Source organism: Chaetodon trifascialis, chromosome 21, assembly GCF_039877785.1.
Source record: "Chaetodon trifascialis isolate fChaTrf1 chromosome 21, fChaTrf1.hap1, whole genome shotgun sequence".
NCBI classification, from domain to species: domain Eukaryota; kingdom Metazoa; phylum Chordata; class Actinopteri; order Chaetodontiformes; family Chaetodontidae; genus Chaetodon; species Chaetodon trifascialis.
Window position 1 is genome coordinate 6,330,154 of NC_092076.1, and position 66,133 is coordinate 6,396,286.

The window sequence follows — 66,133 nt, forward strand, 5'->3', positions numbered from 1 at the left end:
CGAGCTCTCGTCCACGCTTAATTAAAATGCCTGCAAGTTCACTATTCATCATTAATTCTGATTATTATGAATGATGTATTTATTTGTTTGAGAAATAAAAATAGGCATAAAAATGACAATTTTCCATTTTTACAAGGGGTTATGTTCTGCACTGTTTCTCGGCTCTGAGCAGTTGCTAGGCAACCAGCGAGGTCTCCAGGAAGTTACGGCTCCCAGCCAAAAAAATAATCGGGTATAAAACCCCCAGTAAAACAGCAAATCGTCATTTTCAGACTTCTGGTTTTGTACAGATGAAACAAATTAGATATAATGTGTTAATTAGCGAGCCTCAGAGTTGTTGCCTAGAAGGGGGATTTTTTTTTTTAGCAGACAGGACCAGGCTGTTTCCAGTCTTTATGCTAAGCTAAGCTAACTGGCTACAGCATTAAATCCAACAGTCAGACATGAGACCCATCTTTTCATTTAACTCTACACCAGAAAGTGAAGCTCATTTCCCAGAATGTTGAACTACTCCTTTCAGATCTCCCTCCTAACACAACATGGGCTGCTATTAGCTTGTCCTAATTAGACATTGATCTGCTCTCATGGTTGTGGGCGATGTGAGACTGGCATAATAAACAGTATGGGAGTATGGGTATTGGAGCGCAGCAACGGTATTGTTGTCTGCAGGCAGATGGGAGCAAAAACCAACACACAAATGCACTCCAGGCTCACTTGGGTAATATTTTATTTACTCGTTAATCTTCAAAACTATTTTTCATAATAAATTTCCACTTTATGTTCATCAAAGAACCGTAACAATAAAAATAAAAGTAAATACTGTAGAAAAATTGTACATATAGAAAATAAACATGGTTAATGAACACCTAGATGTAGAATCCCATTGGTTGAGACACCTCCTTTGTTTCAGATGGCAACACAACAGAGATAGAGGGAAAAGAAAGCGACAGACACGGAGGAACTTGGAGGGCAGATAGGGAAACATACTAAACGAGGGGTAAAGAATAGAAGGGAGGAAAAGGAGGTCAGAAAGGCCAGTTAAGGATGGAGAGAATAAGGGAATATGATAAGTTAATTTTGACATTACACTTTGAAATCTCACACACAGTCCTTTTCATGTCCTTTCTTGCCCTGGTCATTTTGCATGCATCGGACTGGTTGCTTACGTCGCTTGGAAGAACGAGAGGGGCTTGTTCATGTCATGGCACTGTTGATACATCACAGAGCTACAATTCTTCAGCTGTAGAGGGCTCAGACAATGCAAAAGTCCATGAACAGGTAATTATGCTGTAGCCCATCGGAAACCCATCTGTCTGTGCTGTGTTGGTCGCGCCATGAGTATTGATAAATCAGTCAACCAATAGCATGAAGACAAAAGGACGCAAAGAGAGAAAAGGGAGAGCCGATGAAATCAAAGCAACTCAAGTTGTCATATAGCCAATGGCATCATGAACTGGACTTTTCTATCTATTAGCAACACATGGTAACATTTACTTTGTTCTGTTTTTGATTCTTTTCCTCGGCTGGTTTTTGCTATAAAAGGTGGTTGGTTAGAGCAGGTATAGTGGGTGTGGCCTATAAGACATCAGGCTAGAAAACAGGACGTGGCCTGTGGTGGGCGCACACATCCAGGCGTCGCACTGGAGTTACACTGCAACCCGCAACACCCCCCTCCTCCTCCTCCCCCCACAAACAAACAAACCTACCACCTCTGGACTTCGTGGGACACGCCACCACGTCACAGCACAGCTCGGAGACTCAGGCATGCAGCACACTCGAGATGGTCACACTTTGTCAATGAGGATTTGAACCGAGAGTCGATTCAGAGATTAAATCACTGTTGAATCCCACAGACTGAAAACCATTTTAAGTGCGTGTTTAGGAATACTTCAAGCCAAGGTGGTAAGTTTATGATGGTGGTGCGTCACGGTGTAACCTCTGGAGTTTCAACGCAGTATAAATCACACGGAGTAAGATAATTCACGTGCAATAAGACCCCCCTCCCCTTCCCCAAAGAGTCTATACTGCCCAAATGTTCTTCATATTCATCATTATCATTGCCATAACAATTATCATAATGGTCTTTGTCATTTTCACCATTGTCTTCTTGTACAGTCTTCAGTCTTATGAAGATATGGTAGGTCTTTAGCATTGCAGGTATGTGTATGTCTGCATGTGTAGATTGTTAATATTTTCGTGTGTGTGCATGTGTGTGTGTGACACTGCAGTCATGCACGACTGGTGTCTGTAGGTAGCATCTAAAGTCTCAAGTATCCTGTCCAGGAGAATATCTCTCAGTTTTCCGCTGATTCCACCTTTGTGATTTGCAGGGTGCCGTAAAACATCAGCTCTGCAGCGTAACAACCAAAGCTCATCCGTTATATTAACGACACCAGCCCTGCCTCTGCCTATTCACTCGTAACTCACTGTCTCTATGGCTACACCCTGATTTTCTGTCCTGTTGCTCGGGGTTAGACTTGGACCGTCGGTGTGCTTGTTTCTTCGGTGTCCTCAGTGCTTCGTCGAGTCCCGTCTGCTAACAGGGAGGAAGGCCAAGAAGCTTGGAAGAGACACTTAGTGCTTTTCTTGGTGCTTGTACATCATCTTTGTTCTGGTGCTCTGCCCTCTCGCTCAACACAGTCTGCCATGAACTTCACTTAAAGTCTTCCTCGACCTCTGTGAGTCAAACAGGAGAGGTCCTACTGTGGCGGCAGGGGAGTGACTGGTCTTTTTTTATCTTGCTGGCCCCCAAATGGGTCTTAACTGGGAGTTAAACTGGTGCGTCTTTAAATCATTTGGAATGGTGTTTATGTTCATAAAACAAGCCTCTCTCAGAGGCTCTGCTCATTGGTAAATACTGTACAATTAGGGTCCGTGCCCTTGGGCCAGTCTGTGTGTGTGTGTATGTTTGTGCTTGAATGTAAGTGTGTGTGTGCTTGAATGAGTTTATGTTTGTGCTTGCCAGCATGTGTGCACGTGTGATTATTGGAGAGTAAACATTAACATCAGCATGTCTATGTCAGTGTGTATGTATGTATGTGTGTGTGTGTGTGTTTTTTTTTAGAATATATCTATTTATGTACATATACCATTATATATAAAGGTGTATGCGTATATGTCTGTGTGTCGAACGTCTTCCGCCTCAGACGTAGTACTCCTTGTCTTTGTTCTTCTTGTTCTTGGAGATCTTGGCGATGCCCAGCGGCTTGTCCTTGGTGCTGCCGTTGGGCTGCGTGGCAGAGTTGCTGATGTAGTTGCGGCTCTCGTCCACGTGGTAGGAGCCCTCGTCGCGGTTGCGGTACTTGTACATGGCGTAGAGGAGGATGAGGATGCAGAGGGCTGCGGCCGCCACGATGCCCACAACCATGCCCGTGGTGCTGCTGCTCTCCCGCACCACCTCAGATGGACCTGGGAACACCTTCACCTCTGGCAGGGGAGGACGGGCTGAAAGGGGAGAGGGGAGGCATGTGATGTTATAGTACAGTTTACTGCATACATTATTAATTTGTATTTCATGTCAACGCGATGGGTGGAGAGCTGGAGCAAGAAGATACGATGCATCATCATGATGAATTATTTGACATGCATTTTGCATAATTCTACAAGCTGGCAAGGGAAGGCTGCAGCTTAGAGCCAAAGCTGTTTCCATATTATCACATAATGTGTAAACAGATTACATTACATCGTGTTGAGAGGAGGGCCAGAGCACAGGTGCACATTATATCAATTTTTATTACATACATTTGGCACTTTATGACATACACAGGCAGCAAGCGCTGCAGGATGGTGATATATGACCCCATATTAAAAGATTGCTGGGAAAATAATTTGCATGTGAATTCTCTGGGATGGACGGAGAGGAGGTGAGGGAGAGGAAAGAAGGAAAAAAAAGGAAAGAAACAGCAAGGGACAAGGGAAGGTGAGGGGAGGGGGCGAAAGCAAAGTAAGGGATGGAGACGGAGACTGGAGAGTGGATGGAGTGTTAGGTAATGCCTGGAGGCAGAAAGTGGAATGAAAAATTCAGTGTGGCGAGCGACGAAGCTTGGACAAAGGAGAAAAAAAGAGCGACGCTGAGTGTGGAGGACGCATTAAAAGAAAGGTCAACAAGGCAGTGTGATGTGTGTACCTGAAGGGGCGTCTCACCTGAACTGGGGTCACAGGGGTCAATGTCTTCATCATCGCTGGGACACTCAGCCGACGCCACCAGCAGGTCGTCTGCCGACTACGGAGAGAGGATCCAGAAAAACACGATCACACTTATATAGCCACAAAGTCACTATCCACAACATGTCCAAGAAAACACCCGTTCTGTTTATTTCCTACATGTGTGAGCACACAGCACCGATCCATCGCCCACCCGTTCTCCAGTCTGCCTCTAACAACTTGCCTGTTACGGCCCCCGGCAATGGCATGTGGCCAAGACTGGAGTACCAAGGAGAGGAGAAGAAAGGAGGAGGGAGGAGAGAGACACTGGATCCTGCTTAAAACCACAAGGGGACCGCCAGTTATCATCTCCTACTCTCTTGACCCTCCCCCTCTTGTTTTCTCCTCTGGCCTCTCTATTTTCCACACCTCCTCTGTTCTGTTCTCTCCGGCTGATATTGGCGTGAGCTCATTTGTGTTGGTGAATGTGTGGTGTGAAGCTAAAGCGAGGGACAAAACCACTTTTTTTCCCCCCTCCAGTTTTCATTAAAAATCCCAGCAAAACCCTTGATGGTTCATTTAAATCCGCATTTAACACCTCTCCATAAGCTCATGTCAATAACCCACTTACATTCAACCTCGAACCTACAGCGACCAATTACTGTCTCAAACAACCGCTCTTTCTCCGTGACTCGCTCCCTGTCTATGGAAAAGGAGCCCTTTTTCCACTCCATCCCTGCTCCTCTTGTTGCCATGGCAACTCTAAGTTCAGGCTGTTAAAAATGATGGGGAATATGAAAAAAAAAAGGAGTGTGCACCCTCAGTGGGGACCTGTGCATTGATTTGCCATTCCAGCCGGAGCGTGAGGAGGAGGAGGGGAAAGAGGGAAGGAAAGGAGTGAAAGATGGATGGATAAAGGGAATTTGAGGAGAAGGCAAATGGGGAGAAAGAGAGAGAATAGAAGACAGGATAGGAGGAGGAGGACTTCAAAGTGCTGCGGTCTTTACTTAACACTGTGCTAATGTGCTCCGCATATTCATGAACTACTGTTAAACATCGCCCGCCTTAGCGCTTCGGCATGGGAGATATGAATGTGTGTGTGTGTGTGTGTGTGTGTGTGTGTGTTTTAACCACACTGGGCGCTCAGTGCCAGCACTAAATTAAAATTGGATTGTGATGCATTGCAGTAGATGTTAGGAAGCCACAGAATAAAGGAGAGAGCGGCACAGCTATAAAAGAGAAGAGCTCTAGAGGCAGATTACAACCAGACCAGAACAGATTCTGAACCAAATCAAAGCACTAAGTGGTCGAAACCTACAGCCAGAAATTCAAACAGAAATTCATTAAGCTTTTTCCATGTCCTTGGATTCTCGATTTTCTTGCCTCTTGTCTTTGTAAAAACATACATTACATAAGGTTAGCGAAACAGCCGCTCGGTTTATTCATCTGAAAAAGCCCACACTGGCCTTGTATGGTGTGGTCCTGGTCCTGACAACTCTACTGTGGTTTAGTTTGGCCTGAAACATGCATTAGGTTATTGATGCTTGACTCTGTCTCTTTCCTCCACTGCCTTTCCAATCATTTCTGCCCACTGGGCTGTCAAATGCTGCTAGGGTGAGCTTAGCCTCTGGAATCCAGCCAGTCAATAAACCACGGTGCCTTTGCCAGGATCCAAATAGCACAAGAACCAATCAGGCAGCAGGAGACACATCGCCCTGACTGTCACCGATCAATGTCGAGCCACCATGCTTGATTATTGATCCGGAGACACCTATGTTCCCTCCACGGGAACCTGTTTTAAATGTTGATTGCAGCCAAAACACAAGCAGACAAGTAAATTTACCAAGGCCCCTCCTCTGGTCTGTGACATCTCCCTGTCAGCTGACCACCCCATCCAGCTGGGAGGGTGTCAGTGGGACCATTGATCCATGGGAGACACCAGGAAAACTAGAGGCATGCCAAACACAACTTAAATCACATCAATGATCCACAGAAGTTTAAAGAAGATGCTAAAGAGATGTGCACCCAAGAAACCTCCGCCCCTCCAGCAACCCCTTCTGTCCCTCCCTCTTTGTCCCCATCTTTCCATAGTCTATCAACAGAGCATGCTGACATAATGATGAACACAGAAGCACAAGGATAACGGGGAAAAAAGAGACAAAGGAGGGAAGAGAAAGGAGGTGAGAGAGCATGAAGAGAAGAACGTCTGCATGCTGAAAGAGCAAAATCTCTACCTGAGCAGCCGAACAGTGCCAACGACCGTCCATGCCTCCCTGACTGCCTAGTTCACACATAGTAGCTGCACTCTGTCCTCACACACTCTTGCAGAAGATTCAACAGCTTGCCTGCTACTTTCACAACTGGAAATCAAACACACATGAACATACACAAGCTCTATAATAGCCAAACGTGCTCCATTGGTCTATTTCTACTTAGGCACATCTACACAGACACACAAGCGTACACCAAATCAGGCTGAAGTTGGCAGGCTGATGAATAGATCCTGACGAGAGACGAGAGAAGCTAGCTCCACTACTGCAGATGGTGAGATAGACTCATACACCGCCTGCATTAACAGCCTATCACTGGAGCTCAACCACAGAGAGGGAGGGAGGGAGGGAGGGAGGGAGGAGAGGAGAGGAGGGGGAGAGTGACGGGTAAATATGGAAAGATATGGAGGGAGAGAGAGCAAAGGAGAGCGAGAAGAAAGGAAAAGAGAAAAGTGAGCGAGGGGGGAGGGAGAAAGTATCTCCAGAAGATGGATAGCGAGCGGAGGAAAGGCAAAGAGAGAAAAAGATGTGAAAGATGTGGAGAGAGCGAGGAAGACAGCAAGGGAAAGGCAGACAGGGAGGGAGGATGGGGGGGAATGAGAGAGATGTTCAGAGGGCTTGTGGAAGTGTCTGGGTCAGCTGATTCCTGAGAGCCAATCGGGCGCCGCTCTGAGCCTCAGGTTTCTTCTATCAGTCTTCCCATCAAACACAGGTACACACATACACCTGAACACACACACACACACACACACACACACACACACACACACACACACACACACACACACACGCACACACACACACACACACACACACACACACACAGACAGACACCAAACATCAAAACCAAACTCAAGCTCTGTGACTCAGAGCAGCCTCTAGCATAAACACACACACTCTCACACACTCTCTCCCTCTCTCCTCCTCACTGGTGCTCGGCTGTCATGCATTATTAATCCCTTCCACTTTTCAACATGCAAAAAAAAAAAAAAAAAATTCAATAAACTGTGGACTTCAGGAGGAGACATAACACATTCTTACTACACAAAGTACAGACGGTAGGAGTAAACCTGTGGGGCGACTTAGGCAGATCCACTTCAACACGCACGCAAACTCAGGCGTGTGCGTGAAATCGATAAACTGCTCGGAGCCGACGAACCTTTGGAAGACATCTCTCGCTGCCCCTCCTCTGATGCAATGTGCTGCAATTCAAGCCTATTGTTCTCAATCCACCTGAGTGTTTGTGTGTGTGTGTGCGCGTGTGTGCGTCCTGTGTTCGCCTCGACATTGTATGCGCTGGATGAGGCCAGGCTGGTTGCCAGGCAACACTAGGCAGCCTCAATGGAGAAGCTGTAGATTCTTCCTCAACGAGACAAACGCACAGAGTTCGGGGGCCAGCAGGAGTGATTTGACTTACACAAACTGGCAAACACGCACACGCCGCAGCATGTTGGGCATATAGTGGGTCTGACCTAGTTCTCATACGCTGATATTGACTCCAGTGCTGCAGCCCAGATTTAGCACTGACATCAGCATATCATAAAGCAGGAATAATTGGTTTAAAACACACAAAGAGGGAGGGACCGCGCGTGTGAAAACAAGCCCCTGTGACAACGCCGTCACTCCGCAGCGCGCCCCATCCAACTCTCATATCCATTATTGATGCCTGAGGCTTAGCTCACAGCTCTCTGCGTTCTATTATTTATGTCTGAAACAGCTGGCGGTTTATACACAGAGGAGCTATTCTCGATGGGAGTCTGGATGGGAGAGAGCGAGCGAGCAGCGGGTAGCGGGGCTCACTATCTCCATGGCAACTTGTATCATTGGGAGGAGGAAAAAAAAATAAGAAAAATCTTTCTCGGTGCGGCAGGCGGGCACAGTTTTATAACACAGAAGGACTGCAGCACACACAGACGCCCACAAAGAGCCTGACAGCACCTCGGTAGTGATGTGAACAATAGAGCAAGAGAGTCTGTGGTGTACCTGCTCGTAATGCATCCTGTGACATTAGCATCGACTCTGCCGTCGCATCCACTATAAATACGCCTCGATAACACTCATGTGTTTCTATTGTAGAGTCCCATTTGCATCAGTTTACAAGATGCATATTATGGAAAAGCTATTAGGGCCTCCATTAACACAAAAATGTCTCCTCCTATAATTTAGCGGGTAGGGACCACTTAGTCAAGAATTTGCCGTCTAATCCATTTATGCGAGTGCGCTGTAGCTGAAAACTCAGACATGTATTTCAGCTTTCTATTGATGACATGTTTTCGGCTCTTTTTCCTGAAGGACGTGTGATTTGTATGTTTGTATGTTCTCACAGAGATGCTGGCGCACAGCAAATAGTATTAATTACTCGTCAGAAAGGTTAAATTCATCTTATAGTATGTTTTCATGTGTTAATTGATTGTGCCAGATGAGACACTCGTGCATCTCATTACAGCAATGAGTAGACTTTGCAGATATCTGGTGTTACATTTCAGTGATTGAAGCATTATTTATTCACCCTCCTCCTAAGAGCTGCAGACATCAGACTTTTAAATCAAGGTTTAAAACTTTGATGTGTCAGCATCCTGAAACAACGATCATGTAATCTCAGCGTCCACAGAGTCTGACTGGGGACTTCAAGGCTAAAATGTCTGAAGAAATACATAAAAACAGCTTCTATTTCCTCCTCTGCCTCTGAACAAATGCTTCCTTATTGCCCGCTTTGTGCTCAGATCCTGAGCTACCTTCATCTTATCTTTTGTAAATTCTGCTTAAATGTTTTGCTCCATAATTCTGATTTATGTTTCAATGCCCTCTCTGTTTTAATGTCTCGTGTAAAACAGTTTGGATTGCCTTTGTGTATGAAATGTGCGACATAAATGAGCTCGCCTTGCCTTGAGTGGAGTTTAAAACAATCCCACTCCTCCTGACATAGCTTGCTACCCTCCAGTCCTCGATTAGCGGGCTGTGCGCTCGCTAATCCTCTTACTGATTTCGAAAAGAAATTTATCAAAGCAAATTAACACTTTTTAATTACCCATTGTCACACCAAAGGATGATGGCAGTGGGGTGATAGGACATACATGTACAAGATATCTCAGGAATTACGTACAAGGAAATCTTTGTACGACCACACGCAGCAGGGATTTAGTGAGTTTCCCATAAACAAGCTGCCGCAGCAGAACGTAAGGCTGTGATTGTGCTCTGACCTGCGGCGTGGCGCCCTGTTTCCTGTTGGTGGCCGTGGTGGTTGTGATGTCACTTATGGAGGGGGCGGAGTCAGAGCGGTTGCCTCCGGCCGCAGCGCTGGACTGCGGGGTGATGGAGGAGGACGGCATGTCGCCGACCAGCCGTGCGCTGCCCTCCACTCTGATGTGCGGGTGCCCCTCCGCCGCCATGTTGAGGATGCGGAGGCCGTTGTAGTAGAGGCCAGACAGCTGACCCTGGAACATACCTGCACCTCGCTCACCTCCACCCACACGCACCGTCGTCTGGCTGTTGAAGATGGTCAGCTGGCGACCTACGTGGACACACACGCGCGTGCAAACACGCACCAAACACACCGAGGCGCACCAGGAAGGAAGGTGGACGGACACACGCAAATACAATCACACACATACATACCAGTGGTCACATACGTGCATACATACACACACAAGAGTGTTTGAGCGTTACACAATTCACCACCCCCAAGCCATGGTGAGAGGATGGGATAGATTAAGCATGGCAGAGCAAATCGAAGCCGTGGAAAACCGTGGAGAGGGCTGAGACTGAGAGAGAGATAAGAGTGAAAACAGAGAGGAACAGGAGGGAAGAGGGGGGTGAGGAGACCGAGAAGTCGAGGAGGAGGAGGAGGAGGATGAAGAGGCAAAGAACAGAAGGAGGAGGAATAGGCAGCAGATGAGAGGAGTCAGAGGGCCCTGAGAAGACGGGGCTGACAGATGGTGGCTGTGGTGATGGCTGTGCGGCACGACATTGTATTTGAAGGAGCGACAGACAGGCAGACAGAGAGACAGATCTAGAGAACTGTTGAAACAGCCCTATGAAGCATGCACAGGTTATAAGCTCTAGCACTGCTCACTGTTAAAGGGACTAGAGGCTAATTTAAGGAGCTCTGCTGATGTTTAGGAGGAAAACTTTTACATTTTTTCAACAAAAAGCATTGCTCTATTAGTCATTTCAAATTTACATAAATTCTTACATGTCACAATACTTTGCATGTATTTTAATTTGATTACAAAATATAATCTTTAGTAAATGCTTTATTGTTTACAATTTGATAATAAACAAAATTATTTACCAGTCTTAATAAAGCATCTTTTATCAGTACTTCTTTTCTATTTTCTGATTTATTCACATTTAAATCTCTCCATCGTCCCTTTAACCTGATATTATCAGATACACACTAACAAGATACGTTCACAGGCACTACAGTTTACACAGTATTACACACTACAGCTGCCCAACTTTTAAATACTTAGTTATGGATTTAGATTTTTAGATGTTAGTTGATGGTGCACAATAAAGTATATTCAACTGTCTTCAAATTGTATTTTTTAAGCTCAAAGTTTTAAGGAATTTTAATCAGGGTTTTTACCTTTGTCGAGTAGCCAATCGTCAACTACTCGACCGAGCCGATAGGGGATTCGCTGTCTGGCGATGGCCAGGCGCTCGTTATCAATGTTGCCTTTAATTTAGAGATGAAAACACAGTAGTAATTACGCACATCCAAACGTGGTACAGGAGCTGGATACAAAAAGAACAGCAATGAAAAGAAAGTAATGGTCTGCTCATTGTTAGCATGTCACTGCGTTAAGGTAAGCTTGATGCGCTAAGAGAAGAGGAGCTGAATTCACTATGTTTCCAGTGAGCGGACTCTTACTCTCTGTTCATTGGGTTTAATTTAAAGAGACATTTCAGGGGTTAACATCTGCAAGAGCACAGGGAAATAATGTTACAGCTGCCACATACTGTCTATATGACTGACTGAGTTTAGAGTTACATACAGGAAGAACCCTCACACACACCTCACAACAACTAACATTTAGCATTTTATCTATCTGCTATCTAAAGCCTGGATCTCATTGTGTTAAAGACTGCTACCTATGATTACCACTTTAAATATAAAAACCAACAAAAGTCAAAACAAAGACTATGTTCAACAAAATACACTTTTACACTTTTTCTTTTTCTTATTTTTTCTCTCTAGTTAAACATTTAACTCCAAATAAGACATGTTTTTAAATTATTGTTTGTCCAAAAATGCACCAACTGTTATTATTTTCTTTTATGGTGAGAAAAACAACTGACACCTGAATTGAATATTTTCATAAATTACCTTTAACACTATTTAACAGGCCTAACATGACATAGCTGGCTAGTGTACAAGCTATTGTAATAACTACCTCATTTTATGGTTTAAAAAGTCATGTTTCATATCAGATCACACATATTTCATTTCCAACACAATAACATAAAACAAAGCTGCAATTATATTTCTCAACCTCAGTGTTTGAATAGAAACATTGATAGGAACACCGATGTGATTCATCAATCAGGAGGTGGGTTGATTTGGACTACGGTGTAGTTAGCTCTGTCCCAGGACAGGCAGTGCTGTGGTAGGTCAGTGGGTGGGGCATATGTGGGCGGGGCAGGGCCTACCTGAGGGATAACGCTCTATAACCGGCAGGTCGTCCAGTTGGAGGGTTGCATTGCCTCCGCTGCGGGTGAACCGTATAATGTGGTACTTCCCATCGTTGACAAACTTGGAGCTCTCCTCGATGTTGATGTCATCAGTGCCAACATTAAACACTACTCTAATGTTGCCTTTGTCCTGAGGAGGAGGAGGAGGAGGAGAAATAAATGCTTCATGAGGACAGTAACTGTCAGGCAAGGGTAGTGCTCCTCTTTAAAGTCCTGCTTTATTGTGCTAGATGCCTAATAATTTGTGCTCCCATGTGATTGCTTGTGTAAAAGGGGAACGCCACAGATTTTCCACATCAAAGTCTGTTTACAGGTCTTGGGCTTTTGTGGCTCCAGAGGGAGCTGCACAAATTCTGCTAATTGCCTTAAGTGTTGTCACAGCGGCTGTGGCTCAAGGTTGAAAGTTTGAACATGAAAAAAACACTGAGGGTGTGGAGAAGTGAGGTTTTCAGATCTCTGTAGCCTGCTCCTCACCCTCAAGGCTACATTAGCCGCTGTGAGTGTAACACACCTGAATCTGGACTGAACTCTCTGAAAGCCTTGTTGACGTGCACTCTGGGCAATGTAGACAATGAAGAGGAATGTTTTAAAATAGAAAAAGACGAGAATGGATCTGTCCACATGCCCACACCTGTGGTGAAATGCCTACTTGTGTGATGAATTTCAGGCCAGCGATTGATTAATGAGGCGCAAACACAAATGCATGGCTAAATGGAGCTCAGACTCTTTGTTGGATTTGTTTAATTTCCACATCATGAACAAATAAGCAGGATCATCATCAACCTGTTTGTTCGGGGAAAATTGACTGAGCATTAAGCTCTTTTACAGCCATTCATACGGGCTTGAAGGATATACCGTGGATGCTAACAACCACAGTAATAACAAGAATGTGATGAAATAGTTCAATAAAACAAACAACTTTAAGACATGATGTGTCCACAATATATGCACGATATTATGAATATAATGTGATGACAAACAAATGCACATTTAGGAGCTCATAAAATGAAGGCTTACAGTACATAAAAGAGATCTAACATGACATTATTTTCACTGTTTTCTGCCTCATCACATTTTTAAGGAAGGAATACACCTATCCGATGTTTTCATATACAGATATGACTTTTACTAACAGATGTTTGAGGGATAACCATCTCTGCAGGTACTTGCCTGCTACCGGATGGCACATGCAGTGTGGCTAATGGGAAAAATCCTATTTTCTTTGGCCTAGTGTTCCAATGCAGGTGCGTGTGCTTACTATCTGCAGCTGAAGGTAGTCTCCCAGGCCAGATGCGCTGTCCACCCGCAGCAGAATGGCGTGTTTCTGTTGGGTGCTGAACCCAAGGGCAAGCCGGTCTGCCCTGGTGCTGGGACGCTCATTAGGAGGCCAAGTGTAAACCACCACACCTCCATCACGGCCAAAGATGTAAGTGGTCCCAGCTGGCCCACACAGATAAAAATGTAATTGCAAGCATGTCTGTATGCCATAAACAGTGCTATCTATTATCAGAGGCTCCCTTCTGCAGATGGCTCCTTTTTTTTTTTTTGCTAAATGTTGAAGACAAAAAGTCCACATTGGAAAATAACAATAAAACTCTAAAATGTCACAGCTGACTGGCATTCCACTTTCTCCTTCTTTTGTTTGTTACACCTACATGCTAAAAAATGAATAAATCAGTATTTCCCAAAGCACTTCTCAACAAAACTGCAGGAGGCTGACTGTAATAACTGAGTCACGCAAATAACAGCACACAACGGTTTGACTCAGTGTCAGGTGACTAAGTGATCATCAAGTATCTTGCTTGTAAGGCTGCTGAGGATATTTCAGCGTCAAACGCTAGGAGATGTAAAGAGGACATTATTACATGTTACAGAGAGAGACCAGATTAGAATAAGCAGGTAGTGTTTCTGCGCCTCTTCAGAATCAACAGATGACAGTGCCCTCACGTGGCGGCTCGGATAAAATGCACATGAAAATGCTTTGATTCAGCGTTTGAATTCATCCCACTGCATCAGTTTTAACCTGTAGTTCTGCACCGGGGTTAATGTTAGATTGGGCGTCTACAGTTTAGAGATATTACGGGTGAGGAAATTGTGCACATAGCACGTATAAATGCATGTTTAAAACTGATGCTCTATGATCTACACACCCACACTGATGTCCACTGAGTACTCAGGGGCCACACATGCTACTACACTAGTCTTGCATGGATTTTTTGGGATTTGAACAGAATAAGCTCATCCTACACTCTTCCTGCAGCTGTTTAATGAAAAACTGATGTGTAATCCCCAGAGAGCAAATGAAAGGCAAGACTCACCATCATTGCACAGTGGCCCGGCATAGGAAGTCATGCTGCAGTCACAGGTGAAGCCCTCCCACTGCTGCAAACAAACTCCCTGATTTGAGCAGGAGTCTTCTTGACATGTAGTGCTGGGACCTGCAGTGAGAGACGTGGCGGGGTTGGAGGGTGCACGCGTTAGGAGAAGATAAGCGGACGCACTCTTTTGATTTTGTCTAGAGCCCAGTGTGTTCACAACAGTATGCCAGTACAGGGGTTATTCTTAGACCATATATCCTTGATGCATTTCGTATTTTGAAAAGTCTGGGTAGACTGTTGTGCTGCAATGGTGTTACGATTAGTAGTATTAGTAGACAAAAGTTGTGAGACTATGATATTGTGCATAGGCTCCCATTCTTTAGCTTCACACTAACAGAGGATGTTAGATTTTCCATATAAACTGACCTGAAACTAAACTGGAATCTGTGTTACTCGGTAGAAAAGAGCCAGATGTGGAGAGCATGCAGGTGGTGAGGCTAGATGAGTGGGGCAAGGACAGGAGGAGGAGTTAAACATAAGAGGGCAGAGTTATGTTTAAAGGCCATCATCTCAATACTCTCTCTTCAGCAGTCTGTCACCGTTCTCTCGCTGCCTCGTGCTCAAACCGCAGCGAAGGAGAATGTCAAAGCTCTAAACTTAGTTCTCCTTCGCTGCACCTCTAACTCGAGGCGTGGAGGAAAGGGTGTGAAGTGATTCACAAATGGAGTATTGAAGTTTAGGTTGGGAGTCAGTAGGAGGGGTTAGAGAGCATGCTGCTGGGCAACCCGGGTGGTGGAGCTGTGGTCAACTCAAGTCAAGCGGTGGTGATGTCACTACTGTGATGATGTCACTATGGTGGCTAGGAGAGGACAGGTCACCTCTGACCTTTGACTCTGGATCACTGGGATCCACACAACACTAGACACCACTGGGTAGTTTCAACACACGCGTACATACACGCACACACGCGCAGGCACGCACGCACTCGCGCTCACACGCACACATTTTCCCACCCGCACACACGTTTCTCACATGCTCACACATAGCGATATACCTTGCAAGTCAGCTTTCATCAATGTAACTTTTGTCAGCCAAACAAAAAAGCAAACAAGCAAATTAAGTTAGATGTTAGTCAATGCACGCAGATGCCTGTGAGCTGCTGAAAGAGTGGAACACAGAGAGAAAACACAATGTGCAGAGAGACCGAGGAGGAGATGAGAAGAAAGAGCAAAGTTTACATCTAGTCGACCAAAAGCTGGGTTAGTGGGTTATCCTGGCAAGAGAGAGCATGAGTTACACGAAAGCTGAAAGAAAAAGCAGTAGGGACATGGACCTGGACACATCTACGGGTGTGCTGTCTGTGTGTTTGCACCTCACCTTCGCAGCCTCTCTCTACTTGTCCCATGGTTGCTAAGGCATCAGCCAAAAGGTCAGGGAGGCGGCCATTTAGATCAACTGTTGCTAGGCAACCCTGGAATCCCTCGCGGGAGTGGACCAGCTTAGGCAGGTCTCGGTACATCTCTTTGGAGACGCCCCCGATGTACAGGTCACCTGACGAGGAGCAGCACAGTGAATGGCAGCTTCATGAAGCAATTACAAAGCCAGACTGTATCACTCATTTCCATTATTGATTGGTCTAGCCATTTTTTTCAATCGATTGATTGTTTTTAAGGTCAAGGAAAAGTGTGTAATCAGCCCCAGGTCTTCAAATTGGTTGTTTCGTCCAACCGACAGCTGATTTGAAACAGAGATAAGCGGCACATTTTCTCATTTTCAAAGCTGGAATCATTGAATATTTAGCTTTTTTTATGCCACAAAAATATTACACACGGTCAATTAATTTTCTGACCAATTACAGGGATAGTTTGAAATTTTGGGATATACACATATTTGCTTTCTCAGATTAGAAAACTGACACCACTCTCATGTCTCTAAGGTAAATTTTTCGCTACTGCGAGGAGAAAGTTAGCTTAGCTTAACACAGAGACTGGAAACAGCTGGTCCGGCTCTGTCTGAATGCAGCAAAATCCGCCTACCAGCTCCTCTAAAGTTCACTGGCCAAGAAATAGTCTGGCACATTGAGGTATCACTGCTTGTATTTTTGTGCATACCCTTTAGGTCGAGGTTCTTGGCGCCCATGGTGGTCTGCGTGGTGACTTTGGTGTCAATCTTGACTGTGTGGAGATTGTTAGTGTCTCGGGATATGTGCACATTGTGCCAGTGGTTGTCATTTAGGGGACTGTTAGAGTTGCCTTTGATCAGGTGTGCTCCATTGCCCAGATCAGAGATGTAGTGTAGGTAGCTAGAAAGGGAACAAGGAAAGGAGAGAGGAGGGCTTTAAAAAATCGAGGAGAGAAAAGGCAAATAAAGTGTATTCAAGGTGGAGAACATCACAGGGTCATACACTTCAGGGCATTACAATCTGTCTTGTAGAAGCATAATTACAAAAATAGAAAAGGAGCTGCTTGACTTGTGCATTTTTCATATTTGGTATTTCAGCCTCATAGTCAAGAACTTTCTCCTTATGTTACCTGTAAATCCTCAGGAAAAATGGTCAAACTGAACATGCACATGCTTTTCTGTTCGACAGATATTACCTCAAACCCATACCCATTGTTTACAATTCATTTTGTTTATTTTAAATTCAAAGTGAGCACTGACTCATATAATGTAAACACCACACACTGCGTTGTGTCCAGCTCACCCTTTCACCAGCTCTATCACAATGAAGTCATTGCCGTCTCCCCTGTTGTAGAGTATAAGGCCATCGGGGGACGTCGTCTTGAACTGCATGAAGAGATGCATGGAGTAGTAGGCCTGCAGCGTGGGTAGCGTGACGAAACTGGAGCGCGAGCGGAAGGTGACGGGGTCAGCCACGATGCTCTTATAGCCGATAACAGCGTTGAGCTCGCAGTAGTCGATGTCGCCGTTCTTGCACAGGTCAATGTAGGGCATGCCGTTCAGCGCCAGGCCCTGAAGGTGGCCGATGAAATTGGAGGGCACGGCGGGCATGAAGCGCTTCTCCGTCACAATTCCCGTCTCCACATTGTGGAACTCCAACTGGGTGTGATCGCCCGCCATCTGACCTGGTGGCGGGGGTAAACTTCAAAGGTGAGGGCTCCGGAAAGTTGGGTTTCAGGTGGAACTGTTCAATCCTAATGCTCATTTCAGCAGTTGAACTAACAGTAACAGGCTGCTAGTAAAAGACAGACTAATACAACAAATGTAAGTACTGGTGTAGGGGTTTACAGCTATGATCACAGTCATGATTCAGGATGGTTATTTTCACTTGCACAAGTATAGATGTTCTCTAAAAGAGAGTCATTTTATGGTGCTAAGGGGTGTAAGTAATGCTGCTGTGGTTACCTTCAACAGGCTGCAGGTCGTCCACGGTGAGTTTGAGGCTCTTGCCACGTCGGACTACCCTCACAGTGTGCCACTCATTATCATTGAGGCCCGACCCCGCAAAGATGGTCTCTGGGCCTTTACCTACACATAGCCCAGAGCACCGTTAACATAACGCACAGAGAGGGGGAGAGAGACAGATAGAGAGAGACAGAGGAGATACAGGTCCAGAGACAGAGACAGAAAAAGAGAAGAAGATTCCAGGCAGGTTGAATTAAAACTTCAGGACAGAAAGTGAGGAAATGGAGGGAAATAGGAGAAGGAGGGAGGAACCATACATATCCTGGGGAGACGAACACCTCTGTGTCAACACTCTCTCTGCACGGATAGACAGACAGGTCTCTCTGCAGATATACCAGCGAGACGGATGATTTGACACAGACAGACAGAAAGATTAACATAAATGGATGCCATGGGTGCCTAAGATGGAGACTGTGAGTCACAACAGGCCCACGCTGAGACAATCCATCTGTGGACAGATCACACCGCCATGATGACCACCAACTACCCACACATGCACAGACAGCACATTCGCACTCCCTTAACTCCTAAACTGCTACACAACCCTCTCGCCCCCACGCATATAACATATATTCGCCTGTGTCCGCATACAGGCTCATTTTTTAAAATTTTCCACAAGGCCGCAGTACCGCAGTGAGCCTCATGGTGGCACTAGACACACAGAGGAACATCACGGAGCTCTCCAAGGTGCTGATGTGCAGCAGAATGAAAGAAGCTGAGCTGTCCTCCCATGATGTCTCTCTCTCGGCCCGTCTACCAGCTCCCATCTTCACATAGTTGACTGCACACATTTGACAGACGGACTGCTCCCAAAACCTCAGCGTCCCCTTCCTCCTACTCACTACAAGCACCCCACCAACCTTGAACACAACACCCACCGTCCCTGAGCACACATACACACTCTCCCCTTCCTCCTCCAAGCCCTGTTGGTTTGAGGAGTCTGCTTACGGTGACCTATAGGAGGTAATGATGGGGGAGGTGAGAAGTAAACTGACCCGAACGGATTCTGCTGCAGAAAATGTCAAGCATGTCTACATCACTCATGGAGGCACGCAGGCAAGCACACACACTCAAACACACACCCACACAGGTAGAGAGGTCGAGGGGGAGACAGACATACAGGCGTGCTGACACGCAAACATAATTAAACGAATATGAGAAGTCAATCAAAACGGCTACGGCGGTGTGAAATGCATGTGTGTGTGTGCGTGCATGTATGTGTGTGTGTGTGTGTGTGTGTGTTTGCAGGGTAAAAGAGTGTACTGTGTGTTCAGAGAGGACACAGGGTTCCCCTGAGGAGACTCAGCTGTGCTCTGGGCATGAGCATCTCATCCTGTTACCATGGATCACTGCCTAACACTGAGTGAAGGAGAGAATATGTGTATGTATGTGTCAGTTTTTGAGTGTGTGTGTGTGTGTGTGTGTGTGTGTGTGTGTGTGTGTGTTTGCATATGTAACCGAATACTCAAAGAATGAGCAGACTGATGTGGGGGTGAGGCAGTGATCTGTGTCAACCTGGGAACAGGGAGAGGCACAAATACACACCGATAAACACACACACACACACACACACACACACACACACACAAGCACCTATTTTGGGTCAGCGCTAACGGTGCGTTCAGCAGCATGTGAGCTCGGCTCAATGCTGAGCTACTGGCGACGGCTGTGGCGGTCAGCAGACAGTCTGCGCTGTTAAAACCAAAAGACGGCGAGGCGAGACAATTCAAACAGAAAGACAAAAGGGACTGTCTCTTCTGCAGTGGAAACAAGACCCAAATGACAAGCTACTGGAGATTATAAGAGCAGGATAATGAAAACAAAACGACAAAAAGCGTTTCATATTTCATTAGCTCTAAATAACAAGTGGCTTTTCTGCTGGATAAGCCTCAATCTCTCCCATGCCGAGGCTTTTATTTGACTGCTGAGTGGACTATTTCAGCGGCGCCTGGCTGTTAAATACATTTTTTCTCTCCCCCCTTGAATATAAGATGTATAATTTATTGTATGCACATGGTGTGCCAGAAAAGTGGCTGCCTACTGAAATGTTCATTGAGACAACTGGTCTAAAATTGGCCGACAGGCATGCGGGATAGCAACAGCGCTGTGTGGCTAGTAGGGTTTCTATGGCAACTGCAGTCGTCCATTTCACCACCTCTTTGCCGTCACAGAGCATTCGTCTCTCTCTCTCTCTCTCACTCCCTCTGTGGTCGTGACAGAGAGAAACTCCACGTGAGGGAATTAAACTTCATCAGGGATTCAGCTCCAGTCACAGCAGCATGAACGGAAACACACGCACGCACACACACACTGAATTAAACACTACCCAAAAATCCCTCATGTACAGTTTTGAAAGAAAAAACAAGCAAACAAAGAAAGCAACCAGACAGACGTAAGGACGAAGGTGGGACAGAGACAAGTGGAGGGATCACACGTCTTTTGTCTCTGGCATGAAGGAGAGGTAATTACCCTGCAGCTCTGAGATGCGTTCATCCACCAGTTACCACCGCTTGCCTCTTTTGCTCGCATTCCCCAGCACACCTATTTTTACCTGAACACCTCACGCTCAGATTATGTCCTCTTTCATCCTCTCTGTCTCTTTCCCCCCCCTCCCTTCAACCCCCACCGTCCTCTCTTCCGTCTCTCCTTTTTTGCTAAAATGGCCGACCTGGAAAACCCTGGCCCTCAGCAAAAATCGCACCGCTCCTGTGGTGTGGCTGAACATGCGGACACAAACACGCATATGTGCACCTCCCGTGTCCAACACACACACACGCATATATGCGCACAGACACACGGTACAAAGATATGTCGATTATGGGATTACGAGCAGATGGGCTGACAAGACAGAGAGAGTTAAAGCTAGTCAGATACATTAAGAAAAACACACACACACACACACACACACACACACACACTCTACTGCACACACACACGCATACTGAGGAGGAGGAGGAGGAGGGAGGGGGAGGGGTTAGGTGAGATGGAGGATCACTTACTGGCTGTACAGTTTATCCTGATACAGTCTGGAGGGAGAGCAGAGCAGAGGGTTAATGCTGCACACATACACATACTCTCCACGCCCTGGGGACGCACACATCGACACACCCTGCACGCATATATACAAACACGCACACACGCGCCGCTGAGAAAACACACACCCTCCTTCATCACAGGACCTCGAGCTGGACCGTGATTTTTGTTACTACAGTGTGAAATTCAAAATGCAGTTTCTGTGATTTCTTAGCCAATAAAGAGTCAAATCTGGATCATGATTGGTGGATCTTTGCCTTCAGCGTATGAAGGAGAGCGGTGTTTCCCAGCATGAGCGGTGTGCTCATTGGCTGCTCTGGCCTGAGCGACAGCTTCAGTCACCAATCAAAAGTATCAGGAGACTGAGATGGGTCATGTGTGTCAGTTTGTCTGAAGACATCGAACACATCCCATAATTTTTGTCGCCCACGCAGAGCACAAATCTCCGCAAATGGTCGGAAGATTCGGCCCCATTATTATATATATACTTCTTCTTTTTACCCATGATGCCTTGGTGTGTCATGTGGCGTCAACCACAGAAAAGACGCGGCTGCAGACAACCAGAGACCAACACATGCACCCCTCTGTTACGTCTATGTGTGTGTTAGCATGTGAATGTACTCATGTGAAAGTGTGTGAGGGTGGAACTGAGCGTAGCCGCTGAACTGAGCAGAAATGTATAAAAAACCAAAAGGGGGATGTGCTTTTCCTGCAGTTATGTGTGCTGTTTGTGTGTGTTTGTACAGTTTGTGAGTCTTGGTGTTGATTGTTCAAGGTGTTAGGGATGCACAGGTCCACTGGGAGTGAGCAGAGAATGCAGCTTGAGGCTTGACCCTCTGTTCAACACAAAAACAATGGTACTAACCTTCAGCTGTGTATGTTTGTGTGTGTATTCACAGATAGGCTGTATATATGCACATAAGGGTTCACACATACTTTTACCAATGAATATTCAGACCTTTTCTGTAATTAATATTTTACTCCGTTTGCATAACCTTATTTAAGTAGTTTAAGATAGGCAGGCCTGCAGAGCTATGAGGTCAGCTGCATGCCTAGAAGTGTACATAATGGGTGTTTACCTGCATCCCATCCCATATCAAGACGTGCAGGTTCATCTCATTGAGCTAGAGAACTTTGTTCAGGCTTTTGTCAAACATCATTACATAACCAGTCTGCCTGAGCGGCCTTCTGACAACAAGTGATTTGAAGCAGGGTGAAAAACCAAATGTGGAGAGGTACGCACGCTTTGTCTCACCACTAATAAATCTGCCCGCTACTCCGCTGTCGGGAAACATAGCTCTGAAAAGCTCACCTGTGTTATCACAGAGGCTGCACGAATAACACGAGTCAGTGCCCACATGATTTGGGAGGATAGCAGACCGTTGGACGCGATGGATTGGTTGAATGCCTGTCTCACAGCGATACTGATGTTTGCTGTGCTAGCAGAAGCAGTAAAGCTATCTGGGCTGGCTACAGGACGTGTGGTGAGATACGTGCCGACGCCGGCCCACTGCTGAATGGCCTTTTGGGTGTCCTGACAGCTGACCACTGCCGTTTCCTCCATGTTGCCAACGTCAAATGTTTTGGTGCAGAGCCCACATCGGGATGTGGCTAGTGTCTCTCTTTAGCCATGCGTTGTATTTGTTGCCACATTTTACTAAGCTCACACCTCCCAGGCAGTTTTGTAGATAAGAAAACTGCTAGCGCTTGCTAACTTTATTCACTCGTCAGACAAACAGCTGCATACTCCAGTGTGTAAACTATCATTTAGTGCTGGACTAAATTTTTAATTAGTAGAGGGAGAGTATTTCACATAGCATTAGACATGTTTTGGGATTTTTATGAGCAGATTTTTTAACCAATGGCCAAAACAATGTACATTTAAAGCATTCTTTATATTCCAAACCATTTCAAGGCAAAACAGTTTTCCTAATTTCATAACTTTTTCAGGAATTTCATGTCCGTGGGAGCCCTGCAAAAGTATCTGCATAAACCTTTGAAACCTGTGTCTCAAACATACTGATTTTAGCAGAATTATCTAGAAGAATTATCAGAGACAGTTGACTTTCAAGGGAAAATATATTATTCATCAACATTTAATGACATTCCTATGCAGGAAATAGCCAAGAGGCCACTGTGAGCTGCATTCCCCTGACATGTAATTAAAGTAATGTTTGAGAAAATGCATGTTTGTGTGCATGTGTGTACCTAGGTTGACAGTGAGTCGGACACGGCCCCCATCCAGCTCCAGACGAAGGGTGTCTGCGGAGTTACGGGATGTGGTTGCCATGAGAACGCCATAGGCCCGCTGGGAGCGAAAGCGCAGGGAGACGTCCTCCGCCTCGGTGTGCATCGCCACAGGCAGCTGCACCTTCATAAACTTACTGCCGTCGTACGACAGGATAGTCGCATCTGCACAAGACGTACAGAGAGAGAGAGAGAGACAAGGAGAGCGAGTGAGGGAGGAAGGGAAGGAGCGAAAGACAGGCGGAGGAAGACAGAGATGGTGGTGGCGGAGAGCGAGGTGGGTGGAAGCAGAAAGAAAAAACATTAAAAAAGAGAAACAAGCAAGATTGACAAGAAGAAAACACATGAGGTGGGACGAGACAAAGCCAGTTTGACGTTGAGTGAATCAGATGTAAACATGAAGCATGTTGCAGCGCGGCTGCACTCCCTCGTTCCCGCCGCCACGTCATGTTGGAGCTCAACTCTGCTTCCTACAAAATTACCCCATCGCTTTCCACCCTTAATTCATCATCGCTCCTGCACAAAAGAGGATGTAAAAATAGCCGCAGCTGGTTGGCTGGCCCTATTATCCAGTTAAATCAGAATGCATGGCGATGAGTGTGTTAGCCAGCGTCGCTGACATCCCAGACCCTGGAGTCATAATGTAACAAGCTCAGGTGATCCCACTTTAATGTCTTTTGCATACTCATTTACATATTCATAATCTTCTCTCCCTGCTACCTGCTGGGGCCAATCCCCGACCGCTAAACTGTTTACCTCCGAGGACCCTGTTTTTTATTGGCCAATTACATACAGAGCTAAACACACTCTCCATGTCTCTGTGTCTTTATCTCTCCCTCTCTTCCTTCGTCTTATATCTCTCCATTCCATTCCTCCTTCGCTTTCTCTCCCCTTCGCTCTCCCTGTTTCTGTGGGAGACGGTTGGAGCCAAGGCAAAAACAAGAGAACAGGAAGAGAGGGAGGCCTCATGAATACTGATGAGCTGAGAAGGAGGGAAAGAGGGAGATAGTGTGTGTGTGTGTGTGTGTGTGTGTGTGTGTGTGTGTGTGTGTGTGTGTGTGCATGTCAGAATAAGTGAGTGAATTTAAGTGTGAACAGAGGAGGGTTTAGTAAAGTGAGAGCAGGGGGAGAGAAAATCGGGACAGAGCAAGACAGAGAGAAAGGAGGAGGGGGGAGAGGGAGAAAAGCTCTTGGCTAAAATGCAAATGAACCCTCATTAACTTGAGGAAAAAGGAGGTGGTTGGCCTGTTATATCACAGATAACATAACTAACAGCCAAACACACACCCGCCCAAGCACACTCGAAAACACACACTCACACACACGTGCACACATTTCTGATAAGGGAGACAGCTGACTAAATTTTACCCACCATGGCACCTGACTCACTACCAGGCAAATAGAGGGAGGGAGGGATGGCTCCAAGCAAGTATGGAAGCCCATGTTTGCCAAGAAAGGAAAAAAAAAGGGATACTGCACACTGACTGCGTCGCATACCTTCGCATCATTGGACGCATTTAGCACACACCAGATGTGCTACAGATGTGTTGTCAGTGATGGATGTGTTAGTCCATCTCTACGTACTGTCTCACTGTCATGTGGCCTCAAGCCCACTGACTCCCACTGAAGACATACGCCTTAAAAAAGTGCCAGAAATATATAGTTTCATTTAAAAAAAAGTAAAGCCTCAGTAGTTTCCTCAGACAGCTGGTCACTGTTCCTTTTTAGCAAAAGTCACTCTAACAGGAGTGAATGGTGCATTTCTCTGGGACTTGCTGCGCTAATGAGTATTTATGGAGGCATATGGGCACGTCATGCCCTGCCGTGAGTGCTGCCCTTTGCTATCTCATAATTTTAATTAAGTGCTAAGTTAAAATCTTGACTTGAGGGGACAAACTACAGACGGGAACATTTTTCTTTCACGTTCTGGTCAATTCTGAGATCTCGGGTTATTTTGCTTCCATAACATGTCTTTCAGACATTTGCATATCGGGACATCAAATTTCAGAAAGTTGTAATGCAAAAAATAATTCTTCGACTTATGTAAGTATTCAACAGGGGAAGTTTCATGGTGATATTTATTTTTATCCTATTCACCTGTAGTGTTATCTGCACATACACCAAACTTTCCAGTTTTATTCCTGTCTATACTCTTAAGGTCTAAATCTATTCTCATCTAAAATTTTTACCCAATTTGCTGGCGTCTTGCCTTAACGAGTCCAAATTAAGTATCTTCTGACGTGGTTTCTCACAGTTCTTTCCATAAAACACATTTTGGACTTCTTAGATTGGTTAGCTCATCATTTTGTCTGACTTCTCATCATTGTTGACTCAGTATCTCGTATGTGTGACATTCTTTCTCACAATATTGACTCACCATGAATATTTTGATTCATTTTCTATTTAATATCTATTTTTAAACGAATTCAAAGTGACATGAACTTCAAAAAAAAAGGGCTGTAGTGAGGTCAGCTGTAGGTTAAAATCAATTAGGGATGCATTTGAATAAAAGAGTACAGAACGTTTCACTCACTGACGAGTAAAGATGAAACCTTAGCAGCTCCTAACTTTCTTTTATTTTTTTTTATTTTCCTGGCAGGAATGAGCTTCCATATCAGGACAGCAATATAACCCACCAGTGTGAACAGCGTCAACCGAACAGGAGGAACTAAAAACGTGTTAAGAAATGTGCAAACGCGTCGCTAGAAATACGCGCGACTGCTCTTTACAAAATAAAAATTCATCTTTGTTCATTAAGGAAGGAGGGGGGGGGGAACAAAGGAGAGAGCGAGAGAATGAAGGAGGGAAAAAAAGGGAGGAGGAAACCGCAGGTAGAAGGCGTAAACATGGCCAATCACTCTCTCCATCTGCTTCTCCATCTGTGCTTCCTTTAATCCACTGAACCACCAGTTAGTGACCCCTCAATGCACACAGAGTGGGATGAAGAAAGATGTAGAGGAGAGGAAGACGGAGCGAAGAGCATGAGAGAGAGAGAGAGGGTGCGTTGCTACGATAAACATACACTGTGGATGTTTGTCCTCAGAAATAAAAGTGTTTCATATCGACGCCTCTCAGACAGCGTGTGCGTGCGTGTGTGTGTCTCCTGTTAGATGATAGTACAATCATCACGCGTCAGCAGTTGTGGCACAAACAACATTTCTTCTCTTCTCCTTGTCTGACTCCATCTTGCCTCTTTCAATAGGCCTGTATCAGTCCCTTTGCCTATCTTTTCCTACTTTCCATTTCTCCCTCAGCCTGAATTCATACCTTTTCTCATAACTCTCTCTCTCTCTGTCAGATTTTCTACTCCCGTCTCCCATTCCTCCTCATCTCCTCACCTGCTGTCATATGGCGGTTCCAGCCCGGTGGTTCCACCCTCCTCTGTCACAGCTCCTGCTCCCTGCTCTCTGCACATTTCCTCTCCCATCGATTCCCAGTCTCTACATCCAATAGTCCTGTCTGCAGCTCTGCTTCCTCCCACCTCTTCTCTTTCACCCCTGTTTGGTCCTCTCCTTTCCCTGCCTCCACCTTACTTTACTACTCTCCCTTTCACACAGAAAATGTGTTTTTGTGAATAAAAAAAAAAAGCTACAGCCAAAGATAGAAAAGCTATTTTTTCTTGTTGAGCAACTCATTTTCTCTCTGCCCTTATTTTCTATCTCTACTTTATCTACTCCCTACCTGCCATCCTTCCTATCCTCCATCACCGGGGATGAAGTGGAGGGTACCTAAACTCAATTTGCAAGCATTTTTATTTGAATAGTTTGGCCACATTTTTATCTGCCATAAATCTTTATGAGGGTGCCTTTTTAGCGCACATCAGAGTAAGTACTATCAAAGTGGTGTAATCTGTTAGGACGGGGCTTTTAAAGCAAAAAAGCATAACTTAAAGGTATTATGAATAAAAGTTTATTGCCCAATAACTGATGATCATAATGTATTTTTAGCGTTTGATGGAGTTATTTCTGACTTTGAAACTTCAAACTCTCCGTCCCGTACCATCTGTCTTCTGTCACTCATCCCTTTGGCATCGCTCAGTGTTCTCAAGCCAAAAAGCAAATGACAAAGCTGTCAGTGTGACTGTGCTTTGCTTCATGACATATTATTAATGTTTCACAAAATGTTGCTGTTTAGTGGCTGTAATTAGACAGCTTACTCATCTCTATTGTGAAAATGTGACTTAAGCATTCATGCCAATTACTAGACAGGCTGCCAAAAGTCCAGTTGAGTGTTAATCTCCTCTTCCTCCCCTACCTGCCATAACGTCATCCTCACCTCTCTCACAGGAGCGTCCCAGGTATCCCGTCCCCGAGCAGTCGCAGACGTAGCGATTCCAGCCCTCCCGGCAGATGCCGTTGTGCTGGCAGGGGTTGGACAGGCACTGTTTGGGCAGCTCTCTGGAGCACGACGGCTTCACCCCCACCGCCCTCTGGGCTTCGGCCAGCCGCCGGATGTCTTTGCTCTGCCCGTCCACAAACAGGTCTCTGATGCAGCCCACGTAACCGTAGTTCAGCAGAGCCGTCCACACCTGAGGGAGAGGTCACCAGTGTTGAGTAGTTTCACTGGAAGGAATACGACCACTTTTTTGCAGGTTTGCTGGTAAACTAAAGTCAAAATTAAATATTAATCTAACAGCTGCTTAAAGCTTGTTCAAGGCACAGATGAAGCTAGAACTGCCAGGTATGTCTGGCTTTTTTTCTATCACGCTTTTCACCCTGATACATGTTTGTTCATTTATTCCTTACACAAGTCAGGTGCTTGAATCCATTTTAATAGATTACGGTCACACTTATGCATATTCACCATTTACTAGTAGCTTATTAGCATGCATATTACCAGCATATTGGCTCCTTATTAGTCGTTATAAAGCACTTATTAATGGCTTATCATGTGCAATAACTTCCTTTCTTGCTGTCAATAAGCAGGAATTAGGATGTTACTGATGGAAAACTCTTAGTTAATGGACAAGTGGCTGTAGAATATGGTCATGCACAATAAGGCATTTATAAGTGATGGAAAGCTAGCACTCCTCCCTACTCCCAGGCTAAATGATGAACATCTTGTATTTAATATTTACATTTAATCTCTTTAATCTCTTTCATCTATCATTTTAGCAAATAGATAGAGCCATAAAATTCTGCTTGAAATGACTTAAACGATGAATTATCAAAAAAGTTGACAAATACATTTTCATTTACATACATTTAATTTACATGGCAGCCAAAAGGCAGAATTAGTCATACAGTGGACACAGAACAGCAACACACACACACACACCTCTGTAGGGAAGATGAGTCCAGCGCGGTCCTCAGGTAGTCCTCCGAGGTACAAAGTGTCATCCAGGTCCAGGATCTCGCTGTCTCCCGGAGCCGTGTACGCCGTTCTTACGCTGTTCACCGAGATGGTTCCTGGAGTCACAGCGAGACATCAAAGCAATTTTGGTAAACGTATGACCTTCAGTGCGAACATCCTCACAATCACCACCACCACCATTATGACTGCCATCATCATCTTTATCATCGTCATCCTTCCCCCCTCTTTGTCCTCCTCCTCCTCCTCATTACCACCACTTATCACAAGCAACGGAAAAACTACACAGGCTGCTGGTTTAAAAGTGCTACGTACGACGGTTTTTCACCAATAAATCATTAATACACTTATTTTTAGACATTAGTACAGTTACAGTAAACAAACAAGACCCCCATTGAGAAGACTGGCAGCCCCCACTGTGGTTTTCTAGACTGCAATTAGCACTGACATGCAAACTATAACTGTGTTTTCAGGCTGAGAAAGCATGAAAAATCCTGCCACTGTATATATGGTCTTAGTCACTTGGCTCACACTGTGTGGCCGCTGTTCAAAGGACTGAGACACATTTCATACATACATGTCTTTATGTCCAAAACGAATTTCCCCAGGGACAAATAATCTTGAAAATGCACACATTTTCAGACAGACAACAAAAGTCGCTGTGTAAGTATGTTTTATGCATGTACCCCAGAAGAGGCATAATGTAATGGTGTAATGGCAAATGTGGCCATAACTTTACATTAACAGCACTGCATGAGAAAGAGGCGACCAATTGCTTTAATTACAGTCTCACTGTTATGGTAATTATACCAACACATTACAATAAATTTGACAGTGCGTCTGTATATTGATTGTGTTAAAAATGGCCTGTGCAGCCCCTTTGAAATCATATCCAGTAACCCCAGTTTGAATTAAATACCAGCAGCAGGCAGATGGCAGGTGCTTACTATAAAATGTTGAAGTACAATCTTTGTCTACTCCTAATCCTCCTCCTTATCAACCTCTGTAATCAAGGTTAGCATCAGAGTCGAATGAGCTGCAAGTGTACCTGAGCGTCCGTCCCTCTGGAAGTCCACATGATACCACTCTCCATCATTGACCTTTCTGTCGATAGCCTTGGTCTTGGTGGTTCCCGAGCCCATGTCGAGCAGCAGGTACAGGTGCCCGTCCAGCATCTCAATGGCAAAAAAATCCACCTGCAAAGAGACGCAGCATCAGTATCCGGTAAAGAGCAGGGACGTTGATGGCTAGCAATGAAAAGGCAAATTATAACTGCGAGTTATAATAAGGTGATTAGGCTAATCATTTATACTCCGGTTCTTTGTTCGGTGTCATTCAGCTTTATTGGTGATTAGTAAACCTATTCATTTTTGGAAACTAGATCTTGGACTTCTGGGGAATGGGGATGATTTCAGGAGTTGCGACAAATTTTAAGGGACAATCAATGATCTATTACTGGCAGCCATCTTGGATTTTAAGAGGTTTAAGAAAGTAAGGAAGTGAAATTAGGTTTTGCTTTCAAGAGCCAAAATTCAGCAACAATAATAAAGATTGCCTTTCAATGTTGTGCACCTAATGATGGTTACCAGACCTGAATCAGCTGCATCCAATGTTTATGACCAAATACCTGCAAAACTAATGACATTCCCATTTGTTAGCATTTAGCATTTGGCTGCAGACTGTAGAGTTATATTTCCATTCTGTGGCAATGCTGGTTGATTGACTAGACTCTGACTCTGAAAACCTAGTAGACTCCTGTGTATTGAACCATAAAGAAAAACCTTTCACCTTGACTGTGGGGGGCGTGCGGGGGTCCTTGCGCTGCTGCTGTCGAGGTTTGCCGTGGCTGAAAAGCATCAACCCGTTTGGCTCTGTGGTCCTGAAGTCAAACGAGATCGAGCCCGCCTTCTTCGCCGTCCACTTGCTCAGTGCCACGAAAGACTCTGGGGTGTCAAAGGTCACGGGGTCCAGCGTGGCAACACTCTCGCATTTAAAGGACACCACCCCACTTACCTTGGGAAGGCAGAAGGAGAATAAATAAGGGGTTCAAGCATCAAAACAGTGGATTTTTAAACTGACGTTCATTGAATATTAAGACCAAAATGGCTCCTTTGCAGTCAGGGACTGAAATAAAGCCAGCTGCTCCCAGCTGGGAACTGACTAAAAGACAAAAGCTTGTGGCTACATCGCAAAAATATAATCCCATTTACTTAAAATTCCTACACTATAAGCCTTGCAGGGCCTGACAGGAGGTTGTGGTACAAAATGATGTCTGTGTTCTGCGTATAAGAGGATAATGTGTTGTCTGGCTCAAGCTCTACATGCTGTTCAAAGTGTGTACCTTCATCTTTGGGTCTCCTTGTTTAGCCAGTCTAGACAGCTCCAATCGTACATCATTGTTCTTGTACACCACCTTTGGGGGACGGCATTGAAGGGAAAAGAATAAAACATTAATTCACCTTTGGATTCAATAAAAAGAAGCCTTTTTCTTCACTCTCAGATTCACTTCACTTTGCTTTAAAGCGCTTCGATTTGACTATTGTGATTTTTCTTTATCCAGCCTCGCCGTTTAAGAACAATGAGAGAAAAACAGGCAAAAAGTGAAAATGCTTTGATTAACCTTTTCAGAAGTCAAAAAAAAAGAGGGGACTATTACAGAGGTAGACAAGACACTTTAAATATGACCAAGCATCTATTAATCTTTCAACCTGCAAAACTTCTTGTTTTATTCAAGTGTTTTGGTATTTTTTTATGAAAGTTGCTACCTTAAGACGAGCGAGCCACTCAAGCCTCATCTTCTGATAACTCCCATTTGTCCCTGCCACTTGCATGATCGCTTCTACCTCGATTTTCTGTGTCTCTCTCCCTGACACAGTACGCTCTCTGACTGAGCAGCGTGAGTGTAAAGAGTGTGCTGAGCATTTTGATGTCGAGGGAGAGGAGCGCACACAGGCTCGGCTTTATTAATCCAGACCTCCTCCTATGACCTGAGAGCAACTCAGCAACATCACAAAATGCATCCTCTGCGCTGGCTTTTCACCTCTGTTTTTAATGTTTTGTGTGTTATGTGCTTCTGCGGGGCAATGAGGGTGATTCTTGAATATAAGTGCTGTGCAAAATGGTGTTAGCGCGTGGGCGTGTGCGCGCATAGGAGCGGGCCTGCGCCGCATCAAATGCACAAAATTGCCACAGCCGTGATCGCTCATGCGCGTGATTCGCTGCATACATCTTAATTTGCTCACACGGATTATCATATCATCGTATTAAATATGTAAATGTGCCAGTGGAGGGTTCACTTTGACAGCGGCAGCCTCGTTTAAACACCATCGGTCTTAATGAAGCAACACAGAGCGCATTCACCACTGATACAGATAGCTCTCTGTTTGGCACATCATCTGTCGGCTTGTTTGGTTGTTTGTTTATGCCTCTGTGTGAGTCTCTGTGAATGAAAGTGAGACTCCGACACGGTGTGTATATAAGGGTGTGAGGATGCATTTGGGAGTTTTGTTGTGTCAAGTGCTGTTTATGCATATGTATGATTATTTGTGTTCGACTTTTGTTGTATTTGTGGATTCCTGCTCCTTTATGTGCACGCACGCATCTGTGTGGACATGCTAAGATTGTGTTCACGTGTACGTGCAAGTGTATTAGTGTGTTTTCATCCGTGTGTCATGTGAGTTTTTGTTGTTGCAGTGTTGTGGCCCATTTCAAGCACAGCGGATGGATGGAACGTCTCTGTGGCGTAGCTAATTAGCATGTTAGTGCTTAGTGCTGTATCTACTCCCTCAACGACACTCATCACTGATTCTCTCTGATGCTGGGGTGGGTGTGTGTGTCTGGGACTGTTTGTGTGAGTCTGCCAAATGGAAGCATTTCTGTGTGTGTTTGTTTGTGTGTGTGTGTGTGTGTGTGTGTGTGTGTGTGTGCTTTATAAGATAATGTGTGTAAAATGTTCGCGTGATGCGTGACAGAAAAGGAAGGGAGAAAGACAGAAAGTGAGCGAAAAAGAAGAAAATGTATGTGTCTTAAAACCGGAGAGCGTACAGAAATGTGTGCGCCATGAGTGTGTGAATTAGGCAATAATTAAATAATATCATTCATCGTCTTTCAGTGGAATCATATTGTGAGGAAATTATCATGTGGAGATTATATCAGTAGCTCATTAAGTCTAAATTCTGTCAGAATTAATTCTGAGCAAATTGTAGTTACAAAATAACAAAATTAGTAACTGAAGATGTTTTACATGGAAGTTTTTGGAAAAATACTCGATCATGCTATCTGCCGAGCACGAGCACAAACTTGTTTTCTCTGTGCAGGTATACACACATACGTGCATCACGCATGCACCGCACCTCTTTGAGACAGCCCATGAAGTTATTGCTGACTGGAGAACCGGGCAGATCGGCGGTGCTGGGGCTCCCTCCCACGTAGAAGAAGTCGTCAGAGCCCAGCATGGTGTAGTCCTCCTGGGTGTAGCCCGTGGTGGTCAGGATGCCGTCCACAGAGATCGTCACCTACACAACAAAGCACAGGGAAAGGACACGCTATATACTCACACCAAAGGCAGCGCTCTAAGCGCTAGCTAGGCGCTGACCAGCCAAATTAGCCCCCGTTACTCTGGTAACAATGTGTATGCATTCTGGTGGGGAGAAGGCCTGATTGGTTTGGGGAATTGGCTAGTTGTGCTGTTGGGACTTAGATTTGGTGTGGATGAATCAGTGCTAACTGTGTGGTGTAATTGAGTTGTGCTGCCTCTTGCCTTTGCTGGTATTACTGACATTATGTTGCTACACACTGCTCAATGCCCCTCACTCACTCTGCCTACTCTTAGTAATGCAGCCTGTAACCCCATCTACCACTTGTACACTCTCAGCGGAATCACACCAATGTGGTCTGCCTGCTTCTGTCTGTCAACAGCTCTAAGTTTATTGTACAGGATGACAACCAGATCCTGTGTGTGATTAATTAAGATTTACCGATACCCAAAGCAAACATTCGTGACTCCAAACACCCAGACTCCAAAGCCAGCTCTGTCGCTGCATGGTACTGACTACAAAACAGACTAAACAACACGATTTGTGCAGCGCTGCATTGAAAGTTAGCCAGTTGCACTTTCACATTAAAAGTTCTCCTCCTCGCGTCTCTGCCACAGACTCTAAGCTGCTTTATCTAGCAGCAGATGCAATTTGATTTACGTCCTAATACGCTAACACCTGCTTTGCTTAACGCTCCACCAAAGGTGAAACTGACCCTGGTGTTCTCGTAACATAAACAACCCACTCTGCTTTATAGTGGCCTGTAAGGGGGGTTTTAGCTTGCACTGGTTTCAAACCCTGCCACACGTAAGTCACGGTTAGTGGTATGGTATCACCCTGATATTCTACAGAACATTACTGAGCAACTTCCACTGCCCATAAAGGTTGTGAGCTCTTTACTTTCCCACTACAGCACGTTCCCTCTCACTGACGGTGCTTATCATTGCCAGGCAATCTTGCCCAGCCAGGCGGGTGTTAGTAAAGTCTCCACAGGCTTCTTCATGCTACACAGGTGGGTGTTAGTACTATTTACTTGTTAGTAGTTGTTAGTTGTTGCATTGCTGACAGCCACAGTAGTGTTACTTGTGTTAGGCCAAGCTGTGTTGGGTTACTGAGGTTAGGGTCAATGACTTCAATGCTGTTAGTAGGTGTGAAGATGTCATGTTATTGTGTTGTTAGGGTGAGTTGTGATGATGGTGTTAGTTAGTTAGTTTGTGGTCTGGGGGGGTTTGTTAGATCAGCGATTCTGAATGAGATGACACATGGACAAAGACACACTTACTGATGTACACGCACGCACAGGTGTTAGATGGGTTACGGCTCATTCCACACGGACACACGCACGTAAATATATAAACATGCAGCCTGTTTCTCTCTCTGCATGCAACCACTGGCAAAGAGGACACAGTAGATAAAAAACGACAACAGGGGACGGGATGAATCAGAGGCACCATGGAGAACATGCAGTGGCAGAGTGGAGGACAAAAAATCAAAAGAAGAAAAGGGAAAAAATTAAAAAAAAGAGGGGGAAGGAGGGACCTCTCTTTCCATTTTACGGACCAATCAGAGAGGGGGAGGGTTTCTGAGTCACGCCATGCAGGAAGGGGGAGGTGGGGCTCGCCATTTGCGTGCAGGTGAGGGATGAGCCAATCAGTACACGCCTACATGTCAGTCACAGAGTGATGGGGTGAAAATAACGGTAGAGAAAGGGGAGGGGGGAGGGATTTAAAGAAAAAAAGTGGTTGGCAAGGAGGCGGGACAGGGGGCTTTTTAAGCGTAAAAGACTACCAACCGCATTTATCCTTCTATTGGTTTAGTTTTGATGTCTATGGTTCAAAAGGAAATAGACACGGGGCAAACCCAAACTAAGAAACAATTAGAATGATATCTACCGAACAATGGAGTTTGTTTACCATAGCGTGTCCAATGCCTGAGTGCTTTGTAGGAGAGGGGGAGAAAGGAAAGCAAAAAACTGTGAACAGAACAACTTCGGGAACAAAAAAAGGAAAGCTAGAAGGCCTCTGGTGAGGTTAGTAGGTTGGTTGGAGTGGTTTCGCTAGGAGAAGGGCACAGGTTAGGTTAGTAGAATGAATCATTCCATGGATGGTGGTTAGTTTCACTAGCAGGTTAGTAAAGTTAGTAGTCAAGTTAGTAGTACAAACAGGCAAACGGTAGAGGCAGCTGGGTTACAGGCACCTGAGTGCGAGTGACCCTCGTTGTCCTTCGGCTCACTCTCTCTGCCTTTCGCTCGCTCACACATCCATTCATACACACACACCCACACAATTGAAAAAGCACTCACCTAGAGCTGAAAGCAGTGCTGGTCTGGTGGTTAACCCACTGTAAACTAAGACCAAAACCTCAGGTATTATCTTCCTACCACATCTTCACTGCAGTCGGACAACAGACCACTGACCGTAGCTTGTACATTGATTAGTGTCTTGCTGCGGACTATAGTCTGTTCTGCTGCCCACTGGCCCTGAAACATCTGTCAAATACAGACTGAGACTCTTTAACAGGGAATTAAAAATTAACACTGCAACTGACAATTTATTGTTGGTTAATCTGTTATTATTCCGCAAATAAACAAATTCATCATTCAGTAGTAAAATGTCGGAAAATAGCAAAAACGCCCATCACAGTTTGCCAGAGCCCAAGGTGACGCCTTCAGAGATCTTGTTCGGTCCGGGCAGCGGTCCAAAACCCAAAAATATTCAATGATACAAAACAAAGAAAAGCAGCAAATCCTCACATTTCAGAAAACTAAACAAGCGGATGTTTTGCATTTTTGCCTCTAAGGATTAATTAAGACCAGAATTTTTGTCAGCTAATCATTTCCTCACTAACTGAAATCCACGCATGCTTCCATCCATTTGTTAACCTACCACTTGCCATCTTTTTGTCCCTCCCTACGACCCTTCAAATCTGTCTTCTTCAAGGCTTATCAATGCCGTAAGTACTTTCACATCTCCTCTCCTGTCTGCTCGGTCGCTCACTCTTCCACCCCCTGTTGTCTGGTTACCTGTCTCAGGTTGCGGGTGACCTTGACGTCGTGCCAGGCGTTGTCGTTGAACTTGCCGTTGACGGGCTCCACCAAGGCCTCGAAGGCCCCGGAGCCGAGGTTGATGACAAGTGACACGGCACCGTTCTTCAGTGCCAGGTTGACGTAGTCGGCTGACTTGCCGGTGTGCAGCATCAGGCCGTTGCGCTGCAGCGTCTTGAAGGAGAGCGTGATTTCATCGCTGCTAGACTGGATGGGGTTGGGCGACAGGTCGTAGCAGAAGTACTCGGAGCCCTTGAAGGTGGCAACGTACTCCTCGCGAGCTGAGATAGAGTGTGAGAGGTGGAAGAGGAAGAAGGAAACAGGGAGGAAGAACAAAGGAGCGTGGAGCCATTATACTCGTGTTGAACATTATCATAATGATTAGAACAAAATCCAAGCTATGTTGCTTCTTCCCACACTCCTCTTCACAATATGCTCAAAGATGATAAAATGGTGGGTGTTCATCAGAGCCAGCCGGGTAAAACAAAGCTCTGCTGGGCCTGGTTAAATTTGATTCGGATGTGCAGTACAAAACATATTGTTTGAGATGCTGAAAATGTTGTTACTGTCAAGCAAAGCCTCACTGATGCCAGCACTTGGAAGAAACACTTCCTTCCATACCTCTAATCGTACCATGGAGTGGTGTGTAAACAAGCTTTGATCACTCATGTGGGTTGGAGATTAAACAGTGTGGATGCGAGAGAGACAGTCGTGAGTCTGTAGCATTCCAAACTTGTTATGAAACCTGCCATCCTCTCTTTTGAGAGAACAGCTGTGCTGGCAGTCTGAAGCGATGTGGTCTTGTTTGACAACATGGCTCATTTCGTGATGTTCATCAAATGCCAGAGCGTGTCCGTGTATGTATGTGCAGTGGCAGCAGAGGTTAGAAAGGTTTTGAGAAGGATGGCGGAAGAAGATGGTGAACGGCAGCCTTTAAGCATCACAGCAGCCAAAGCGGGCAGGATTGGCCAATTACAATTCAGAATAACAAGCAGACAGCCAATGGTAACTTACCTTGCGTACCCTTAGTGACCCCCAAGGACACTAGACCAAGGTTTTGCAATCCATCATCCTCGAGCTCACACTCTCTTATCTACTCTCTCACACCTACTCATACAGAACTGCACAGCCATATACGCAAGCGAGTCGAGGAACAAATATGCACACCTACACACACATCTGCGTGCAGAAATGATCATACTATTGTGCTGGCAAGCAGGGGTGACATTATCTGTCTCCTTCACACCCATCCCCCCCAAAGCATCACCCGTCCTCCGCATCCACTCTAGCATTCTCCTCACCACCATCCTTACATCTCTCACACCTCCCTCCAAGCTTCACGCCACCATGTCTCTCCGCACATCTCGCTGGCCTCTTTTTCTCTGCTTTGTGGAGCCTCTGGCATAACCACCAACTTGTAGTTCATGATAATGAGGAGAACAGAGGGGAATTTAACACACACTAGGTCAGGCTGGAGCAAGACAGACACTTGGTGAGGAACCGCTGGAGAGAAGGAAGGGGGGGCCGGTTGCCACATAATGAATAGACTGAAGTGTAATAGGTTATTAAGGTAGTGAGAAGCAGCGAGAAGAGTGTTGAAATGGAATCGGCAGCACTTGAGTGAATATAACACAGAGAGAATAATGAGAAGGAAAAAGTGAGAATATATCACAATTCAAAGAGCAATTTTGGCAAATTGTCTTTCTTTGCTTTGTTGCATGAAAGTGTGAATGCCAATATATGAGTGAGAAACAACAAGTTGTTTGCCAGCATGCGTGTGAGTTCCCCCAAGTGTGTGATTCCTTCCCTCCCAGCATGCTAATTAAGAGAGTGTGTGTGTGTGTGTGAGCCTGCCTCAAAAAGAAAAAACTATGTGTTCCAGCACGTGAGTGTGTATGTGTATATGCTGACAAGTATGCTTTTTGTGTGTGTGTGTGTGTGTGTGTGTGTGTGTGTGTGTGTGTGTGTGTGTGTGTGTGCATGAAATGTGCAGGGGAGTGGGTGGGTGCTGGTCTCTGTAAATATTGGTGTATTGCTGTCAGAAAAGCTATTACCAACTCAGGGCCTCGGGCTAGTCTTTACTGAGAGCAGCAAGAGCGAGGAGGAGGAGGGAGGCGCGCACAAAAAACACACACACACACACATACACAGGAAGAACTGAACACAATCACACAAACGCACACAAGCAGACACGTAGATAAATGTAGATGAGGTGGCGGAGTGAGGAGGGGAGCCAAGTTGTTCACAATGAGAACACACGCAGCCGTCCAGCAGCATTCTAGTGGTAATTTACAGAGATGCCATTAGGTTTCAGTGCGGTGCTCCACCATTCTGCTGCTAATTTACAGACATGTCATTAGACCAGACAGGAGCACATAAAGCATCTCTGCATCGATCTGGAAGCTCTGGCCCGCAACAACAGGCGCACACGCACACACACAAATCAGGCAGGAAAATGCATACTGGGCGCCGCAAACACGATGAAGAACATGTGTCGTGCACGCGTGCGTTCGGGCACACCTAAAACACACGTGCAGAAACGCACACGCTCTCAAGCTGGCAGGCTGGAGTGGATCTGCCGTAGCTCAGATTAATAGAGTGAGTCAGTATTAGCTCAGAGTAAACAGTGAGACAGACACTGACATACACACCACATGTCACACTTCATCCTGTGGAGTGCACTGTCGATCAAAGCGGGCGAGCGGGGGGGTGAACGAGCGCAGAGGAAGAGGGTGGGAAAACGCAAATGAGAGCAGGAAACCGGAAAGGAAATCTCTCAGCGAACGAACGATTTCATTCGCGGATCTTAAAGCACTTCCACGTTTTATGTGACTCTTGCAACGTTCTCTCTGTTAGTTGTTTAACTGACGCTTTCGTGTGGGCTGGTTGCGTGTTTCCATCGCGCTCAGGTCACCTTGATCTTAACGATGCCACATTATTGAATAAAGTTGGTAGTAATAGAAAGGAAATTACTCTTGCAGCTGTTCCTTGATTATTTCTTGTAGTCGCTGGAGGATTTTCTGAACAGTAACCACTGTGTCTGCACGCTGGTTGGGTGATTTTATGGAAAGCCTGACTGTAAACGCTTTTCTTTGGTAATACAGAAATAAAAAATACAGATATGCATAAAAACACAGACAGAGATGAATCTCTGAAACGCCCTCTAAAATATTTCCTTTGCTTTGAAGATATTAAACTTTATAGTGAGATTTTTTTAATCAGTTTTTAAATTTTTTTCTTGCTTTCACTTGATTGACGGCTGGTTGACTTTATATTTCTCAAACTGTGGCCGTTCGTATGCCGGCCGTGTGGCTGCATGTCAGGTCTTACTGTAGTCAATTCCTTGATTGGCAATTCGACAACCTCAATAATCAATTGACTGTTCAAGTCATCTCTCAAGTAAACATGCCAAACATTTGTCTCTGGAAGATTGATGTCATCGTAAATGGAGTATTTCAAGATTTTTGAATTGTCAGCTGGACAAAACAAGCAAACTGAAGATGTCATTTAGGGTTCTGTGGGAAATTTTGACGGGCATGTTTTCAATATTCTCTGACATTTTATACCCTTAACGCTTTATCGACCGATGGAAGAAACGATCAACAGTTTAAGTCGTGCTGATAATAATCTGTAGCCGTGGCTGAAAATCTGACTGAAAATATTTTTTTCTTTTTCTCGCCTCTCCATTGAAAAACAGATCTTCTGATTAAATTAAGCTTGGAGGAAAGGGCAGGAGGAGAGGAGAGGAGAGGGAAGGAGGGAGAAATAATCAGGAAAATATGCAAGGAGCTGGTGGGAAAGATGAGAGAAATAATAAGTACGGTGGCGTGGGAATAGGCAAAAAATGTAGAGATGGAGGGTGATTGGCGTTAGACTTTGATGGCAATCATTAAACTACCACTTTAATGAATAAAGCAGTCTGTGGGGAGGCAGGGGGGAGAGAGACGGAGTGAATAACTGATCTGATGGTTGCAGCTACTGGGACCAGCTGCAACTGTGCCGCCCCTCCAACCATCAAACACACACTGCAATTGGTTTTCTGTGTGTTTGTGTGCATATGGCCATCGTGTGTGCGCGTCTCACATGGCTTTGTCTCTCCTCATGGGTCTCCTCCTCAACATTTCACACACTAATTTGCCATTTCCATGGCAACCCCGTGTCGCAGAGGCTACGGCAAATATGTGTGTTTGCGCACGTGTGTTTCAGGAAAGAGAGGGAGAGGAAGAGGGATGGGGAAGGACGGCGAGAGAGAGAAAGAGTGATTGAGTGAACAGTACATTATCATGGACAGCTGTACTGAATCAAAATGGCGGATGGAGGCTGGGAGCACATCAGGGGAGCCTACATTACACAGCACCTGATAGAGGGAGCAGGGTGGAAAAGATGCAGGGTGGAGAGTGAGGGAAAGATGCAGAGGGGGAATTTGAAAGAACAAGGAATAAAAGACGGGAGATGGGGGGACTCATTGAGATGGGTGGCACAAAATGGAAGAGGGGAGGGAAAGAGGGGTAGAAAGAGAGACAAGGCGAGGGAGTGGCAGGGAGCGAGGGATGGATGGAGGGAGAACGAAAAAGAGAAAAATGCTGGTGTATCTAAATCCTAGTGTAGCAAGCCTCAATCATGGCAGCCCTGTCATTCTGGAGATAGCACACTGCAATTCCCCTGCACCTCGTTTTTAGCCCACCATGCAGTTCTGCTATCAGCTCCTCTCAGACTGTCCACACACACACACACACACACACACACACACACACACACACACACACACACACACACACACACACACACACACACACACACACACACACACACACACACACGGCATAAACTCAAACATCCTGCATGAAGGCATCCCTCCTTAATAACAGACAGGTGGATTAACTACGCACTCATACAGTATACAGATAGATGACCAGTGTGGGAAATGTATGTAGATGTATGCAAACATATGCATAGTCTCCATATTAAGTTTAAAGTGTGAAAATCCATACAGGCAAGTTCACCGGGGGCTACGACTGCCGTTTCCATCTCTATTCAGTGATCTACAGCATCTGGCTTTGAAACCGATTGGGCTATCACATCACTGCCAAGGGAGCAATACTGTAGAGGAGGATATTACTGTCAGGACACAAGTGACAGATTGGTGGTCTGCAACGTTGAGCTCTTATTCCTTTTTTTTTGTTGTTGTTGTTGTTAAATTGAAGGCATTCGTTCCCAACAGGAGATATACTGCTTTAAAAATGTGACACGGGCTCTGAAGAAGGAGTTACTGGCCCTGAAGTAAAACTAGTGCGCAAACGAATTGATTAGTTGATCGACAGGAAATCAGTCAACATCGTCTGCGTCATTTATTAAGCGGAAATGCTCATTTTTTTTGTTTTTTAATCACTGTAAACAGAACATCTTTAGGTTTTTTTCATGTTACACTCTTGTAACTTGCGAATTGAGTTGGCAATTAATCGCTACCACTTTACAGATGGAACAATTTATTGATTATTTTCAAAATTTCTTACTTAATTGATTAACAGTTAAGTTTACGCCATTAAATGTTGTTTGTCTGACGAAAACCCAAAGATATTGAATTAAGCCAATGAAAAGCAGCAAATTCTCACCTTTGAGAAGCTGGAACCGTCAAATTTCGCACATTTTTACATGATAAACATCTGAAATGACCGTGAGGATTGTTCATTCTCTGCTGATCGAGTGTAGGGCTGAATGTTTAATTGAAATATTATCAAACTTTTGATCAAAATTTTTTTTATGAAGGTAAAATGTGTCACAACATACCATTTTAAATGAAGCATCGTGGCGCTACAGATCATTTTTGGTGAAAATGAAATGGAAAAACCACCATTTCGCAATATCTGTCACAACATTTGCAATAAGATTTTGTTTGCATCACGTAATAGAACGGCTGATTAATTGACTAATCACTGCAGCTCTAATCAAGTAATTGACAAGACGGTCAACACGTTAATCAGTACTGAAAACAATCATTAGTTGCAGCCCTGCAGTGAATAAACTCATCTGATGAAGTGACAGAAAGAAGTCCAACGCTGCGTTTGCAAAAACCCAAAGATATTCAATTCACAGCGATGAAAACAGCCAAAAGACGCATTTTTGCTTCATTAATAATAAAACATGTTAAAGTTAAGATCGGTACCCAGCAGATACGGTCTTATCTTTTTATAAGTGAATTCAAAAATGAATTTCCTTGAGACACAAACAGAACTTAACTAAATAATATCTTACATTGTTAATCCCTTTGAATTGCTTAAAAAAAATACGCGCAGCGCACTTCCTGCCATTATGTTCAATCTTTTATTTCTTCTCCCTTTTTGTTTCTCTTATCTGTGCTCATCTCTCTCTCTCTCCGTCTGCAGCTTGAATTTGGCCTTCTCTCTGGTACCCAGGGAAACCAGCTTGTTTCCATGACAATGTCTGCAGGCAGAACAGTGTATTTGTCTTAAGCTGGATAAGATCAGAGTCAGTTTCATCCGTGTTAGACACACACACGCACACATATAGACGCACACACACACACACACCCGCGTAGGCGTGCACACAGACACACGTACATACATCATGGCACATGTGCACCAAAGGATGATGAAAAGCATTTCTGCACACAGGCATCCAAACTGACTGAAGCAGCGAAGTTAAATATACCCACACAGACGAATGACGATGCTCCGATTTGCATGGCTGTAGATCCACGCACATGCACACACACACACACAGAAACCTAATGAAAGCCCTTACATGAGGTTGTTAACAAATAACAGAGCACACTCGTTTCATAAAGGTAATGTAATGGATTTTTAATGAATGCCGTGGCTATTTCAGTTGTTGTAGTTATGCCAGACAAGTACCGCGAGTAAATTAGTGTTTGTGCGTGTAATGCCTGTGAGTGCAAGTGTGTGTGCGTTCATGTGTTTGTTCTTGTTTTGGCAAACAGCAAAGAAATGAACTTCAAATGCCAGATGGGGTACTGAAGTGAATCGCCAACTGGGCCACTACCCTCAGCACCCGCCCAGACACAATGGAAAGCGCTAGAACAGGTAAGAGACAACTGGAGCAGCGACTAGCCTGTTTCTTTCTAAAAAAAAACGTGTGTGTCTGCGTGTGCAGGATGAGATATCTGCATCGCTGATGAATACCATCCCGGCTGATGCGAGACTGTGTCAAGTCGGGGAGCCCAAGGAGAGATGCAGCGCCCCTGCTGAGAAACGCTGCAGTCTTATCTCCCTTCCTGTCTCCCTCTGCGTCTCCGACCTTCTCTTTCCAACCCTCTTTTCCCACTTTCTGAATGCGCTCCTATCTTTCCTCACCATCACTTTTCTACACTCCTTTACCCCATCCCGCCCACCCCCTCCTCCCGCCCTCCCTCACACACTCGCAGCCAGCCTCTGCTCTATCTTTCCCCTTCATCCTCTGTAAACGGAGAGTCCGTTTGATGTCTTTATTTTTAGGCGATTACAGGGTGCATCGGCTTTGTGCGTTCCCTATTAGCGTTGCGGTGAATGTGTGGAAATGCTAATGTGAAGACTTGCTAACGGGATGGTAATTGCGTACAATTACCAATAAATGTATACATTTACGAGTGAGATTGCTACGCATTTCCCATGGTGAATTCAGTAACTGTGTATCTCCCTGATAATGTGGGGGTAGAGCTCTGTTTGAGGTGCTGTGACTTTCATTACAAGAACTGCATGGGTGTTAAGCATTAACGAGCACTGTAGTACACAGGACCATGGGTGTTTGTCGCACAGACTAGAGGCAGAATTAGTCCCATTAGTGGGAAGGGAATACTTAGAAAAACTGCATTTTGCAATTAGGACTTTGTTGCAACTGCTTTATCACTGCTGATGGCCAGAGCGGGCATAACTTAGTTTTAACAGATACCGTTTTTTTTTTCTTCACAGCTCGAGATGTGACCGTCAGGAGCCAAATTCGTGCCAGTCCGTCGGGCAGGCAGCCAATCACCAGACACTTGCCTCTTAACACCGAGCAGCTCTCTCTCACCTCGAGCTGGGTACTGCTCACTTGCCCGTCTTGCTAAATTATGTAAGCATTACAACCACAGTGCCCAATGTGTGTCTGACAAATATGTTTTATTGACAATTGTGCAGTATATCGCTGTGTTTACTTCAAGGGTTAAATGAGTGCAGATTTTAGTGCCAGGCACGGAAATTTGGTGAATGCAAGGTTAATATTTTGGTGATTTTAATAGGGTAACATTTTTATAATACAATGGAAGAATTTACAACTGATGATAAGTTGATTAATCAATAAATCAACTATTTCTCAAATGTATTTGATGCTCTTTGTCATACATGATAATCAGTTGAATATTTTCATTGAAGATATCAACTTGGGCCGAGGGAAACAAATATTTTTCACTTTTTTCTGACTTTTAATGAACAAAACGATTCACTGAGTGATCGAGAAAGTAATCAGGAGATTAATTGGTAATGAAAATAATTATTAAGGTCTCGCACATTCAGCTGCCTCGCAAATAAGATTATTTCAGCACTAGAAACAACACCTGAGTGAGACAAGTAGAGACATTATGGAGCCACGACTGAACAAAAATCTGTCTTTTTGTATTCAGTTTAGCTTAATTTAGCTGTGTTTTATTAAGGAATAACCGGTCCTTGTGTGATTGTTATTATTAGGGCTGTTAGATGATGATGAGTAAGAGGTAGGAGACATGCTGTACTTTGCTGGTACTGACTGGTTCCTCTTGTCTTGGCGTCTGCTACCACTCCCAACCCCACATATGGTGGAGTCAGCACGCAGCTCAGCCTCTGCGTGAGTGTGTGTGTGTGTGTGTGTGTGTGTGTGTGTGTGTGTGTGTGTGAAAAGCACGCACATGTGTACGTTCAGGAGACAGCGAGAGAGAGGTGGAGGGACGAAAACAAAAGCGACCGTTTAAAGAGAAACCCAAAGAGTGCGACGCTGAACGTGTGTTTGTGCTTGTGTGTGTGTGTGGAGTGTGCGTCCATCTGTGTGTTTTCACCATAAGACAATGTGTTAAAATGAGCTGCTTTGATTGCCGACGCTTTATGAGTCACAAGTGATGACTCACAATCCACCTCCCCTGTACACGCACTCACTCACACACACACACACACACACACACACACGCGCGAGCACGCAGACACACACACACACACACCTCGTTCCCTCTCTTGCCTTCATCCACTGACCGTGAAGAATATGTGCAGGCAGCCTTACTCATGCATATTTACACTGAACACACACTCACTCACCTACTCAGCGGGCACTCTCTAAAGGTTATTGTGCGTGAGTGTGTGTCTGTTTGTCCGTCCGTTCACGTAAGCGCGTGTGTAAAGGTCACTTCGAGCGAGGCTGACCACTTGTTTATGCCGCGCACAGATTGTCGGATTGATATCGAGAACACTCGGACGTTCAGGCAAACCGCCGTTACTAACCGGACAACCTGGCTCGAAGCTTAAAAATAAATAAATAAATATCAGAAACGAGCGTCGCTGCCAATTACGCCCGAGAGCCGCTCCTCGGTCCTATTCAGAGCCCACAATCACACATTCATCCAGAACCCTTCACGGTCTATTCTTGGCCAGACAGAGAGAAGAGAAAGGGCAAAATCTGCTACTTGGCTTTAAGCACATTTTCCATCCAGATTATTGCTGCTCAATACTTTGCAAAAAAGAAAAAAAAAATCCATTTCCCCCTCTTCCTTTGGCTGCTCGATACTTATGAAAATCCAATTTGGCTCCCTCTTTTCTTTCTTCCTTCCACAATTCGTGCATTTTCACCCACTCAAAGTGATTAGTGATCTGTGGGTATCGTTTCCAGGGAGAATGATAGCTGTGTTTTATGGAGGAGGGGAAAGGTCCACGGCACCCCATCAGGGCTGATGTCCCTTGGAGAATGATTGGGCTGGGAGGGCAGACAGGAGCACCGCTGTCCCTTTGCAGATACAGGCAGTTGCTCTACATCACAGGAGAGAAGACGACTCACTTTATCTCTCCCCCGCTTCTTCTTCCCCTCTCTACTCCCTCTATCATTCATTCCTTTAGCTCTTCTCTCACAGGCACAGTCGCTTTTTCTCAATTTCTCCAGCACAGACGCACACAAGCAGACACACATGCTGTATATCTTTCTAAGACACCCCTCCCCGCACCCAATCCGCCCCCTCAAAGAAACTCATTTCAGCTTTGCGGGCTCCTCAAAAAGCCTCTTTACGCTGAGCTAACCTAAGCTAGGCTTCGTCTGCACCATTTGACAGCCTTTACATCTCCGTATGCAGAGCAAAAACACACTCGCGCCCGCACGCGCACACACACAGCTTTTTCATGTGTACAGTGTCTGAAAGAGACTTCAAAGGTTTAAAAAAAAGAAGAAAAGAAAAGAAAATCAGCCACAGTTCTACTTTCAGCCTATCACAATCCAAACATCCGCAATAGTGAGGGCATCCGCTATACACAAATACACTGAATACATTGTGTAATAATGCTGGAAACATATGTTAATACATGTCAGTCCTTAAGTAGGTGATTTAAAATGCTGAGCATAAGCCAGATGAAGCAATTAAATTTTCACTGCCACCTGGATGATTCACGGCAGACATTTTAAGGCAGACACTCGAGCACTTGGAGCTCACTAAGCAATCAAAACATAGCACAAAATGCTCAGATAGAAATATACTTGTCAAAATAGAGATATCTCACTGTGATAGATGGCTGAGGACGTAATTTGCGCTCTATTCAAGATATTTCTATCCACCAGCTTGGATGAACATTTCATTAAATAGCACATTTCACTGAATACACGGCAGCCCTGTCACGATGGGTGACAGCCGTCATCATGTCCTCTCTCATCCAATCAAAGAGCACAATAGACGCAGATCAGCCCGTCACGGTCAGGCTTGTCTTCATGTGGGTCAATCAGTGTGTTCATCAACGTCATGCGGAGCTGGCCGATCCAGCAGCACCTACCTTCAGATTTTCAAAAGCACCGTAGGCCGGGGCTCCTATTCAGTCGCACGCATGCACGCACTCTCGCACACTCATGCATCAACAGCTTACCTTACCAAAAATGAAACATTCCAACTCAACGGCAACCGCGAATAAGAGCTTGAAGCCGAACGGCTCTGAAGGTATGCATGACCATACGCACAAGAGCCTGCCAATACATTCGACTTCAAAACCATCCAGAACAGCCCATCAACCATACACATGAGAAAATCAAGGGCGTGTACCTCTGAGCTTTCCTAAATTCACAGAGGGTGGTGTCCCAAACAGTGAAAAAGAGGGCAGGAACAAAGGGGGGAAAAGGAAGAAAGAGGGCAAGAAGAGAGGCGGCATTGTGAGTTTTTTTTCATCAGGGAAGAACAATGTCCAAAAGGCAGAGCGGCGGCACTTGTTTCTGGGCTGTGTTCAAAAGCGCCGGACAACTTGGAGGTCGAGGTGTGACAGCATTGCTTTCATACACGGGAACATCTGTTCGGAATCACATGTGCTCACCAAAGTGAGAGCAGGAGCCCATGTGAGGACCAGCAACGGCAGAGCGAGACATGCTGGAAGCGGATGAAAAGCCACGGATGAATGTGGATGAGTCGTCCTGCGATAACCGCCGCAGTCATCGATTGAAGCCGAGACGCAAAAGCACGCATGCAAACATCGAGCGCGCACTCACACGCTGCCATCCCCTAAATCAACCTCTTACATATGGATGAGAGATAATGCAATGAGGTGGAAGAGTAAAGGCGAATTCAAACCATCCATGGAGTCGATCGTTCAGTCGGCCCTGAGCTCCATTTCCATGACGAGGAGCCCTGCCACATCTGCCCCAGCCAAGCACCATCAAGCTGCAGCAGTCTACACCCTCCCATTACCGCCTCCCACACCAGCAGCCATGATTACAGTACATATCCCAGCAGAAGTTGCTCTCAGGCTCATCGTTCTTTAAAAATCGCACCATAAAGTAATCTTTAAGGCCATATTTCATTCATTATTATTTAATTATTCCATTGCAAAAGCCCAAGTCATCCATTTCAGTTTAAATTAAAACTGAAATTTCTGATGAGACCACATGGGACCGTTTCAAAATGAAGAAATCTCAATTACAGACCAAAAAAATAAAGAACTGACCTTCGTTCAGTGCCTAGAGAGACAACTTCCTCCCGCGCCAGGTGGTGATGAAGTGGGGGGGGGGGATACAGGGAAGTGTGAGTGTGGGAGTGAGGAGATAGGGGATGATGGTATAGCAGAGGACAACAGGAAGTGAGGTAAGAGGAGGCCATACCTTGGTCGCCAATCATCAGGTGTGCCAGACCTTAAAGGAAGACAAGAGCACAGTCAGCACAGCAAAGGTTCATGGGGCGTGAAGTGTGTGTGTGTGCTTGTGTGTGTGTGTATATGTGTTTTTGTGATACAGGAGTTTGTCAATGACATGCTGTGAAGGCTACAGTACTCTGTGTAAAGGTGTGTGTGCATGTGTGTGTATGAGTCCTCTAAATAATTCCAAATGCCTAAAAAAAAAATGAACTGCTTTGAAGACACTTACTCATCTCAGGCAGCGATCCTACGCACAAACAGGTACGCACACAGACGTTTGCACACAGCTACGAACTGGGTCGCTCAGTACGGTGTCTTTGTGTGCCTATGTCTCTGTAACCTTGAGGCCGGAGCCACTTCAGATGATTACACATGGGATGTAGAACTTACCAGATGTCAGCAACCAACCCCTACATACCCACACAGACCAACACACATTTTACGCTGGCTACCCCGTGCTTTGCAACGTGACGGCCAGAGAGAGGAACGTAAAGGACAAGACCGACGCGGAAAAGATATAGTGCAGATAGGGCGGAGGGTGAAAATACGATGATAAGAGAGCTGAAGAAATGAGCACTTAAATAATTACTTAATGAATCTGAGAACATGGAAAAGGGGGAATCAGATAGAGAAGCAAAGAAAGAGCAGGAGGAGAAACTTAAATACAGACAGACATAGACAGAAGTGATAGATAGATAGATAGATAGATAGATAGATAGATAGATAGATAGATAGATAGATAGATAGATAGATAGATAGATAGATAGATAGATAGATAGATAGATAGATAGATAGATAGATAGATAGAAGTGCAACCTACCTGGAGTGTAGCTGTGCTCTGGAAAGGTGTTGCGGCCGGGCGAGGAGAGAGAGAGACAGACATTCATTAACATGCATGCTAAGCCCTTGGGTTACCATGGCTACTTACTGTACATGCACACCCGTCCAGGGTTACCGTGGTAACATACATGCAAAGTCCACGCAAACGTCACAATGGATACCATGCTGCACTGGTAGCCAAAACTGAGGTTTGTCTATATATATATATATATATATAAATAAGCTGCATTAAAATAATGCACAATCGCTCTTTTTTGACTCCACATGTGTGCAAATACACTTACATAAGCGCACACACACATAGCCCACCCACGCTTGCAGATACAGAGGGTGGAGGGGGGGTGTGGGCAAACATATACTTTCCTACCTGTATGTTTGGATTCAAGAGCCGTTTACCCCAGGACTTACCTTGCAGCCGCTTCCTCTCCCCAGAGCCCCCCGACAGATAGCATGCAACACACACACACACACACACACACACACACACACACACACACACACACACGCATTCAGTCTCGCAATCTCTCTCTCAGTCTCTCTGTCACACACATACAGACACACATACACTAACATTGACTATGGCAGTAATAATGATGTGAAATAGCAGGAAAACGTTAGGGATGGATTAGCAGTGCAGGGAGACGAGGGGCATGCATGGTTCAATACTGGGACTGAGTGTGCGCGTGTGAATGTGTGTGCGCTCGTGTGGAAATGTGTGTATTCTGAGCTGTGTGCTCATCTGAGTGTTTCCTTGCTTCTGCCCTTGTGCTAGTAGCATGGCGGAAACAGGTGGAGCCATTAGCATGCTAACAGCGATTTGCCCTCAAGGACAATGCAAGCCAGGCCAGGCCTAACAAGCCAGGTTCACTCTGCCTTCACTGGAGGGCACAAGGGCTTAGACAGTAATTATATTTATGCATAGACCTGCCTAAACTCACTTCGCTGTATTTTGAATATCTCAAATGATGCTTTTTTTCCTCTCCAAAACTGATATATGGTTGTGCTTTGGAACAAAATCCTGATAAATAACCCTCACCTCACACAGCTATGAAAAATGTAATACACTGCCTTTCAGGTGATAAAGAAAATGCGTACAGTACATAATAATATCATATTGCTTTATAAATGTTTCAAAGCTTGTCACAAATCTGTAAAATTATGAGCAAAAGTGCATCATTAGAGAACCTTGCAGCTATTGTGTACCTGTACACATGTATGGAAAGGAGCACTGCCACAGCCAAATTGCTTATTTCTGGCTTCACACACGGTCCTCAGATCCATTTTTTCCTCCAGCAGAGCATATTCATTCTGTATTAAAGATTCATAACAGGATTTTTTTCTAATTTTCTGAGGGTTATAATTTTATCTCAAACTTTATTGTGCAGCCTCAGTGAAAAAGCTGGCTTGAAAATAACAATAATTTCCAGGTACCATATAAATGATAAGCCTTAATACCCAACTGCCTGACAAACGTGGTTCCACCACATACAGTCAACATTTTACAAAATCTTGGATGCTGTTAGCATGTTATTTTCATTCTACCCCTTCTATTTCCTCTGCTATCCGCTTCATTTCTCTCAGATACAACCTTTGAATTTCGTTCTCCGGAGAGCCCCAGTGCACCTGAGGAGAAATATCTATCGGTTTGGATGAGCTCTTCGTTGGGAGTGATATTGATGCATGGATATCAGCTCAGCCTGTAAATCTTCTGGTCGGAGACATCCCACCGAGCCGGCATCTTGTTAGACGGAAATGAACAACAGTGCATGGGGGCAGTTTTTTTTTTTTTTTTAAAAACATTTTATACCACAACAGAGCACTCAAAAAAGGATTTAACCCATCTACAAAGAGCACATCATCTGCTCAGTTCTCCTCTCAGACCTCTCTGTACTCCTGTTCTATTTTCAGGGAATGAGCTCCATGATTCAGAGAGGTCTAAGATAAGAAACATGCATCGGAAGATGTTGCACTCTGTTATGTTTTTTTTGGTTAACTGGCCCCGTTTGCTGCTGTTTATTTCTGAAAAGACGCTGCTTCGCCAGAGGAGTACCTTGAATCTCTTTTCTGAGCTAACGTCCATGAGTAATATCACGACCGGTGAGCGCACGTACAAAAAGACAAACAGTAACCTTTTAAAACCATTCATTAAGCTCTCCGTTCCCACTATCATCTAACCATCACACTCCAAGCCCTGCAGCAATTTCTACCTGAAGTCTGAAATGTGAATCTGAGGAACCAAGCTAAAGAAACACCAGTCTGAAACAATACACTCATGCCAAAACTGAAAAAGGGAGCTAGCAGGGATCTTTGCACTTCTATTTCAGCCTCACAGCAAAATTCAACCCAAGAACGACTCCCTATTATGATTCATCCGAAGATGTATTCCTATTCTGCGGAGTACAAGCATTATTTATTCTGGTAATGCTATATGATCAAACATATAGAAATCAGCTGCAGCCAAATGCAGCACTGCTCAGGCCATGCACATCCATCCAAGCAGACCCCCTAACTGCAACCATTTTATGAGACTACTGTTACTAACATCAGCCACTACTGCCAAGAGGAAAAAAATACGTTAGCACTGGTTCTCCACAGCAACACTTGGCATCACTCACAACTGAAATGTGAGTCCATCTCTAGGAATATAAAGCAGCCCCTCAAAAGGTATAAGTAGCCTCTTGTTGAGCGACAGAGTGCCAGTCTAAAGCAGGTATCGTATCTGGTGAGAGCCTTTATGTAAAATGTCTGCGCCTCTTATTTAGCCTGCACAGCTACACTGCTATTAGGTGCCTCGGTGGTGATGTGACTAATGGTGGTGCTGGAGCCTGCACACTGTGCGAATGTGCTTCTCCACGTGTTTGTATGTTTGTGCTACATGTGTTTGTGCAGGTATGTGTGTGTCTCCCACTGTGCCCTAACCAGCAGCAAAACGGCAGACTGGATTAGACTGGCTTGGATCACACATAATTCTCAGAGCGGCGCCGAGTTTCTGCAGAGAGCTGATCATAGCTTCACCTGGCTGTCCCTTCCTGAGCGTGCAGACACCTCACGTGCAAAATCGAGCACAAGGGCTGCGAATTATTGTTTTCATGGCGGGTCAATTTATCAATCATTTGCCCACTATTTTGCAGAGCACAAAGTTAGGTCCTCAAATTGCTGTTTGGTCTCACCAACAGTCCAAAACCCAAAAATGTTCATTTTGCCATGATGAGAAAAGCAGCAAATGCTCACATCTTAGAGGCTGGAAGAGGGGGATGTTTGGCATCTTCTGCTTTACAATTATCTTAAATGTGAGGCTGCAAATAACAATTATTTTTATGATTGATTAATCTGCAGCTTATTCAATGTTTTAGCTAAAAAATGTCATAAAAACAGTGAAAAATGCCTGTTAGGATTTTCCACATCCCAGAAAGGTGTCTTTTATTCCACCATCAGCTCCAAACTCAAAGAAATGACAAAGAAAAGCAACTGATTCTCACCATTTGAGTAACCAGAACCAGCAAATGCAAGTATATGGTATTACACAATCATTATTATAATCAGCTACAATGACCCTTAAACCAGTGAAAACAGAAAGGTTCTGTCTAATTTCACAAATTATTATATCCTATATTTTTCAAATAACACTAAAACAGTAGAATTCAATACAATAGATAAGTAGATATACATGGCGTGAAACCGGTATACCACCGCAATCCAAGCAGCTACTAATCAACTCACTAATTGTTGCAGCTTTGCTTAAATTACTAATTATTCGTCTATCAATTGCCAAATCATTTCAGTACTAGTGAGCATACCTGCTACCGTGTCCACCTGCTTCTAAAGACCAGTGGTCAAGACATGATCACCCAAAGGATGCCTGTCATACACAAACATTCATGCACACACACTCAGCACCACGAGTAGATTTGTGTGGCAGACAGGATGCCTGAAGTCACTGTGAGATGAGATAGAGCTGTACGCAGCGAGGAGTCTGGGAGGGGGAGGCTGGAGCTCAGGAGTGGGGGTAGGGAGGAAGAGCGAGGAAGGATGGAGAAACGCGCCCGGCACGAGGTCTCCCTATTAGTCCTGTCTCCATGGTAACCTAGGCCATCCCACTGTCCACTAAAGGCTAGGGTGTGACGTGGTGGTGGCTAAAGGGAGGTGTGATGCTTACAGCGGCGCCGGGCGGGGTGTGAGGTCAGGTCGATGACAAACGGCGGCCACGCAGCAAGGCCGCCCTGCCATTTTTGACAAATGCGTTGGTGCCATTAAAATATCAATGGCAGAGGCAAAGCTGAAAGGTATCTTTGGCATGAAAAAAGAAAAAAAAGACGAGCCTTGAGAGCGCTATTGATTAAGAATGCAGATTTGCTCTGTGAATGCACTGAAGCAAATCTGACGACACACACAACTAAGCAGGGGGAAATGAAAGCATTTGCAGTACTGGCCATAACAAGGTAGCTGAGTTCATTAAGCAGCTGTTTCGTTTTTGTAATGACCATCATTACAGCGCCCTGTATATTGGCACTTGTATTGACCAAAGGCTTGTTTGACAGTATTAAGGGAGGGCGTTCTTGCAGAGTTGAGATATTAAATCATTTGTGAAACAGCATTTTTCCTTTGCCTCTCCCACATAAAAGTTTTATTTTTACATCAGGCTGTTTATTGTCACAGTTCTTCATATTTATAAAGCTCTACTGACAGGACACTATTTCCTCTTTTATAATGCATAAGAACACTGACGCAAAAGCACATACTATGCACGCTCACACATACACAAACAGAGCATCTTAACAGGCTGCAGGATGTTCAGATTAATGACAGGCGATAGACTGTGCACACTTCATTTCAACGCCCTATGTATGGTACCTGTGAAGGCCATCTAGAATCGATGCAATCCATTAATACAGACAGCCAGATACCAGCCATGTAACAACCACTGATTTCCAGCCTCTTAGCCTAGTTCCAATGAAAGTCTCTCAACACGAGCCAACAACCACATCCATAATGGATCCATACCGTTATTGTGTTTCGCCAGACACACCAACTGAGCACATCAGGGCTTTCACACTGCCAGCAAGGTAACAGTTTCCAGTGAGTTTGACTCCAAATCTCCTGACGATCAAGCTTGACGGTCTGAAAGCAGCTCGGAACAGCTGTTCTCAAGCTCTCAGCTCCAGCTTCTCCAAACTGACTGCACTTCCTGGGGGGGGGGGGGGGCTTAGCTCTGAGCTCTGGAGTTACATACTAAATTGGCATTATCATTGGCAGCCATAAAGAATCAATATCAAACGTCATCAGTATGCATGTCTCGCACTGTTTGTGAGGCTGCTGGTCCATACGCACCAACTGAAGGCAGCCGTGAAGTTGTGAATGAAAAAAGACGTCTACACTGAAGGACCTGGTGTTTGGATCTGGACGTATAAATTTGTGTGTAGTCACAACAGTAACTGCATGTGCATGTGTGTATTTCAGTGTATGGCTAAGTATCTAAAGGATGAGACGTATATGATGGGTCAGCATGGTTCTGGGCCTTACCTTCGCTGCAGTCGTTGCCCTGGTACCCGGTGTCGGAGCAGTCGCAGACGGCCTGGTCGTTGACCACGCTGCACACCCCTCCGTTCTGGCACTGGTGATCCGGCCCGCAGCCAGCTGTTACTGTGACGCCCTCCGAGCTGTCCAGCGTCACCAGTGAGCCGTTGATGCTCACTGCCGTGATCCAGCCACGGAAAGCGGGGTGTTCCCGCACTGAAGGAGATGTGAGACGCAGGGGCGAGGAGTGCAGTTCAGGCGTCACCCCGCCCATGAAGGTGTGGCTGAATACTGTCATGTCTCTTCTCTTGCTCTTCACTTCCGCCCATCCCTCCAGTCGCCCGTCCACCTCCAATGAGGTGTTCCTCCAGTCCCGCTTGACACGCACTGCGTGCCAGTGCCCGTCACTCACCGCCACGCCTGACTGCAGCTCGGCCGGCTCAGCGCAGAAGATGGAGAAGCGCAGGCGGAGGTGGCCGTGGAGAAGCAGCAGCTCCAGGAAGTCGCAGAAGCCCTCGTCGTCCAGGTAGAGCAGCAGGCCCTCCTGACTGTGAGTCCGCAGGCTGAAGCTCAGCACACTCTCGCAGCAGGCGTTCCACACTGGGAACCGCCCCCACTGGCTGGATACGCCTCCAAACTCCAGGACCTCCCCTTGGGCCTGGCCCCCCACGCTGCACAGGCACAGCCCCAGGAAGAGCAGGGGGGCTGCCGCCCAAACACACACCGCCATCACACTCATACACACACTCGCTCTCACACTCACACAGGAGGAGATCGAGGCTAGAGCTGGGGTGTTCCCACTAGCCTACAGCTCATGGTGACAACTGTAGGGCACTTCGTAGAACACCTTCTATGTGTCTCAGGTGCACCCTGCTTTCTTGGTAGTACTCTTTACAATGGAAGGCTCCTGCACAATACAGCTCCAGCGGGGGTGGCGGTCAAGTCGTAGCTCCTGTCGTCCTTTCAGCACCGCTGTGGACTCTTCTTTTGCCTTGGCCCGGTGTTCGTGTCTGCTCTGAGATGTTCAATGTCTTCTCTCCATTCAGTCTTTCATTCTTCACTTCTGACATATGAGATTCCAGGTGTGTGTATTTGTGTGTGCATCTGTGTGAGTGTTAGATACGTGACAAATAGGATGTGAACTCCATCTTTGTGCCCTAGATAGGGCCTTATCCCCCATGAAGGCAACTCCCCACGGAGTATGAGTGTGTGTGTGGCTGTGTGGCTCACACATTGGTAATGGAGAGAAATGACACCGTCATAGCAGAATTTTCTCCCCCCCCCTTCCCTGTCTTAGTAGGGCAAGACTTAAAGTGTGTGCGGGCAAATATGTGCGAGTGTATGTGTGTGTGTGTGTGTGTGTGTGTGTGTGTGTGTGTCTGTGTGTGAGGGAGGTATATGTGTGTCTTTCACTGCCACGTCATCACTCTCTCCAGCGACCTACAGAGAGAACAGAGATGGCACAATCAACCAGGGTCACACACACTCAACACACACACATAAACACGCAAGAACAAACTCCCTCTCTCTCTCTCTCTCTCTCACACACACACACACACACACACACACACACACACACACACACACAGCATACACAAGCCCAGCCTTCTATTATTCTCAAATTACTCTCTCTCATGCATTTTGTACGCGTGCGCGCGCGCGCGCGCACACACACGCATACATCACGTCACATTGTCACATTACTCATTTAACAGGCCCAAATCAAGAGCACGTATGAACACACTGAAGACAATAAAACCTAAATTTTCACTTTCACGCGGCACAAACAGCAATGACTTAAGCTAAACGCATACTGTGTAGGCACGCGCGCACACATATACATCCATACACAAACAGCACCTCCTCAGCAGAGCTCCCATCATGCCGCAGGAGATTTTTATAAGGTGGCATACCTGCGACTGCCTTAACGTCATAAAGCATATTTTTTAATCACTTCTGAGACTTGACAGCATTTTGAAAGAGACTCTTCAACCGACGACCTTTGTTCTGTAGTTTATTTATATATTTTTTTAATTTTTGTAAAGGAATTAATGACGGTTGGCGGCGGGCACCTCGCGCCACCGTCAAGGATTCTGTTAGCCACATCACAAAGAGCGGGAGCAGCACCGCGCGCTGCGGCGGATGACTCAAACCGCCTCGCTTTATCGAATTAACGGCTCCAGAGCTCCTTTCTAACGAACGAACACATTCACACACCGCACAACATCGGCTGCAAGTGCACACGCACAGCAGGCTACGCGCACTCTCCCCTCCGCATCTCGAATCTGTGAGAGGCGAAAAGCGGCGACATCACAGTTATTGATAGACGGTGTGAATGAATGCGGTTGAAATATCGATTCTCGATTTGCGACCATACCTCCTCTCCATTTTTTCTCCTGCGCGCCCGCTTCTTGACTACACCGGGGGTTCAGTCTCATCACCTGCGCCGTAGCACTTAACTACAGCTTAGCTACCCGGTAACGCGTTAATTACTTTTTTCTTTAAAAGAAAACAAAAAAAAAAAAAACACGCTTACTGTTTTAATTGACATCACAACCTGTAAAGGTGAGGTGAGTCTCGCCAGGGTAGATTAAAAACAACGACCCAGCAGCGGTTTTTCCTCAACGCAGGCACATAAAGGCTTGAAAACCGACCTACCTCACGCACATCCTGTGGTTCCGTGGCAACAGTGCGGCGCGCGACTCATTGATTTCCCTTCCCATTTGAGGAGAATCTCGAAGCCGCGAGAGAGGAGAGAGCACCCGCGCGCCCGGTGGTAGATAGAGCCGGTCTACCGGACAGGGACAAAATTATCACAGGCTCGCCTCCAGGCGACAAGGTGCTATTGGTCTCCCCCTCGCGCGCGCGCTCTCTCTCTCTAGCTCTCCTTCCCTCTCTCGCGCTCACTCTCTCTGTCTGACTCTATGTCTCTCTCTCTTCTCTCTCTCCGCTCTCTTGAGGAGGAAAAGGTGCAGTCTGATGCTCTCCGCGAGACTCGGCAGAGGGAGCGTCACGTGGTCGTGAGTGAGAGAGAAGGAAAGAGTGTGTATGTATGTGTGTGTGTGAGAGAGAGAGGATGGGCGGGGCCGCGCGCTGCTGCAGCACCTTGGACAGCGCGCACTCACCGCCCGCACGAAACAGAAACGCAATTACCGGAGGCAGAAAATAAGGCGAGAACCGGGCTAGATCCGAGTGATTAAATCCGTGAGTGGCAGTGACGATGGCCTGTACCTCTCTCGTGCCACGGGAGCGAGTGTAAGGACGACAGCGAGTCCGTGAAGTGTTGGGGGGGGGAGGGGGGGGGGGGGGGGGGGGGTCTCAATTTACAAATATCCCTCACTCTGTTTCTCCCCCTCGCGCACACTCTTCGCACATTTACACTCATAACACACACTTAAGTCACCTGAACAGACGCACACAGAGGTCAGGATGGGCAAATACACTTTGTGGTCAAAAGTATGTGGACACAGTAGTTATATAGCTAATGCTTGTCATGGTTTTGGCAAGGCCCCCTTGTTCAAAATCAGGTCCCCAACAAAATGGTTTTCCCAGTTAGGGATGAACTGGAATACCAGCTGAGAGCCTTAGACCAGCACCCAGCCTCACAAACGCTGTTGTGGCCGCCGAGGCCCAGTTTCATGGCATATGAGAGCAAATTCATGCACATGGTTTTGAGATGAGATGTCCAGCTATTACATGTGGGTGGAACGTTCAAGTGTGTGTTTTGGCCATATCATACATGAGATCCCACTGCATGTTTGGCGTGTGTGTGCTGCACAGCAGAGCACGTGTGGTCAGGTATGCAGGTGCATCCGCTTTATTTGATTCCTGTGAGGTACATGTTGCTTCATGCAGTAGGACAAAGACATATGGGTGCAATGTGCAGGTGCCCTCATACTTTGGGGTGTATTTGCCTTCATGTTGCATGTACAGATATTTCCAATAAACACAATCCCATGCAAGATCACACACACAGATACACACAAAACAGGGCTTTTTTTTCCAGGGACTCCAGCTGTGTTGACCCAGCTCAGAGGTGCTCTCCCTGGACTCCCTCGGCCAGCTGCTGCTCCTTTTCTCTCTCCCTTAATCTGTGCATGTCTGCCTCTCACTAGCCGGCACATCTGCTCTACTCCTTTTACTCTGCTTTAACACTCACCTTCATCAAGTGTTGAAGCTGAAAGAGGAGGAGGAGGAGGAGTAGCTAGAAAATTGCCAACCGAAGGCTGCAGCCTTCTGTAAGAAGAACAACCCTGACCTGATCGGAGATGCCGATTCAAGATGCACTCAACAGAAACAATGAATGGAGCATTCAGCACTAAACAGCTGTCAGCTGCTTGCACGTACATCACTGCTTTTTTTCTACTGTAGTTGTCATCTTTATCTGTCTCTGTTTGCAGTGGGATGTACAGGCTGTGCCGGCTGCTTTGCGCTATGAGATACATTTCCTCCAGCAAGGCAGGCAACTGGTAGAGAGGCGGCTTTAATGGTTGAGCCACAGAATATCATACGACCACATGGCTGGAACACGCAGGCTCAAACTGATTCGAGTAACAGATTTCGAAGCAGAAGGGGCTGACCACGGAGAACAGCGGTGGGATGAAGAGGGGCGGTCTGACCATGCAGTTGTGCACATGTTTTTGAGAGTGTTAGGGAGGAAAGGACGAGACTGGGGAGAGGAGGAGGAGGAGGAGGAGTTACTATGGAAACTATCTCAACATCAGCACCTGGTTTCCCATTGGACTGACCACCACCACCACTACTCCTCAAACCCCCTTAAACTCTCCTCCTCCTTCTCCTCCCCTCTCTCTCTCCCCATCCCCAGGCCAGGCTGACCTTTTGGACCAAATGGCATTATCAAATGATAACATTCTTCGCTCTATTCATGGCATGATAAACACCATGGAAAATTCAGCTAGAAACATGTTATTCGTTAAGAAGACTATGTACAAATAAAAAAAAAATCACATGTGGAGATTAATTACTACTCCGACAAGATTAAAGCTGACGTGAAATGGAGCAATGATCAATTAATTCACATTTAACACAGTGAGATGTTTATTTTAAAGCAAAAATAAACTTATCAAGTGTTGTTTCCTTGGAATAAATGAGAAAGTATGCCAGTGCAGACAGATTATTTCAACCTCTTCTCAATACTCGCTTCAAGGATTTTCAAGAAATGTCAGTATCTTGACAGAGGACAGAGTGAAGCACACTGCAGCAATAAAACAAATTAAAATGACACTTGATTCCAGTCATTTTTGAAGCAAACTGATGTACTTTGGAAAAAAAAAGTCACACACACTTGTTTAATGGAAATACCATTTTCTTGACTCAATAATAAAAACTGACTGCGTGTGAATGTTTGCAGCAAAACTCTTAAAGTATATTCACATTGAAATGAAAAAAGAAATCCATTCTGAGACAGAAATTAAAACCCACTGACATACATCCTTGGTGGCTTTTGTGCTAGCATTGCTTTTGCCTGACGACATCATAAAAGAGGATATAATTATCTGCAATAATTCTGAAAGACTGAGCAGTGAACTTCAGGTAACTTGTTTTTTAATTGGATTTCGGAATCAAACTCCTTTTGTAGCCGATTAAGATAAAAATGAGCAAACTGGTCGGGCGTGATGGAGGCCCCATTCAGCATGCTGCAGAGCAGGTTATCTGTTCCTACAAGAGCCATCAAGGCGTGATATGATGCATCATCAGTCTGTAAGAGGCACAGGGAAATGCATTATACCATGAGCATTTTAAATTGCTGCGACTCTATCAGCCAACATTAACCGTGACAGATATGGGCCGGCTCTGATTGCATTAGTCTTTATTGAATGATGAGGCGGAGGAGCTCCATTCTGTGCGTTCCTCCAACCACATTTGCTCTTCCTCTGCCTCTTCTCACTTCCCCTCTCCCTTCCTCTCTCTGACAGGCTGACAGCAGGCAGTGACCCCTGACTCTTTGCCTACTCAGCAGAGAGAAGGTCACTGTATATGTGTGTGTGGGGGTGCATACGTATTTTCCTTATATATGTGTGCGTGTGTGCAGGAGCGCTTGTGCACGGGTAATATGTGTCTGAACTGCCAGCAAGAGAGAAAATACAGCCAAAAATAAAAACTCATCTGTCAGCATTCAGTGGGTATGTGTGTGTTTGTGCTTGTGCGCCCATATTTTGTGCTTGCATTTATGTCAGTTTGTGCTACAGTGTTCAGAGCCGAGTTTGCGACGGGCGAGGTTTACCTAGTTTGTGCTGTGAATGGTGACAAACGGCACAGAGGGGGGGTGAGGAAGGGAGGAGTTGGGGTGCTTCATGTGGGGAAATCTCAGGTTTTTGATGCTGATGTGATATAAACAGTGGGATTAAATGTATGGAGCAGACTTACTGTGTCATTCAAAACACCATACTTACACGGAGGTAAGAGCTTATGATTATGAGGGTATCATTGTATGAGTCAGACACTCCTGCTGTCATTCATGCAGAGAGGGTGGTCCTTGTCTAAGCACGAATGTGTGTGTGTGTATCTGTGCATGCGCATAAGTGAGTTAGTGTGTGTTTGCGTGAGTGTGTTTGACAGGCAACCACCCTTTTCTAAATGAGATTAAATGGGAGGTTTGTCTCTAATCGTGTTGTAATGAGTTTCTGTGTAGCTCATACATTTACTAATTCTACTTGCCAATAGTGCAAACAGCCACGTGCGCATGTGTGCATATGTGTGTGTATGTGTGTGTGAGGTAAGAGAGGTCACCTCCCCGCAATCTTGCTCTCATTTATAACAATAGCGCTGACCTGTCCTCATCAAAGGATTGCAATTTCTAAACACAAATAACATTAGCTCATGTGCGCAAACATGCACACATGGGCGCCCACACACGTGCATGGGCGCACGCACACGCGCGCAAGTACGACAGCAAGTGCGCAGTCCATCTGTGTATGGATCTGTGTGTCATTAGAACTCTCAACAGGCATTAGCATTGATCATCTGACCAGCTGATGGAGAGTGACCGACAAGAATCAAACAAAGCCCGACTGATTGTGTGCGTGTGTGTGTGTGTGTGCAGAAGTGAGGTTGAATGAGAGGAGGGGAGGTGCATGTGTGTGTGTGTGTGAGGGAGAGGGGGCTCGGTTAACATGTGTGGCCAAATGGCAAAGAAATCTCAAGATCCATAGTTCATTAGCCTTTGCACCACTGATTTACGTGTGTGTACATGTGCAGAGTTTCGTGTGTGTCTGCGCACATCAGACTGACCATAAATCTTTACCTACAAGCTGCTATGGGTTGTCATGGCGATGCAGCCACTCTCAGCCTGCGGCGCTCCATGCCCTACAGTGAAGGGTCAAGGGTCACAGCAGCTTTGTGCGGTGAAACAGACTTTAAGAGCGGATAATGAACAGGAAAACCAGTAACAAGGAACACGTCGACCCCTTTCACCTTCGACCTTTTACCCCGTGACCACTAAAATGTCGTGATAGCTGCACGGCACACGCGGAGAACTCTCCAGCGTCCTACTGCCTGAAGCTACATGGACCTCTCAGAGCTGAGGAAGGAATCAAATGAAGTGGATACACCTGCATACCTGACCACACATAGCGTACAGTGCACACACAGTAAAACATCCAAACATCATACCCACATAGGATAAGACAGTCAGTACATCAGTTCCTTTCCATTTGGATATTCTGATTTAGAAATGTGGGACACGCCAATATTGTGGATGTTTTAGGAGCATTCATTGGACATATATACAGCTATGAGCATCGTCTAGCTAACAGTTTGCAAGGCTGGGATGGAGATGCACAACAGAAAGCTCATATTCCCTTTGGAAGGAGAAACCCGACTGCTTTTAAACGTTATGAAAGACTTGGACATCAGCAGGTGGGCATGCTTAAATATCTCAACGCTGACGTTTTCAAGAGGATGTTTGAACGAACGAAAGAGGGAGGCTCTGTTACGTCATTACGTTAATTGGAGTATGCATGCAACATTCATTTTCAATGGTCATGTAAACAGCTTAGTAAGACTATTGTCTTTTGCAGAATAAGTGCAAAACCCAGCATATTTTGTGCATGTCAGCATAGTAATTTTGACACGTCACTGCTGGAGAAGCACAGGTGTGATAATGTAATAAAAGACAAAGCTGGACTCCATTTGACTGCTGCATCTTCAGGGTCCTGGTGCAATGCATGCTGGCTCACCGTCTTACAGGGACACCTAAATGCAGCCACCATTAACGTTATTAGTAGCACCTCTGCAAAGCCAAAATGTCTGCTGTGGAAAAACATCCACTGTTGTTGAACATCTTGTTCCAAAACCATCGGCATTAATCTGCTGCTATAACAGCCTCCACTCTTCCAGCTCTTCATAACATTTTGAAACCTGGCTGGAGGGATTTGCTCCCATTCGGCCACAAGAACATGAAGGATGTTGGGTGTAAGGTGTAGTCAGCATTCATCCCAAAGGTGAGGTGCACGCCACTTCTTCGACAGCAAACTTGGAAAACCATTTCCTGCTGCATAGCTGGACACGTTGCCTGAATCACGACGGTCTGCTGTAGCTTTAAAGTGGTGAGTTTTTTCTTTCAGTCAAGTTTGAATGAAGTGTCTTTTTATGATGAGTTAGCTTGTCATAGTTCCATAAACGAGAGGAGCTTGAATTCAGAAGGTGTTACATTTTTCTGTTTAATAAGCAAATATGTGAGAACATTTCCTTTCTTGACATTTTGTGAGTTTGTTCATTTATTAGACGACAGAGCTTGTGAAATGTAGCAGCTGAAAGGCTAGGCTAGCGAGTTAGCGTGCTAACTTCAGTAGATATCTCTGAAGTTAATCTGTGTTAAACTAAAATTCTTACATACATATCACATTACTGCATCTTAAAGATTTGCCTTAATGACAAAACAGTCCCAGACCAGAATCACACTAAACATAGTTTGCATTGATTATGCACACGAAGTGCCCCATTTGCGTGTCTGTGTGTGCAGGAGCATGGAGGTGCAAGCATGTGCACTCTGGCCACGGCGGAGAGGGGTAGCATGAATTAGGAAGTGCGAGCGGGGAGAGGAGGGTTACTATGACAACGGGGGAGAATGTTCCAGGTGACAGTGAGATCGTTGAGATGCTAATTGTCCATTTTCAATCCTCCATAAAGTTTAACAGCCACTCTGCCTCCACATGTTATTCTAACTCAGTCACAGAGTATACCTCTGGGATATACAGCTATTCCTCTGTTTCTCCATCCCTCCCTCCCTCTTTTTTTTTCATTTATGATGACACCCCATCCTCCCTTCACACCCCTTCATCTCCTCCTCCTTCCTCCCGCCCGCCATCCCTGGCAGAGAGAGGGAGACTGTGCAAATATCATAGACGATCTGGAGCATATGTGCACATCTCTCTGGAGGCCGACCAACACCTGATCGTCAGACTCTCTTTCCATCCATCTCCTCTTCCGCTCTCGTTTCATTCGCCTCGTCCTTGCTCTCCTCCCCTCTCCTTCTCTACGCCCGTCTCCTCATTTCCTCCTGTCCAAATTCATCTCCCTCCAAGTTCCCTCTCCATCTCCCCCCCTTCCTCCCCCCTCATTCCCCGCTGTTTATCTCTACCGCCGCTCCCTCCCAATGCAGTGCGTTTAACCACTTTGTTCCCCTTTAAGATAAAGATAATTAAATCAGCAGCTAAATGAGAGAGAGTGTGCTGCTGGCGTCACCACGGTGGAGCTTTGATGTTCTATTTCAGCACGATAGTATCAACATAAACTCATCAGTCCCAAACTACTGTTGCACGCACAATCACACATACTGTATATGCTCAATTCATGCCTTCACACCCCACGTTCCACCCACTGCCTCCCCCCTCCTCACCCCACTCTTACAGTACGCACAAAGACGCATTCGACACACTGAGCTCTACTGTCTTAGGTCTTATTTCCTGTCATCCAACCACAGCATTCTTTGCTGTTGATCTCACCCACTTCTCTTCCTTCTTTCCTCCCCTCCCCATACCTCTCCATCTCTCTCTTTTCTAATCTTCTGCCTCTCTCCCTCTCTCTCCCCCGCCTCCTTTCTCCCGATCAGCAGGTTGCTAGGCAACTGTGCTCCATTGATCTAGAGGAGCACGATGACAAGCTCCCATAACTGTCATGCAAACACACACACACACACGCACACACAGGCACACACATGAACACACAGATAGTTATTGGAGATGTCTAGTAGCACCTTTAGAATGAAGGCGTCCTCGCTTATCTGATAAGGACAAGGAGCGGGAGGAGAGGAGGAGGGACAGAGTGATACAAATGACAGAAGAAGAGGAGGAGGAGGAGGTGGAGAAAATGGCTCTTTATGTTGCTTACCAACTCATACCCTCCCTCTTCTGTCCTCATTCTCATTCCTTATTTCTTCCTGTAGCTTTCCCGTGTAACCCTTGCCATCCCTGGAAAACAATTACCCCTTCCCTGGTGGCCTGGCTGGATTTCCAATCTGACCCATCACACAGTCACGGCCACCTCATCATTGCACGCTACAAACTGGTTCCATTCCATTTGCACCTCCACATCAGCACTTATAACACGCACTGTCACAATAAAATGAAACAGAAGAGGAGGTGGAGGGCGAAAGGAAGGGAGTCTGTAAGTGGTAATAGGTCCAAGGATGTGGTGTAAAATGAATGAATTTTCACTAGGGATGACGCAAAAGTCAATAAATGTCTAAATACTTCAGAGTGAAATTCTGCATAGGTCAGGTTTAGTGATGCATTTGTTCATCATGTGAGGCATGTCTGTCCGTGGCAAATACACCGATTTGCTTTCTTGCCCAGAATAAGATAAGATGATAATATGAAGCTCCAGCCAGGCGACTGCTAACTTAGCCAGCACAGAGACTTGAAAAATGGGGAAAAGCATCCAAAAATACACAAATCCACCTAGCAGAGCCTCTAAAGCTAATTAATTAACACGTTCAATCTTGTTTCCTTTACCTGTACTGAATCCAAAGTGATGAAACATCTAATTGTGGTTTTGCAAGTGTAATTTTGTTTTTGTACAGATTAAACAAATGAGATATAACATGTTAATTAGTCATTTTTTTTTACCTTCTGACAGAGCCAAACTCGCTGTTTCTCCCCGCTTTCTGTCTTTATGCTAAGCTAAGCTTATCAGCTGCTGGCTCTAGCTTCATATTTCACATACAGACATTAGAGTGGTGTTGATCTTCTCCTCCAACTCTTGGCAAAGAAATAAATAAGCGCATTTCTCAAAATGTCAGACTCTTCCTTTCAGCTCTATTGTTCCTTATAAAAATGATATTATGAAGAGTCGCAGGACATTCAATCAGCAGACCTGTGTGAGTGACAGTGCTCTTGTAATTGACTATAAAACATATGGTCAACATTCAAACCACTGGAATGATATTAAGTAGTTAGATCAGTGGAAGAGGAAG

At 45.4% G+C, this 66,133-nt stretch overlaps 1 protein-coding gene across 6 annotated transcripts; it reads right to left on the reverse strand.

The window, feature by feature from the left end:
* Window positions 1-710: 710 nt before the first annotated feature.
* nrxn1a (neurexin 1a) lies at window positions 711-57,670 on the reverse strand. Of its 6 annotated transcripts, XM_070990956.1 has the most exons (25): window positions 57,358-57,670; window positions 54,706-56,139; window positions 49,166-49,183; window positions 48,314-48,343; window positions 35,999-36,300; window positions 34,890-34,913; window positions 32,794-32,955; window positions 30,783-30,854; window positions 30,230-30,454; window positions 29,490-29,637; window positions 28,409-28,539; window positions 27,407-27,659; window positions 23,093-23,296; window positions 20,851-20,877; window positions 17,792-17,914; window positions 17,130-17,511; window positions 16,537-16,727; window positions 15,803-15,976; window positions 14,426-14,545; window positions 13,366-13,547; window positions 12,066-12,237; window positions 11,002-11,091; window positions 9,614-9,924; window positions 4,144-4,222; window positions 711-3,444 (listed from the first exon to the last, which is right to left on the reverse strand). In XM_070990956.1, the coding sequence occupies exons 2-25, from the start codon at window positions 55,436-55,438 to the stop codon at window positions 3,143-3,145; spliced, it is 4,455 nt and encodes a 1,484-aa protein (XP_070847057.1). In that variant the 5' UTR covers window positions 55,439-56,139; window positions 57,358-57,670; the 3' UTR covers window positions 711-3,142. The 6 variants fall into 6 exon arrangements, with proteins under 6 accessions (XP_070847057.1, XP_070847059.1, XP_070847058.1 ...); XM_070990958.1 differs by lacking the exon at window positions 34,890-34,913 and having other exon boundaries at window positions 57,358-57,648; XM_070990957.1 differs by lacking the exon at window positions 49,166-49,183 and having other exon boundaries at window positions 57,358-57,576.
* Window positions 57,671-66,133: the final 8,463 nt, after the last annotated feature.

What these genes read in the sequence shown, in the direction of transcription:
- nrxn1a (XM_070990956.1), bottom strand. Translation starts at nt 55,438, where the DNA reads ATGAGTGTGATGGCGGTGTGTGTTTGGGCGGCAGCCCCCCTGCTCTTC. An exon ending in CAAGAACCTCGACCTAAAGG is followed by an intron (nt 15,977 to 16,536) that starts GTATGCACAAAA and finishes GCTCCTCGTCAG; the next exon opens with GTGACCTGTACATCGGGGGC. An exon ending in TATAGAGCGTTATCCCTCAG is followed by an intron (nt 11,092 to 12,065) that starts GTAGGCCCTGCC and finishes TCTAAATTAAAG; the next exon opens with GCAACATTGATAACGAGCGC.